This window comes from Ursus arctos, unplaced genomic scaffold (assembly GCF_023065955.2).
Source record: "Ursus arctos isolate Adak ecotype North America unplaced genomic scaffold, UrsArc2.0 scaffold_23, whole genome shotgun sequence".
Classification (NCBI taxonomy): domain Eukaryota; kingdom Metazoa; phylum Chordata; class Mammalia; order Carnivora; family Ursidae; genus Ursus; species Ursus arctos.
Genome location: NW_026622908.1, coordinates 8,055,613 through 8,108,327, shown reverse-complemented (window position 1 = coordinate 8,108,327; position 52,715 = coordinate 8,055,613). Strand labels below are relative to the sequence as shown.

At 57.3% G+C, this 52,715-nt stretch overlaps 1 protein-coding gene across 2 annotated transcripts; it reads right to left on the bottom strand.

Moving 5' to 3' along the window:
• Nucleotides 1–4,373: 4,373 nt before the first annotated feature.
• On the bottom strand, nt 4,374–47,264 carry KCNC1 (potassium voltage-gated channel subfamily C member 1). Of its 2 annotated transcripts, XM_026487208.4 has the most exons (4): nt 46,041–47,264; nt 14,508–15,441; nt 6,632–6,820; nt 4,374–4,610 (listed from the first exon to the last, which is right to left on the bottom strand). In XM_026487208.4, the coding sequence occupies exons 1-4, from the start codon at nt 46,608–46,610 to the stop codon at nt 4,546–4,548; spliced, it is 1,758 nt and encodes a 585-aa protein (XP_026342993.1). In that variant the 5' UTR covers nt 46,611–47,264; the 3' UTR covers nt 4,374–4,545. The 2 variants fall into 2 exon arrangements, with proteins under 2 accessions (XP_026342993.1, XP_057173070.1); XM_057317087.1 differs by lacking the exons at nt 4,374–4,610; nt 6,632–6,820 and having other exon boundaries at nt 9,110–15,441.
• Between the last annotated feature and the right edge of the window lie 5,451 nt (nt 47,265–52,715).

The following is a 52,715-nucleotide window of genomic DNA, read 5'->3' as shown; positions in this document are numbered from 1 at the left end:
CCCTCAGAGATGGAACAGTGGGATGGCCCAGAGATGACCCATACTGGAGCAAGCCTGCAGTTACTGGCTGCCGCGTGCCCCCACCCTGCCCTGCCATGGTCCTACAGGTGAAATGGTCAGCATCAGACACACAGGCCAGAAAACAGGCCCACACCCAATAGTCCTCAGGCCCATACTTCCTAAACAGGCTCACTGCTCACAAGGAGCCAAGACACTCTCCCACAGCACGGCAGCACAGGGGTCCCTCCCGCCTCCTTCAGTGCCTGCTAGAAGAAGCCCCAGTTCCAAGTCTTCCGCTGAGCCCTGGTGCTTCTCCCGAGGCCCTTTGGCATAAGAAAGGAGCGTCTCAGGGCTCCTTCCCAGCCTGAAAGACTGGGACCCAGACTCTGGTTCGGAAACTGACTCAGACCCTTCTTGCAAGCCTGTGGGGGCCAGACTGTCCTCACATGGAGGAGTGAATGGCTCCCGGCACTAGACAACAGCGCAGACAGCCCTGTCTCCTCGGGTTCCTCTGTTCTGTCTTCCCTACCACAGCCACCGCCTTGGTCCCAGTCCGTCCACTGGGCCTGATGAGTGCCCGGAAACTCCGGGGGCTGTCGACAGTGTCACCCGCATGTTTTCTGGACCCTTTGATTCCTGTGGTCATTCTCAGACTTGTCGATGTGCAAGCCCCTCGTTCCCAAATAGACCCTGGGCTCTTCGAGAGCGAGGGACCGATCTTGGTGGATTCTGGAACCCCTTCACCAAGGACGGGTCCTGATACAGAAGAAGTTCCCGATAAATGTTAATGAATGAACTGATGAGTGCACTCTTAGGGCCACCGTGGGGTAGGGAGGTTAAATGAGGGGGTCACGATCCCTTCACCCGCGCCTATCCTCTGTTTATCTCTTAGACGTGTGCAAGAACTATGCTGTGCAGGTTATAACCAGTTGGTAGTCAAGGTCAGTATCCTCCACCCGGTTAGCTAATGCACCATAGGAGCCAACTTGAGTAAATACCCACTCATTTTTAAAAATTACTCTTGTACTGATAGGCCAAGTAGATTGGCCTTGGTACTCCTCCCACATGAGGAGGACGAAGGGAACAGAAGAGGGGCGTGAGGCCCCTGCTGTGCTCACGGGTCTTGGGCCTGGCGTCTGCAGTGACTGTGTATGGTCACCACGTTCCAGGTGTTAGTGGGCTGTTCACATCCTCACCTGTCTGCCACACACTCTCCCCTCCAGGTCACAGGCACCCCTCTTCCTTTGATACCCTCACCACCTTTGATCCCAGTAGGCTGTCAGATCCAAACTAGATGAGGCTGTGCTTGCAAAGGTGAATCCGAACCTGGGGCTCGGAGGAAAGCGCTCCCCACCCCCACACCCAGGCACCTGCCACTTCAAAGACGGAGACTCAGTAATAGATGGGAATTGGGAGTTAGCCCGTTAGGCGGGACATGGTGGGACGGTCAGAGGGAGGGAGTTCCAGGTCCTTGGGTGCACACGTGTAACTGCTGACTCACCGAGCCACTGGGGCACAGACATGAGAGTCGGAAGAGGACCGGGGGCGGGGGGCGTGCTGGACAATTGAAGCAGCTTCAGTTTCCTCCTTAGGGCAACAGATGTTCAAGCAGGAGAGTGAGGTAGCCAGGTGCGTGTGTGGAAGGCTCTGAGCAGCACGGAAAGCGGCTGCTTCCATCATACCCGTGGCGCTTCGTGAAGGAGGACAGGAGGCCAGGTCCTGAGGGTCTGGGATTCGGGACCAGCCATGCTAGTGTTCCTATCAGTTCCGGGCTTTAGCCCCAGGAAGGCCCCAATTATCTAGAGACAGCTTCCCCTGAGCCCTGGCGTCAGCCCGCCTGGGTTAAAATCTTCCTTCATCTTTCATTGGCTGTGTGGCTTTGGGCCAGTTATTGACCTCTCTGCACCTGTCCGCTAGCCTCTAAAATGGGCAGGTGGAATTACTGAGGGCTGTCGTTAGGCCATGTTTCCCACGTGCCCCCCACACGCAGGCGCTCCGTGTACGTTCATCTCTTTTCCACATTAGCTACTATGTCCCGGAACACCTACGCTGCAAATGGCTTTGTGTTAAGTCCCCTTGGGTCCACCAGACGTCCTGCCTCCAGGCTGGGTCCCAGGTGGAGTGAATATGACGTTCCCTGCGGTGGCTGAGGCTGCTTGGCTTCCACATCCCGATACTTGTGAACGGCCATGACACACATAGTGTGACCCGGCGGCTCTTTAGCTGCATGACCCCTTGGGCTTGCCTGTACCCATTGCCCCACCGACCCCCAGGCCTTGACTCCCGGGCCACACAGGGTGGAAGTTCAGGCAAAGGCTCCGAGGGCACAAGGCACTGCTTGATGAGAATTCACACCCTCCTTCAGCCCCCACCCACCCATCTGACGGCTGACTCAGGCCCTGCTGGGGGCCTCAAGGGAGCTGAAATCCGGAGAGACTGACACCCACTTGTTTGTGGCCCTGGGAAGACCGTTCTCCCCTGCGGACCTCACTTAACATCTATAAAATGCTCAAAGGCTGACTGCCATGACCGTGAGGGACTTTCCACCTGAACATTCCTGGATTCTCGAATGGATAAGGAAAGAATTGGAACCCCAGTGCCCACTCTATTCCCCCACGAGAAACCAAGTGAACAACCCACGCAAATCGAGATCCCCGAGAGAGGGCTCCCCCCCTTCAAGAGCCTCCAGGCTGAGTGAGATGTGTGCAATAAGGGGGTCAGCCAGACCGGACCCAGCAGCGTGCAGCGGGGTAGGGCACCCGGACCTGTCAGCCAGCCCCCTGCCTCTGCCACCATCAGATTCACGAACGGCCCTACGAGGGAGGTGACTAAGGTCTGCACGGGAGCTGGGAGTCTGACATGGCCAGACTCAAGGAGTCATCAATATGGCATGACTCGCAGAGAAGTTTCCGTGTCAGTGAACGCCTAGAGGATGTGCTCCTTTTAGGGTCAAGTCCTTGTAGGCCCCATCCCTTCAGAGAACTGTCTCCCTCCCCAGACCAAAGAGGAAGAACCTGTCTTTTCCCAGCAGGAGGACAGCCAGCACCTTGGCTAGGTCCTCAAGACCAGAGGAGCGAGGGTTCAGGTTTACCCCAGCCCAGCCCAGCTCAGCAGGCCTGATCACAGGCGGAACCGAATTGCGACACTGCCCACGGCAATAAAAACCCAAATCCGTGCTTCATCTCAAAAGTCAGCTTTTTATTATGGAGGGCCAGGGCCCAAGGAGGGGGGGAGGGTGTTGGGCTAAAGCAGCATTGCTCTCTTTCCAGGAAATGTTGCGAGCTGCAGTGAAAGCTCGAGATGTTGCATTTTTTTTTCAATTCAAGCATGTGTTTTTCAAAAATATCATCCTTCCCCACCCCCACCCCACCACTAATTTTAGAATCAGATCCAAGCCAAGCTACTGTCCTCTGTTTCTGTTGGGAAAATACTATATTTATTCAAGATGCAGAAGTGAGTCTCTGCAAACCTCCGATGGCTTCAGGAAAACAAATCTGCTTTAGACTCTACAGAACCCATGATACAAAATTTATTTCATGCTAGAATCGCTTTGCATAACATTGGGCATGCAGTTTTTTACTCTGAAGTACTAAATTGCATACAATGCCAGGTTGTGCCTTAATAAAGGTGGAGGAGGGCCGCCCCTCCCGTGGTCCTGATCTTTTGGTGATCTAAAGTAACCCTCGGAAGATCCGTACGGTGTTGATTATTTACTATGAACAATTTGTTATGAGAGCTGGTCACAGTGAATCTACACGCCAAGACGACAGAATCAACCTAGACTAGCCGCTGTCAGGGGTCTTGGGAAGACGTCCGCTGGGTCACAAGCATGCCAGACAGAGAAGGAAGAAAGCAGCAGTGCGTGTTTCCACGATTCTATTTGGAGCAAAGTTCTCAGTTTCCGCGTGAGAGATGAACTATGAAGGTGAGGTCAATATGACCGATGACTGACCGACTGCCCTTTTCGGAACCTTGACTCTCGAGCTCGTGTACAAAAAGGGAAGCCATCCATTCCCCGTGCCCACCCCTCCCCCCACCCCCAGAAAGGTACAGGTTTCTACCGAGCGCCGTTACAGTCTGGCTCCAGCAACGTGTGTAAAAGTAAAGAGCTTTGAAAGAAAATAGAAGACTTTTGCTTTTTTCTTGTTGGTGGTGTTTGGGGTGATCATTACAGTTGCAGGGGGTTGGTGGGTTTGGTTTACTGGGTTTTCTGTTTAACTTCATGCAAGTCATGCTAAGGAACCCCTCCACCCCCCTCCCCAAATAAAATAAAATGTAAAAAAAAAAAAAAAAAAAAAGAAAAGAAGAGAAAAGAAAAGAAAGAAAAAAAAAGAAAGAAAAAGAAAAGAAGGAAAAGAAATCCTCTACGGTCAGTTACCATTTGGCCGTAGAAAAAGCTACGTCCGTCTTAGTACAAGACCTGGGCCACTCGGACTCGTCCGGCAAACCTGCATGGCGTGAATTTACTCTGTCCGAGGGTGAGGAGGGGCTGCTGGTCCACCCAGATGCTTAATAGCCACCAGTGTCCTCGGCCAAGCCGCCTGGTCAAGTCACTCTCACAGCCTCTGTCGGCATATACTTAGCAATGACAGGGCTTTCTTTGCAAAGATCTGTATGTAAAGAATACAATTAACACTTGAGCTTCTCTTCTTGGCTTTCCCATCCCGCTTGGTACTTAGTTTTTAAGGAAGGAGGAGGAAAGACAGAACAGCCGCATGCAGAGGCAGGCAGATTCTTCTCCAGCTGGCTTGGTGTTCCCATGCAGTGAGCCGGCCCAGCACGCCTCTCTTTCTCCCTCCTGGGGACCGGGTTGAGTCCCTAACTTTCCTACTCTGCACGTGGCTTATGCACTGCAATTCTCCTGAGAAAAGCAAGTCCTCAGCGCTGTCATGACTCCGTGAGAACGGGTGGATGTGGGTGGGGGCAAGTCACCCTTGGTGCCCCCCAAAGACTCTGGCACCCACGCCTCTGTGGGACTGGGGAACGGGTCCCACCTGTGGACAGTGGCTGCCACTAGGCTTCTTGGCCACTACAAGGAGATGGGGCTTCTTCTGGCCCACTCTCCCTCGGCTTCTGGAAGCACAGTAAAGAGCCTCTCCTGTCTGTTCTTTTAGGCCACCCAGATTGATCCAACATTCGAGATGAAGGAGACAGGCAGCCCATGAGACCTTACCGGGCAGAGCACAGCCACAAAGCCTCCCTGCTTCCCCCCTCTCTCCCCTGGGCCGCCCCTGCTCCTCGGATTCTAGAACTTCCAGGGAGAAAGCCAGTTGCGAAGGGGAGCATCGGCCTATCCGTGGAAGGTGCCAAGGATGGGCCCGCCTCAGGCCCGCAGCCCTCCACCATGCAGCACCATGCGGACAGCAGTCTATGCCGCACTGGGGTCCGAGGGACCTCCAGGCAGGGCAAGGAAGCGGGGCCAGCCTGGGTCAGGTGGGCACAGGAAACACCAATGACCAGAAGGACTTTCCCATCTCAGCGTAGGCTGCCTGTCCTCTCCTGGGTTTGGGTTTGCCCTTCATTTTGAATTCTGTGTTTTCTCCTTGTGCCTTGTTGAACAACTTCAAATACTGGAGCAGTTGTGAATGGCCACAGGCTACACGAACTACTGCTCTAAAAAACCAACTATCGCTCCGGCCCAACCTGCTCACACGGGTCCGCATGCATCCCGTGTGAGCATGTGAGGCACTCCCAGACATGCATGAGAAGCCCAGCCAGTCCGATAGGCCAAGGAGGGCTTCCTCTCCCTTCCAGGCCAATGCCTGAAGCCTGGAGCTAGGGTGCTCTGGGGCCCCGCCTCAAGCTTCTCTCCAGCCCATGCTCAAGCTCTAGGAGAAGTCTTTTCCCCAGGGGGTCAGCCTCAGGTAAGCGTCTGGTACAAGGAGACCTTGAACAGAGAGGCCACCGTGGGGCTCAGCCTTCACCAACCACAAGGGGGCGCTAACCACACCCGGGGCAGTGACCAGGGATGCAAGGTGCTGCGCAGAGTCCTGCTTAACCCTCTCTCCTCGAGTTCTCGAACTGCCACTGGCAATATTCTGACTAGCACACACCTTACCTCTGCAATGACACTGGCCTCGCCCCCAAGTCCTGAGACCACCTCTGTCTTCATGCCTCCCTTCCCACTGACCTACAGATTCTCTTTAAAGGGTGGTCTTCCAGAACATGGATCTTGGGTGGCTAAGCCTACAGGGTCCTGGCCAGGCCAGGCCCACCCTGTGGCTCTCTGCAACCAAGGGACCGGGGAGATGACCTTGCCTTCTTGCTCTCACCCGCCATCTGCTGCAGCAGCCTGGAGGAGTCAAGGCTCCTCTCACATCCCCAGGTGACCCCCTGCCTGAGGGTCGCAGCCCTGTAGTCATCCAGCCTGTCCCAGAGCCCCTTCCTACCCCTCAGCTCGGTTCCAACCCCCAGCTGCTGGGACCTCAGGTTCTCTCTGCTACCTGACATCCCCCTTGGGAGAAAGGGACTCAGACCTCCAGAGGCCAACCCTGGGGGGGCTCCTGCTCCTTGCCCCCCCTCAGCGTGCCTGCCTGCCCCTCAGCACCCCTCCCCCGCCGCCCCACCCGCCCACCTGCAGGAGCGCGAGGCGGCCCAGCCGATGCAGAGTGCCCCCGCCTCCCCTACATACCCTTTCTCATTCCTCCACCAGGTGGGCACGTGTACTCCCCGGTTGATAAGAGGAAGCAGGGTCCGTATCTCTCGCGGGTGCCCGAGCGAGTAAAGGGCAGGCCCTCATCAGGAGTGAGGGCCTGGTCTATGTGGGGGCAGTCTTCGTTCGCCAGCGCGGCCTTCGCCACCTCCCCATTCAGTTTGGAATCTTCAAACATATAAGCAGAAGCTATTGAGACACTGAAAACTGTTTAGTGGGGGAGGGGGACAGGCCAGAGGTGGGGCATTGGCAAAGGGCAGCCTGTCCCTGAGGACAGAAAAGCAAGTGGGCCGTGGAGGGAGGCACGAGGCTACGGGTCCCCGGCTCATTTGGGCAGCCTGTGGGCTGCCCACAGTGCAGGGAAGGAGGGGCTCCTGGGTTTGCTCAAAGTTTGCAAAAAGATGAGTTGGTGATGGGTCCAGCAAGCGCGGTGCTGGGGGCTGGACCCAGGGCCCAAGGCAGGGCCGATGAGACAGGATGGTGTGGATGCAGTCATGGGTAGGGGGCCAGACATAGAGCTCAGGGAGAAGACAGACAGACACGCAGAAAAACTCCAGTCCAGAGAGGTGGCCTTTTCAGACCTCTCTCTCTTGCTGACCAGAGCCTGGCTGCCGCCTATCCACACCCAGCTAGGTCCTCAAGGCTTCCCTAGCCCCATCTAGACCCCATCTATCAACTATATCCCCCACCAGGATCCCCCCTACCACACACTTCACACTGTCCTCCACACATACCCTACCTCGTCACTCATCCTGCCCCCCACCCATTTGGATTCAACCTGGTCACTCTGCATGCCTTACCCCCCATACACACCAGGCCTGGTCCCACAGTCTCCTCTGTCCCCACACAGACTCACCCTGGTCACTCTGTACGCCCCCCTCCCCACAGACTAGGCCTGGCCATGCAGCCTCCTCTGTCCCCACACACTCACCCTGGTCACTCTGTATGCCCTACCCCCCACATGCAGACTTTAGGCCTGGTTACACAGTGTCCTCTGTCCCCACACAGACTCACCCTGGTCACTCTGTATCCCCCCCCCCCACATGCAGACCAGGCCTGGTCCCACAGTCTCCTCTGTCCCCACACAGACTCACCCTGGTCACTCTGTATCCCCCCCTCCCCCACATGCAGACCAGGCCTGGTCTCACAGTCTCCTCTGCCCCACACAGACTCATCCTGGTCACTCTGTATGCCCCCCCGCCATGCAGACTTTAGGCCTGGTCACACAGTGTCCTCTGTCCCCACACAGACTCACCCTGGTCACTCTGTATGCCCCCCTCCCCACAGACTAGGCCTGGCCATGCAGCCTCCTCTGTCCCCACACACTCACCCTGGTCACTCTGTATGCCCTACCCCCCATATGCAGACCAGGCCTGGTCCCACAGTCTCCTCTGCCCCACACAGACTCATCCTGGTCACTCTGTATGCCCCCCCCCCATGCAGACTTTAGGCCTGGTCACACAGTGTCCTCTGTCCCCACACAGACTCACCCTGGTCACTCTGTATGCCCTACCCCCCATATGCAGACCAGGCCTGGTCCCACAGTCTCCTGCCCCACACAGACTCACCCTGGTCACTCTGTATGCCCCACCCCCACACAGACTAGGTCTGGCCATGCAGCCTCCTCTATCCCCACACAGACCCAAGTTAACCATTCAATCTGCTCCACCCCCCACGCAGATTTCAGCTAGTCACTCGGTCTGCTCTAATCCCCCCACCGATCACGCCAGTGTCTGCGTCCCGCTCTGCCCGCAGCGGGCCTGGTCAGCTTGCAAAGGCACAACAGGATGTATGCATGAGGCAGTGAGAGCGGGCCATGATTTGGGAGGGCCTCCCGTTCCTCTGCCTCCTCACAGCGGTGTCCCGGCAAAGCAGAGCAAATGGACGTGTGAAGACAACAGTGGCAGATGGACTCGGGTGGGGAGAGAGGAGTCTTGGCCTCTGTGACAGCCTGCGAAGGAACCTGGGAAGAGGTGTGAGGAAACATGTGGTGGGGGCAAAGCGTGGCCAGAGCGAGGAGCTCGCCCTCTCCCAAGTCCAGGAGCAGAGCCGTGGAAGCCTCTGGAGCTGGCAGAGGTCGCTCTGTCTGGCCTCAGCTCCCGCCCATCACACTTGGGGACTGAGCCTGCCCCCTGCTCTCTGCCCTCAAAGCAGAATCTTCCAGGCCAGGGTGGAGCAACTCAGTCCCCACGGTGGGCACCGGGGCTTCCTCAAAGCCTTCATCTGGGGGGAGAGCCTCAGGGGAAGGCGACACCAACACAGGTGTGAACACGAGGGAGGGGCTCTCTGAAAGCCTAAAGAGGGGACCCTCCTCCATGACCCTGCTCACATCATGTAACTACACGCCCAGGTGATCCTTCCCCACGTGCACACTCAGCGCGCCCGTGGGTGGGATCACGGCCCGTGTACACATCATGTCACTACAAAGAGGCAGTCAGTCAAAAGAGAAATGGACCAATCAGGTTTATTCGTAAAGCAAATCCAAAAAAAATCCCATCATAATTTTGGAACTTAAAAAAAAAGTCTGTCGTACAAGATGGCAAAGCGTTTCACGTACAGTGCGTTTCTCGACAAATCCCAGGGGCTTCGCTCCCCGATTTATTCTGAACCAGAAAGGCCAGTTACCAAGGTAACTCTGACACCACGTGACTGGGGCCTCTCTGGGGTCTGGGAGCTGCCTAGCACTTGGGGCGTGTCTGCGGGCACACACGTGTGCGCACAGACACGCCCCGGCCTGCCTCCCATTCTGGCTGGCCCCCGTCTTCCCTCCCGGGCAAGGGGCTGAGGGAGGAAGGCAGTGGGGAGAGAGAAGGGAAGACGTATCAGGGAGGTGAGAGGGGATGAGGATGCGGAGTTGGGGCCCATAGTACCCTGCACAGATTGTCCTCAAGGGGAACACAGTGAGTCCCACCCGGCAGCCTCTCCATCTGGGAGGGGAGCCAGGGTTTGCTGTCTCTCTGTTGGCCATCGTCTGTCTGTCGGTGGAGGCATCTATAGCCAGTAGTTCTGGCCCAGGGGTGGGGCAAAGGTGGGTGGTAGAGCCTGACACCCCTCCTCTGGCTCTGAGTGCTGGGCCCCCGCCCAGCGGCTCTGCCCCTCAGTGCCTGCCCCTGGGCCTTTAAGGGGACCCAAGCTCCGCTGGTTTTCCCTACGGGGGCTGGCGGCAGGGGCAGCCATCAGGCATCCCAGGTAGGTATGTGCTGGGCACCTTTCTCTCCCTGGAAAGACTCCGGGACACCCCTGAGGCCTGCTGCTTCTCTCAACCACGGTGACCTTTGAGGGGAACCTATGACTGGGTGGGTGTGTTTAGGTCTTGCTCTGTGAAAGAGCTGACCTCCCTAGCCAGTTGGTGTATCTGTGGTTTGGGGTGCTCTCAGAAACTGGGAGCATTCTCCCTCCCCAACTCCAGTGGGGTGGCTGGAAGAGAGAGAAACCAAGGAGGGGCCAACTCTCTCAACCTGGGGAACCCATGAAAGAGGCCAGAGGCGCCAGCTAACCCAAGCCTCCCCGCCCTCCTGCCCCCACCCTGTCCTTTGGAGGAGATGGCCACCGGGAGCCTTGGTTCCCACCTGCTCCCCAGAAGGCTGTGAGCCCTGCCTCCCCAGGCCCCAGGACCTTCGGCCCCCGCTCGCCCCCGCCGGCCTGCAGTGATGAAATGACAGCATGGGCAGGGTCTCACGGAGATGGTTTCCAGGCTTTGAAATGGGCTGAGACAGATGAGCACCTGCAAAGGGTCATTTTTTTTTAAACTTTGGAGCAAGGAGAACCCAGTGTCTGGGCCCTGCTCTCCGGGACTACTTACTGTTCACACCCGCAGCGGGCGCCGGGGGGCGCACGCGGGGCTGGGGCGGGGTGGGGCTGGCTGGGCATGGCCTTGGGTTCAGCCCCAGGGGTCTGCCCAGCAGGGGGCTCAGGGGAAAAGTCCCAGGCTAAGTGGGGACGGTCTGTGAGAGACACGAGCAGAGTATAATCACGAGAACTGGCACAAGTCATGCAACAAAACGAGGAGAGAGAGAGAAAGAGAGAGACATGATTAGTAGAGAGAGAGAGAAAGAGAGGAAATGTGAACACCACAGAAAAGAACACCCATGCCTGGCCCTCAGAGTGGGTTCGTTTCTCCTCTACTCCCGCCTCGGCCCGCCTGGGGGCCTCAAGGACCCCACTCCGGGCCCCCGCTGCCCACCCTGGCCCTCTACCCCGAGCAACACCTCGGCCAGCCCGTGTGGAGGGCCCCTGCCCACACCCTGTCTGGTCACCTCTGCCCACTCCTGTCACCCTCCCTGCCCCGCGGATGACCGCCACTCGCAGCACCCACTGCGGCCCGGCAGGGGAAGGTGGAGGTGAGGGCCGGGGGCGCTGCGGACTCAGCTGCTCGGGGGACAATGCCCCTTCAGAGATGAGCCAGAGGCTGCAGCGGCGGCTCCTCGGGAGCCCGGGGAGCACTTTCTCTGGGACTTCGCGGCTGCCCTCCATGCCAGTGGGCAAATAGTGGGTCTGGCCACCAACCCTCCCCCCGTGCCAGCACCCTGCTCACCAATGGTGGGACCCCGCAGCCCCAGACGCAGCACCACAGAGGACCGCCCATATCACGGGAGCAGAGATGGACAAGACACACACGTGGATGGACATGGCAGGACAGAGGGAGCACTCCGAGCTGTCCAGAGCAGGTGGTCTAGGACCCCGACTCTAGATGGGGGCGACCCTTTCTGGGAGACGAGCAGCCTCTCCTGGGCCATCAGCCCCAGACAGCCCCTGACTATGTGGGGTGCCCTCCTGGCATCTCTCCATGAGGCTCTACGACCCCCACAGGACAAATCCCCCAAACGCGGAGGCCATGCCAGCCATGGTACAGAGGAGGAGACCGGATCATCCCTCACAGACAGACCTGAGGCTTCAGGACAGACCAAGAGGTGGATGTGAGAGAAGGTGCTGCTGACGCTATGGGGAGGCCTTGCTTGAGTCCTGGGGGTCTGGCCCTGGGGGGTGAGGGGTAGCGGATGCCCCAGAGCCTAGCAGACTGCATTTAGCCTTAAACCAGATTCTAAAAGTGGAATTAGAAAACCCAGATTTCGCTGAGGCCACCTGACTGTCCTTGGGAGTGGAGTGAGGCTGGAAAGGCCTTGGGGGCTATGTCTTACCTCTCTCGATTCTTGTAGGGTCAGGTCTCCACCCACATTTGCTTTCCTCACCTCTGGTCTCCCCCCACTCACTCACAGACACCCCCACAGCCATCTAGGCATGTGGCTGCAAGGAGAGAAGGAAGAAAATGGGAAGGGCCTTGTGATGCAGGGGTGGAGGTCCCTTAAGGACCACACCTTGGTGATAGATCACCTGGGTCTCACACACCAGCTTTTGGAAGGAGGAGTGTTCTGGTGAGGGAGGAGGCTCAGGGGTCTGGGAGCCATGGTGGACAGGTCTGGACAGCAGGACAGCACCTCCAGGGCGAGTGAGTGTTTGGGAAGGGAAGGAGGGAAGAGTGTGGGGCTGGGGAGAGAAAGGGAGGAAGGTCTGGGCATCTGGGCTCCTGGGGGCAAGCTTGGGAGGCCCCCAAATCCCTCCTCAGCCAGAGACTGCCCGAGCCAGAGCTCTCTGGGTCCCTGAGATCTGGGGCCAGGGGCCAGGAGGCTCCCGGGAGCAGGGCTGCCATGGCTGGGGGGCCCAGGGGATCCACAGAAGTGAAAGGGCTTCACAGGTCTGCTGCAGCACGGGAAGAGGGCTGTGTCTCTGGGACTAGCTGGTGTGCACGTCAGGACACACACGTCTGCACTTGGCATACGTGCACTCGTGTGTGTGCGTGTGTGTGTGTGTGTGTGTGTGTGTGTGTGTGTGTGTGTGTGCTCTCACCGCATGGAGAATACTGGCATTTTCTAGGAGTGCAGAGGAATCTGTGCCTGACTGGAGTGAAATGGGGATCCTTGGTAGGCTGGCCTGGGCACCCCAGCTTGGGGCACTGAACCTGATATATCCAGTGTTGGAGAGGATGTGACAGAAGGCCCAAGTAGCGCCATGGTGATGTCACCCAGCTTTGAGCTCTTCCTGCTGGGGCCTGCAGTGAAGGTGGGGGCTAGGCCAGCCCAGACCCTCCCCAGAGCCCCAGAACTTTCCTTGCCAGGACGGTGGCTCCTGAGGTCAAACGTCCACCTAATCCAAAGCAGAGAGGTGGGGCGGAGCTTTCCACTAGCCTGTGCCTCCCCCGCTGAGCAGGGGCCATACCTTGGCCAGGGGGCCCAGCCCTACCTCAGGCCCCCTATTCCAGCCTCGGAGACCCTCGCCCACCCCCTGGCCCAGCCCGGGACACTAACCACATTCTTCTTGAGTGCCTCCAGGAATCCAGGAAGCAGGGAGGGGTACGGGACCAGACGAAGGGGCAGGAGAGCCCCCACGGGCAGAGAAGCGGGCCTTGGGGGTTCTGCGCTAGGCCGCACAGGTGTGCAATGAAGCCGGATCGGGAGCAGGATGGGGTGGTGGGCGTGTCAGCAGGGAAGAATCACTCATCCGCTGGGTGAGGCCACCCAAACCGGGGGGAACCTTGCTCCTCCAGGTCTGAGCCAGCCCGCCAGACCCAGGCACGGGGACGTCCTCCATAGACTAAATGCTACCTGTCACTCATTCGGCCTCCCTCACCCTGGCACGTCTCAGCTCAGTGTTGCCATTCTTCTCTGGGTCATTCATTCCCTTGAAATCCCTGTGTCCACAGAATAAGTCGATGGTGTTCCCTGGGTGGAGGTAGACTATGGGCTTGTATCTTCGGACCGGAGCCCCGTGATCAACTTTATGTGCGAGTGCAGATTCTCATAAAACTGAGATAGTCCCAGAACGAACCACTAGCCATGGAATATGAGAATATATCCCACGGTGACTAGTATTGTTTCGTGGCCCCCCTCCCCCTGCCCCCCCCAATTCACGGGAACGTGGCTGTACACGGGTCTGGATGTCACGTATTGCTGCTGCTGTCCCTACTGCCGGACATGGGGAGACCCCTCGGTGGGAGGTGGCTGCTGGTCTGTAAGTGCTTTCATCTAAGCTGCCCGGGGTGGTGGCCCCCTCTAGTCTTTCGCTCACCAGCTGCTTCCATCAGAAGGCCACCGGAAGCTCCCTCTCGACCATCGACCCAAACAGACAACGTGAAAGCTAGAGTCGCTCCAACAGGTTCCTAAAGATAAATGCTAAACTCTAGAGTGGTGGTGGAAGATGAGTTGGTTCGGCATGCTATGGGGTAAGTAAGCTTGTTACGGAGGGCTACAGGCGTCTCCGAGGACGCACCCGGAGCTAGGCAGCCGGAATCAGAGCAGGAGTTCTACTCAGCTATGGGCACAGGCTCTGGGGGGGGTGGGGTGGTGAGAATCCTTGCTGCTGCCTTTGCAGGACCCTCCTGCCCGATCCCATGCACCAACTGTGCTGTCTGCACAGCCTGAAGGGAGCCGAGTCAAGACCAAATCGGAAGCTGTCTGGCATTTCCGAATCACACCCACCCCTGCCCTGCCCCGGCACCGGGACAGTGGCCTGAGTCAGAGACTCACGCTTGCCTCCTGCCCGCCGAGCAGCAGCCCCCTGGGCTCCTGCTAAGAGAGTCCTATGCAACCTCGCGGGCCACGTCGTCTCTTCCGAACCTCACGAGACCAGCGCGCCAACCTCCTTACCCAGGGCCACCAGTGAGGTTCCTCCAGCAGGCTCTCGCCTTGTGAATGTGGCTGCCCAGCATCTCCCTGGGCCCCCGGGCTCCACACCTCGAGACTGAGTGCGCGGTCCCGGGTTGCCCACGGAACTAAGGAAGCAGTCTGACTGAATCTGGAATCATCGCTACGGGGGGCGGAGGTGAAAGGTCAGATTGACATGCCTCTAAGAGGTTTCCTACCTGCTCTGTTAATTTCTAAAATTTCTTCCTGGGCCAGCGGGCATGTGTCACTCTGAGTACTGTGATGTGGAGAGTTTACGACAGATTTACAATAATTGGGAGATCCCAGCTGCGGCGGCCGTGGAATATGCTTCTTTTTTTTCTTTGGTAGTTTCTGCTTAGCCATGGCTAAGGAGTAATACATCCCAAAATTGTTCACGATGACGGGCACGGGCATGGCGATGGTCAGCACGCCCGCCAGCGCACACAGTGCTCCCACGAGCATGCCGGACCACGTCTGCGGGTACATGTCTCCGTAGCCCAGCGTCGTCATGGTGACCACGGCCCACCAGAAGCCGATGGGGATGTTCTTAAAGTGGGTGTGCTCGCTGGCGCTGGGGTCGTTGGGCTGGGCCCCTATCCGCTCGGCATAGTAGATCATGGTGGCGAAGATGAGCACGCCGAGCGCCAGGAAGATGATGAGCAGCAGGAACTCGTTGGTGCTGGCGCGCAGCGTGTGGCCCAGCACGCGCAGCCCCACGAAGTGGCGGGTCAGCTTGAAGATGCGCAGGATCCGCACGAAGCGGACGACGCGCAGGAAGCCCAGCACGTCCTTGGCGGCCTTCGAGGACAGGCCGCTGAGGCCCACCTCCAGGTAGAAGGGGAGGATGGCCACGAAGTCGATGATGTTGAGCGAGTTCTTGATGAACTCCACCTTGTTGGGGCAGAAGACGACACGCATGAGGAACTCGAAGGTGAACCAGACCACACAGACGCCCTCGATGTAGGTGAGGAAGGCCTCCGTCTCCGCTTCCCGGTAGTAGCGCACTTGCGTGCCGTTCCGAACATTCTCGATCTCGGTCTTGTTCACGATGGGGTTGAAGCGCTCGTGGGTCTCCAGGCAGAAGGTGGTGATGGAGACCAGGATGAAGAAGAGGGAGGCAAAGGCCACATACTGTGGAGGAGAAACACAGTGTCAGCGGGAGGCCCTCCCACCCAGAGCAAAGAAACCTGGGGTGCCTGGGCGTGGGGTCCAGTCAGAAGCCAGGCCAGGAGAAGACGCTTGCCCAGCGCCCCCTCCAACATGGGCCAAACTGACGGGCCACCTTTCCCGCCTCAGAGCACCGAGTGAGGAGGCTCAGGGAGGTAAGAAGTTGTGGCAGAGATTGCTTTATTTTCACAAATGCCTTTCCTTTCCTCGTGGATGCACAGCTCGACGCCATTTGCCGGGCTTCCTCGGGGCAGCTGGGGTCACGTGACTGGGTCCGGGGCCAGTGGACGGTGCACGCAAGGGGTGTGCGCTCATGACAGGCCTGGCACTTAGAACCTTTCTACTCAATCCTCCAGGCCCTCTTTCCTCCCCCAGCTGCCAGTTACATGCTGACGCCCTAGGGGCCAGTAGGGTCACCGCAAGGACGTAGTCTCAGTCCCTGAAAAGAAAGATATCCACTAAATACCTGAGTGGGAAATCAACTACTGATGTGTTCAGCCGCTGTGATTTGGGGGTGACTTAGTAAAGCACTTAGCCCAGTCTGAGTATTAAAAGTGGCCTAGCTTGCTGAGGCCGAAGGTGGCAAAGGAAAGAGCAGGGGCAGCTGTGATGGAATCTGGCCCCTCAGTGGCCACATGGTCCAGCCCTCCTCTTCCTACCACAGTCCATTCTCAATCTTTTTCAGGAATGAGGACCTCGTTGATGTGGTCTCTTTCGGGTTCTCTCAAGTCTAGAACTGCAAAAGATAGATATCTGCCTCAAGGCCTTAGGATGCCTTTTACACCCCCTCTATCTGTCCTCCTAGGAGCTCCCGCCGCCAGCTTAGAGGGGAGCTCCCCATTCTTGGAGGTCCTGAAATCAAGGCTAAATGCTCATTTGTCAGCAATACTGTGCTGCACGTTCAGGCCTCAGAAGGAGAATTGGACCGGCGGTCCTCAAAGGCACCAAAACCACAGGGTCTGCTTCTCTCCTGCTGGGTAGGGGAGTGGGTGGAAGGGAGGAAGGAGTTACTGGAGGGCTGGGGCTTTCCAAACACATGTGGGTGTCTCCTCCTCTCAGACTCCACCAGTGAGAAGGAAACGGCCGGGGAGACCCAGCCTGTCTGGGGCCACCTGCTCTGGCCCTGAGCCCCTGGAGAAAGCTTCAGGAGCTCTTCTGGTTGGTTTGGTGGCCCCATCTGATGACCCTGGGCTTCTCTAGCCCCCAGCAGACATGGGTACCTGAGGAAAGAGAGTCGAGCCGCTATCTCTCCTGTTCAGACTGAATTCCAGGCAAGGCCTCTTCTTACAGCCTCTAGTTGGGTCCCCCAGAGCTCTAGAAGAACCCCAGCCAGTCGGTTCTCCTCCAGGAGTCCAGCTGGTCATCCCTGCTCGCATGTTCCCACAGTACCCCTCCCCTCTGGGGCCCCTTCTGCCAGCCTGTGCAAGACAGACAGTGTCCTGAGCAAGGCCATCTTCTGGAAGCAGCCCCGGGCTATAGTCTGGACTGGGAGGCCCCTGTGTTCTCCAGAGCTGCCCTCGCGGATAACCTCAAGGAATGCCAAGGCCCCACCCTGTCTCCACAACAAGAGGCAGCCGTGCTGCTTCTAGCAACTGCACGGGTGCACCCCTCCACCTTGTGGTGGTAGTCGGTGTGGGGGGCAGCGTTGGATGTCCAAGAACAGCCCTGTCTGGGTTGACCATAGCCATGGGATCTGGCACCTAACCTGGCATGGATCTAGAAACCAAGAACTATGTGGACCTTTCAAGGAACATTCTGGGTTGGAGGAAGGGGAGAGAAAAGGGGAAGGGACAAAGACAGCATTTTAGAGAGTAAGAGAAGCCTTTAGAAATTATGCTACAGATGGGAAGCCTGAGGCCCGGACGGGAAGACGTCTCTGCGTTACGGTATGCTCATAGTCCTGTTGGCTTTAGAGCACTGTACGCTTTTCCAGCATTTTATCCCGGACGGCTATCAAGTACGATCCCTGTGCATCCTTCCTTCCACCCACTGATCGAGCCCTCCTGTCACCCATCTATCCTTCCTTCTTCCCTTTCCCCCTCTCTTCCACCCCTCATCCTTCCTCCCTACCCTCCTCCCTCCCTCCCATCCTCCCTTTCATCCTCACGTCCATTCCTCCTTCTTCCCTCCTCCCTTCCTCCACTCCTTCCTTTGGTTGTTCCTCTCTCCTCCCTCCCTCCCCCTTCCCATCCATCATGCATGCATTCATTCTTCCTTTCCCTCTTCTTTTTTCTTTCCCTCCTTCTTCCTTCACTCCCTCCTTCCTCCCTCCTTTCCTTCTTCCCTTTCTTCCTTCCTTCCTTCCGCCTGCCTGCCCATCCATCCATCCATCCATCCATCCAACCTTTCTTCCTTCTACTCTTTACCAGGCAGAGTGGAATAAAGCCTCGGCCTTGGGGAGCTCCCTGCCCAGCTGAGGGTAAAGGACGCACGCAAAGTCAAGTCCAATGCAGTGGACTGAAAAGAGAAGCTCCCTCAGCCCTGTGAAGCAGCTGGGGTTTGGACAAGGTGGGGCAGGGTAGGGACAAAGCCAGGTCTTCAACTCCAGAAACAGCTCTCTAAGGGTCCAGACGGTGCAGACCTGGGTCACCCCAGAAGCGGACCAGGAAAGCAAAGTGGAAGCAAGTGCAACCACTCTGACCCACGTTCGTGTAGCTCCAGAGCGCCTTCTGTCACCAGCGTGGCCAGAGCTTCTGAGCTAAAAACACATTCCGAAATGCTAGGTATTTGCCTCCAGGGTTCCTCTGGAGGGCCCAGTCTTAGGGCTTGGCATTCACCAGATCCCCAAGGGCAGGACTTTGTGAGAGAGGCGAAGGACACACACATTGTGAGTGTCTGAGGACTGCGGAGAGGCGGGGCCCATCGCATCCCTGGGCTCCGCATCCTGGCCAAGGGCGGGAGGCATGAGGCACCTCCCCTCTTCACTGCCCCATCAGCCATGGCTTCCCCCCCTTACACCCTCCGGCTTCTATCCTCCTCTGTCCCTGTCTGCTCACACATGACCCTCTCTCAATAGGACCACTGCCATCAAAGCTAGCAGGCGTTAGGCTTAGCGTCTCAGTCGCCAGTCTAGTCTCCATACAGCTACCAGAGGGAGCAACCCCTTGGCACCCCAGCTCTCTGCCCAGGCCACCTGACCGTGCTGCCCACAGAGAAAGGCCCTGACACAGGAGACGCTCTGTGCCTGGCCTCCCTGACTTCCGAGGACTCTCTCCCTACCCACACCCAAAATTGTTGCCAAATGCAACTCTCAGCCATTTCTGACCTCCTTCTCTGTGTCTCCCCCATCTCCATGTCTTTGTACCTCTGAAAAAACCCATTCATCCCTCAGCGCCCCTCTAAGTAGCCCTGCTCCTGGGACCCCTTCTCCAGGTGAGGCTCCTCTTGGAGCTGAGGCCCTAACGAGGCAGCAAATGAAGGGACCTCCCCCGCAAGGAGTCTCTAAATTCACCCCCAAGGAGGCAGCAAGCCTGTCTCCAATGCTGGCTCATTAGCACTTGGGGAGGCTCATGGGAACAGCCCCAACAGGGCACTGACGTTGCAGGTGCTCCCACAGGCCCGCAGAGCTCTCACGCCCTCTTGCCCCTCTCACAGCCCAGTCCTGATGGGAAAACTGAGGCCCTGAGAGGTCTCATACAATTCGGGTAGGAGAAAGTACCGGTTCTCAGCAATCAACGGAACATCCTGTCTAGATTCTTTCCTCTCTGGGCCCCAGGGCCCAGGGAGTTGGTGGGGGTGGGGTGGCAGCCTCAGCCCAGCCCAGAGCCAGGCACTAGGAATCCTTTCCTGGGAGGAAGCAAGGGAAGTGGAAGCCAGGCCTGCTGCCCTGCCTGGGCTCTGCGGCTGGTCGGCCTGGTCCCCGGGAACAGGCCGAGCCCCAGCAACACCCAGGCCCAAGTGGGCCCTTAGGAGGGCTGTGGAGGCAGGGGCCCTGGCCTACTCAGACTGCTGCATTCTCGTATGCCCAGAGGCCAGCAGGCCTGCCATGGCGCAGCCACAGCAAGAGCTCCCCTCCAGCTGAGTCCCCGCTCCCTCTGGCCATCCTCGGGGAGCTGAGCACAGGAAGGAGAGAGCAGGAAGCTGCCAAAGCAAAGGACCCACTCTGCGCCTTTAGTCCTCCCACCGACATAGTGAGACAGGTGGTCCTACCCCATTGCGCCAGAAAGGAAACCCAGGTACAGAGAGGTCAGAGACTAAACCAAGGGTCAGAGCTAGTGATGAAGCTGAGGCTTGGACCCAAGCTCATCTAGCTCTAGGACCTAAATTCTTTGTGCCACAGAGTTGCCAAAGCAACTGGGTAGTTGGCCCTGTGTCTGGATGCCTCCGTCTTGGAGCTTGGCACCCACAGCTCAGACTCCCAGAGGGCAGGTTATGCCCACTCCCAGTGAGGGAGAGAACTGGGGTGCCTGGCCCCACAGGCTGGAGCCAAGCCACACCTGAATTGTTCTTGGGCCGGCCCAGCTGCCCGGGACTTGCTAGCTCCCGGGGCAAGAGCAGCCCCAGGCGCAGGGAGGCTGCCCCCACCTTACTCATCACTGCCAACAGCAGCCTTGGATGGGCTCGCCTGTGTCACCACCTGGCCACCTCCTCACAGACCCAGAGAAGGGCAGGCTGGGAGACGAATGACCCCAATTTGTTCAAGGAGCTCAGCCAGAGGGACTGGGGACGTGCACGGGGATGGGGCGTTCCTGGGGTTGGCTGAGCCCTGGGGAGGAGCACGACATTGGGAGCCACGTCGGCAGCAATCCTGGGCTGACGCTCCAGGACCGTAGGGGCTATAGGCAAGCGCAGGGGCTGCACCCCGCGTGAGCCGTCTGCCTCCCAATCTCCAGTCACCCGGAGACCACGGACACACACAACCACCCAGGGCACACACCTCACCCCTTACCTAAGCGCATATGCTGTCGGTGCAGCCACACAAACTACAGCCCAGGGTCCTGACCACACATCCAGGGATGACACAGAGACCCACGGATTCTACGGAAACATACACACGCAGGTGCACACCCTGCAGCCCCTCGCAGCACTTATGCACGCACACGTGGAGCACGCGGATGACACAGCAGCCATCACCGCACAGCGTACTCACTATGGGTACAACAGAACCCAGGCACGGCCACCCGGTTAGCCCCTCTTCTGCCCACCTCACCCCTGCAGGTGTGGCTGACTCAGCGTCTGTCTCTCCCACAGGACAGCAACTCCAGCCCACCTCGCCTCTTCCTCCTCGGCCTTCCCCGACGCCATCAGCCTGCCTCCCCACGGTGATGGTGCCAGCGCCTGGATTTCCAGCCCCTACATCTGCCCTTCAGCCCCCAGCTTCCTGATTTCCTCCCCTCTCCCCTCCAGGCCTTGTCTCCTTTCCCTAGCCCACCTCAGCGGCAGCCTTGCCCCCCACACCCAGGATCCAGGCCACAGTAAGGACGGTGTCTCCTGAGGTGCTCGTTTGCTGGGGGGGGGGGGGGTATTTGTGCTTGGCAACCCAGGGACAGGGACAGTTGTCACCAGCCTGGCCACTTCAGAGGCCACCCAGTGAAATTTCAAGACAACACAGGCAAGATCGCCTGATAATGCAGCATAAACCCAAGCTGGCAGTCCTAGCTTCTTTTTTTTCCCCCAGAACCAAATCACAAACTGTGAAAGACCCACCAATTGTGTTCTAGAAAGTGGTAGCCATGGCAACAGAACGAGGCATCCCATTTCTATGGTAACCAGGGTGGTGAGGCTGTTGGCTGTAAAGTCAGACAAACCTACTAAAGATCTGTTGACTTAAGAAGATGTTTTATAAATCACCAAGTTATTTTTATGGTAACCCCACCCCTGAAACCATAAATCAGAGAAGCAATTTACTATCTATTAAAATGACCAATATGTGCTATGACTTTCACTTATAAATTATGTATGCCACAGTCATCTGTAGAAAATTGTGCTTGCCTTTCAGAATCGTTCAGGGGTTCACGGTGGCATCCGCGTTCTTGCAGTCTGGCGTTCCAGGAACAAGGCGGTGGTGTAATGTGGTGCAGGGACCGCCATTCGGGGCTGGCGCTCACGTGCTGTGTGACCTTGGCAAGTCACTTCCCTCCTCTGGGCCTCAGATTCAGCACTGGTATACTGAGGGTAGGACTTGGTCCCTTCTGAGACCAGGTGCGGCTGCAGGCAGTGGGGCTAATCAGGGAGCCCTGGCTGCTGTCCAGGCCCCGAGCCCCCTGAGGCTTCAGGTCAGTGTTTTCGCCTAATTGAATCTGCCCAGCGGGGGTTTACGGCGTTTGAGTTAATCCACGCGGAGTCAGTGATACGGAGCAGGCGGGATGGCCAATTGGCCTAAATAAATTGTCAGTCGAGTTGAATTTGGAAACTGAATTACACTTGTCTGGACTTCCTCGGGCTGGGCAGGCCCGCAGCCTGCTGGGCTGGCTGAGGGCTGCAAGGGGGCGACTAGGGAGGGGGCTCTTGGGGATCCAGTCCCTTTTTGGTCCATCAGTAAATGGGGGGCCCTGGGCAGTCCATCCTGGCATCCGGGTCTGCCCTGCCCCTGTTCCTTTTCACTAGTCCTCCCCCCTTGGCACCCAGCTCAGGGAGCAGGGGGTGGGGGAGCCCTCCATGATGCTACACGGAGGGTGTGAGTGGAGGTGTGTCAGAGTTTGTGCAGAGAACATAACAAGGCCGAGTGGGCACCTGTTTGGGCAAGTCCGTGTTTGGGGGAGAATACTGGGGGAGGGGGAGAGACCGTAAATCCGGAGTGGGTGTTTGCATGGTGAGAATGTGTCACCTGTTTATGCGACCTGACTTCAGGCATGTGTGAAAGGCTTGTGTAAATGGTCGCCGTGTGTAGTGTACGTGGTTCCTACAGGTGGTAGAAGTGTGTGTGTGCACTAGCGTGTGTGTGTATTAGGACACATAGGAGGTGTGGTGTGTGTGCTTGTGTGTGTAAGGACAGGTCTGGGATAGTATGGGGGTGGGGCATGTATGAGCCAGCTCCTAGGGGAACCAGGGTCTGGCTAAGCACTCTGTACACCTGTTATCTGAGCTAAGACCCAGCCCAGGGCCATGACCCTTTTCCATGCCAGAGATGGTCATTCACACACTAGCCTGGGGGTGTGTTCCTTTCTCTGGAACTGTCTCTGACTGAGAGAGAGGAGAGAAAGGGCGGGAGTAGGGAAAAGGCCACAGGGAGGCAGGGCTGTGTTCAGATCAGAAGCCCCTCACCCCGCCGCACTGGCCTTCCCATTCCTGGGACCCAGCCTGGGCAGTGGGGGAAACCAAGGCCAGAAAGGGCCGTGCCCAGGCCTCCAGCCTTCCAGAGAGATGCTTCCTTGAATTCACTCATGACTCTCGGCCTAGGCCATATCCAGAAAGGGCTGCCCCGACCTCTAGGCTGGCTACGTTGGAGATGGCAGACGTTCCTGTGTTGCTTGCGTTCCAGGATGCACATATTTTTTTCACTTTTGGAAACGAAAATATGTCATAAAATGTACACATCCTTAAAATAGTATGTCTTACCAGGTCCCCAGAGTGCTATCATTTAACTCATGTCCTGTCTTAGATCGATGGTACCTTGGACTTGTGAAAACATGGTCATTAGAAACCCAGAACACCAGGGAAGAGGAAGCCCTCAGAAGTTTCTGGCCTAAAAGCTGCCCCTTGTGGCAGGAATGGAGAAATGGAGGCACCACAAGGAAAAGGATCTGCCCAAGGTCGCAGAGCTCTCAAGGTAGAGTGGAGAGGAGAGGGTCAGTGCTGGGCTGAAGCCTGGACCTTTCGTGTTCATGGCCTCGGCCTCGGAGCCTTTGCTTGAAACGCCCTCCCAGGCCTCTCTGCTCTCCAGGCCCCGCCTGCCTTCCAGACCCCAGCTCAAAAGGAGGAAGTGGCCGGAGCAGAAATGACAGGATCTTGAATTCAGGATCAACCCTGGTTTGAGGCCTGGCTTGGCTGGTGACCTTGGATAAGACACTGCCCTTTTCTGAGCCTTCATTCTTGGATAGGAGGGCCTGGGGGAGCATTTCCCTGCACCCCGCATCCCGGGGTGGGGCTGTGATAAAGAAATGAAATCATACAGAAAGCAAGAAGGAGGGGTTCAAACACATCGTTTTGGACCCCACACCAACACTTCACCTCTGGCCCTTGTGGGCCCTCCTGCCCTGGTCCCATCACAACAAAGTGCTTAGGATCAGAGCATCTCAGACGTAGAAAAGTGAAGAATCTTACAGTCATGATACAAGATGCACGGAGTTGGGAGGCACCTGGGGGACTGAGGTGGACATGCCCCCCCATCTCAACACAGCACCACTGCCCTACAGAGAGCCATCATGCAGCATGAGTGAGGCTGGGTCCACGCACCTGTGAAGGCCCGGCTGAGCAGCATGGGGACCCGTCTGCCCAACCAGGGCCAGCCCTGGTCCTGGAGGACACGGGGAGGGGTGTCTCCTGAGGAGAAGTCTCTGGATGTAGCACCAAGGAGAGCTTACTTGGTGGTGGCCAAAGCCAGACCCCTTGGAAGGGTGGATGGGGAAGCGGGAAGTAAGAAGCCCTCCCTGGAGACCCTCGGGGAGGCACAGAGGGGGCAGGAGTGGACTGAGGCCTGAGTGAGGGAGAGGATGGTGGTGGGATGTGCTGGGGGAGAATGACCTGGGGGAGACACAAATGCAGAGTCCCTGGCCCCGTGTTCAGCGACGGATTCAGCAGTTGTGGGTGGGACCGGAAACGGACCTTCAACTTGGGCCCTCCGTGGTTGTGATGCCTCCCAGCCCCATCCTCGCGGCGGGGATGCGTGAGGCTGGCTGAGACCCAAGTGCCAGGAGGCTCAAAACGGAATGAAGCTCATGACCCCGGAACACCTTGGGAACTGGGAAGCAGGGAGCGTGGCAGAAGGCGAAGAGCCCCGTGCTTGGCTTCAGAGACCTGAGCTGGAGTCCCAGCTCTGCCATTGGCTGTCTGACTGCAGTAGGCAAGTGACCTCTGGGAAACTCAGTCCCATCATTTTTCAAGCGGGGACTACGACAATAATAGTAACACAGCCCGGGAAGTCAGATGCTACTGGGGGTCCTGGAGGAAAAGGCCAGGTGTTTCGGGTTTCCCCAAATCCAAGGCAGAATTCAGGGATAGGGAGACACCTCAAGACTGCCAGTTCCCTTGCACATTGGGATTCTAGGAGTTGGGCCAAGGCTTCCTTCCACAAAAATCTAAACACAGCCTTTTTCCCCCTGAATTATTGGGGGGGATGGTCGTTGCAAGGAGCAGCAGCAACTGCTAGCGAGAGAAATGTGTTTAATTTCAGGTTTCTTTCCCTAATGCTCTCTAATGTTCTCTGCTCCTGCTACCACTTGCCTGCTAACAGACCGGGAGCAAATGAGAGCCTCACGAGAGCCCATGGCGTGGCCTCCAGAGCCTGTTCCTGGGGTCACAGACCAAGGCAAAGCCATGTCCAAGAGCCAGCGCTCTGGCCTCCCGCCGGTGAGGCCCTCTCCGCAGGGTAATGGTGACTTCCCATGCCCACTTCCACGTGGTTATCCGCGTGAGCCCCTGCCATGGGGCAGGGAGCAAAGGAGGCTTGGAGGGAAAGGACACCCAAGATCACACAGTGAGCAGGGTGGGAGCCAGAGCTCCTGGCATTCCGGCCTCACTCTGGTGATAACATGGAGGCTGAGGACGGCGGCTTCTGGCTGTTGAGGAGGCCCTGCTGCCTGCACTCTCCACGCACCGGGGCATTTAAACCTCACGCCAGTCTAGGAGTAAGTTCTATTGGTATCACTTTCCAGACAAGGAGTCTAAGGTTTACAGAGGCGGAGAATCTTGCCCAAGCATTCGGAGGTCCTCAGCAGGGCCCTCAGTCCTGCCCTAGCCCCGTACTTTAGGCCTCCGTGGGCCCCCCTAAACAGCCAGGCAGGATATCCACGGTGCAGGTTAGCCTAGCTGTGCCCCGAGAGCCAGACCTGCCTGCTTCGGCTCGGTGTGGACCTTAGTCAGCCCCAGGGAGGTACACAGGCCTATGTGCCTTAGGGGAGTGGGGCCATGCTGTCCCCGAGTGCCCCTCGACTCCCCCACGCCAGGAGGGCTGGCTGTCAGGGCCCCAGAAGGTCCCACCAGGAGCCCACATCCCACCCACTCTTGTGACCTGAGAAGCCCTCCGGGAGACCGGACAGCACATATCCTCACCCACTGGCATGTTAAACTCAAAGAAATACCAGTATTCCATGCAGGAAATTGTTCTATTTCAGGGCTTAACACTGTGTTTCGCTGTGTGTCTCTGCTGCACTTGCCGACTTTTCTGTTCATAAATGATAAATTATGGAAGCCTTCATAGTTCCTCTTTTGCTCTGGCTGCCAGGGAGCTCAACGACATTTGGTACTCAAGTCTGAATTCATCTTTCACCTGGGTGCGGGGTATTGCTATTTCTTCTCTTTATTATACTACTCCCATGTTTTCCTTTCTTCTTTATTTCTATGGATTCTGTTGTAGGAGTGTCCCATGTGCCTCAAACCTTTTTGTGCCACAGATTGGGAAAAGAACTATGTGACTGAGGTTCCCGGATATGGAAAGAGTAGGAAGGCGCCCCATCTAGGAGATAAAGGCCTCCCATGCAGACAATTCAGTAACCCCTCTGCAGGAACCCTGAGCCAGATGTCTCTGTTGGTGACCACCCATGATGGGGACTTCCCAAGGCCACTCATCCTGTCTTTGGACAGCTCTAGAGATATGCATTTATGTTGTGTTTAAGTCAATCTCCCTGCCTTTCTCCCAGCGACCCCAGTTCTGCCCTCCGGGGTCACCTGCTCCTCTTACCTGGGACAGCCCTGCCCACACTTGCAGATGGGCCTCAGGACCCACCTCTGAGCCATCCCTCCTGTAGGCCAGGTTTTCCCTGGCCTCCGGCACATTCCCTCTCCTGGGCCACTCCCCTGTTTCAGAGCCTGATTTGGTTAAGCACTCACTGCATGTGGCTAAATATGTCACACGCTTTACCCTTTTTGATTCCTACAACGACCTCGGCGGTGGGAGTATTTAGCTTTCTTGAGCCCCACTGTGCCCCGCTATAAAGTAATAATGGTCACCATTACAAACATGATCTCATTTATCTTCAAAAACTTCTCTGAAGATGTCATTACCTCCATTTTGCAGATAAAAAAACTGAGATTCAGAGTAGTTAAGACATGTGCCAAAAAACCAAAACCCACAGAGCTTGAAAGGGATAGGCAGAATTGGAACCCAGGTCTCTCTGACTCTAAAACCACCATGTCCCAGGGCTTCCATTTATAAATCTCTTCCACGTCCATCCAGGTAGCCTGGGAGGAGGACATTAGTCTTCCCATTATGATGGCACTGGGTATAGCTGTCGACACTTTACAACACATCTTCACATTCTGAATCACATATGAATGTCACACACACACACACCCCAACAGCTGGGCCATCCGCAGGACAGTCTTGATTGCCCCCATTAGACAGATGAGAAAACTGAGGTCCCCAACTCTATCGTATACCCACTAGGAATCTAATGGGCAATTGCTCCCAGGGCCCACTTGTGTTTTTACATCAAGTTAGTGGTCTCGATTCCCAACGGGGTATGCATGTGTGTACATATTTATGTGTTGGGAGGAGGGGAGTAAAAAGATGGCCCCAAGAGGGACAGCTCAGGGAGGGTAGTAGATTCAGTGCAGGGGGGACCACAGTGGACTGTCCACCTGCTCTCTCGCCAATGAATATTTATTCCTTATCCCAGGGCTGTGCAGGGCACTGAGCACAGAGCGAGCAAAACCAGCCATAACCTCCGGCAGGGGAGGCTGACATTTATCAAATAACCATACAAGCAAATATGTACCTATGTGAGGTGATGAGGGCTTTGAGGGGGAAGCACGAGGCATTCGATGGGCTTTAACAACAACGCTTGGGGTTAGGGTGGTTTCCAGGAGGAAGTGACAATTGTGCAGGGGTTGAAAGGCTGCGTACGAATCAACGAGGGGGAATACAGGTTGCAAGGAAGAGCAATTTAGGCAGAAAGAACGGGAACAATTCCCAGTCCTCACATCCCTTGACCATCAGCAACATCTGAGATGGCTGATCGCCCCCTCCTTTTTGTCACACTCCCAGGCTCCCACCGCCTCTTGATTTTCTTCCTACCTCACTGGCTGCTCCTTCTCGATGTCCTTTGCCAACCTCTTCTCCTTGCCTCGAACTATCGGGATGCCCCAGAACCTTGGTCTTCTTCCCCATCTACATGCATTCCCTTAACGATTCACCTACTTTCCAGGCTTAAAAACCATCACCCATTCAAATATCACTGAACACTCCCAAATGTCTACCTGCCGCTCAGCCCTTCTCCTGAACTCAGGACTTGGGCGTCCAAGTCCTTAGCAACTCCAGGTGGAGGTCTGATAGCGCTCTCCCCAACTCGATGTGCCACCTGAGCTCCCGTACCACCCCCACTGCCCACGGCCTCTCCCCTGCATGAGGCAGCAACTCCATCCTCCTGGACGTTCTCACCCCAGACCTTCACACCTCATTTTCTGCCGTACCTCGCATTTAATCTGTAAGGAAAGCCCACTGGCTAAGCTTGAAACGAATCCAGAGTTTGACCACCTGCCCAGCACCCCCGTTTCTACCTCTGTCCCTGGCAGGAGCAATCACCTCCCCCTCGACTATGCTCTCCCAGCTGCCACTATTCCTGGTGCTGGAGAACTGTTTTCAACAGAGCAGCGAGATAATCCTTTTAACATATAAATCCGCTGGTGTCATTTCTCTGCTCGAAACCCTTGCACAGGCTCCCCGTTTCTCTGGTCCCACACTGTCCCTCCAAGCTCCTCTCCCGCCGCTGTCCCCTTCGCTTGTTTCAGCCACACCCGCCTCCTCAAACATGTTCTTTAAACATGCCAGACATACGCCTGCCGTAGGGCCCCCGCACTGGCTGTTCCCCCCATCCAGACGCCCTTCCCCAGGTATCCTCACAGCTCATTTCCTCGGCACCTCCTGAGCCTTACTCTCAACCAGCTCCCCCCCAACCCCCCCCCCCCGCTGATCTGAGCATCCTCCCTCTCCGTCCCCTCACAGCACCGGCCATCCTGGAGCACTGGCGCCCCAGCCTCACTGATGTGTAATTTGCAGCCGGGCACATTGAGCCCGTCTGAGTGGCCAGTCGGATGACTGTCGGTACTTCACACCGTCTGATTTACTTACTTCTGATATTTACTGTTGATCTCTCTTCCACCTCAGAACGTAAGTTTCATGAAGTGGCTGCATCTGGGGATTGGGGTTGGCCCTGCGGTCAGGCCCAGCCACATGCCTCACACTAGTAGGGAAAGGGGGCCCCCTTCTCGGGGACCAAGAGCACAGCTATGCACCAGCACAGCCTCCCTTCTGTGGGAAGGTCACGGGTATATGTTCTTCGTGTGGTTGTCTCAGTCCTTCTACCCATGCAATGGGCACAGCGACGTTTACCCCTTTCGGCCTCCTTAGGAAGTGAACCCCTCCCTCCTCTGGTGCCCATGTCCCCCCATCTGCACAGGTAGCGTACCCCGTCACTGATTCCCTGACACAGCACCTGCGTCTACACTGGCGAGGTATTCAGACTGATTTCAGACTCGTGTTTACGCCGGCACTGACCGCACTTAGAGTAGATCTCTGTGGACACGGGTAAAAGGATCACCGTTGTCTATGCATCTGTGGTTCATCTGGTCACTAACCACCCAGCTCCGTCCTCATCAGCTTCAGCTCCACAGACACTTACACTGGCAATGCGCACAGTGACTGAGAGCAGATCCGTGTCTACACTGGCAATGCATACACTCATTGACAGCAGACGCGTGGCTACCCTGGCAGCAGGCACAACCATGTTCATCTCTGGACAACGGGCAAAGGCAGTAAAGACCTGGCTGCCCCCCGGCCATGACCAGGAATGAGTAAGGCCAGTGGACACGAAGGCGCGAAGGTTCCTGTTCAGAGAGGGGGGATGGGCCTATGCCCCACCCCCAGCAGGCCGGCCTGTGGACTGCAACAGCCCGAGGCCTGCCTCGGGGGCATCACTGGCATGGGGACGAGGAATTCAAAACCCACATGCTGGCCCGGAATGTGGCAGCTGGCATCCGGGGCACATGGCAAGGAGATGAGACCTTGTCTATTCCCAGCGCCTTGAGATCACGCAAGGTGAGGAGAGACTGGGGCTGTGTGACTCCCTGTGCCACCCACCCCCTCCCCGCCCCACGCCCGGGGCCAGGCCCAGCCAGCCAGGGCTTAAAAAAAGCACCAGGAAATGTCACTTTCTTTTTGAGGAGGTGAGACGGGAGGAGATGGCCCAGGCAGTTTAGCTGCCGGCCTATTCAAAGGCTGGGAACGGTGACAGTACCTTTAAATCCCAAAGCTAGTCTCCTACTCTTACCCTGGCTGGACAGAATTCCAGCCCCTTCTCGGCAAGCAGAGCCCTGCCTCGTGCCCGCCCAGGGGCCCCCAGCTGCCTGACTGCCCGGCCAGGGTCCTGCCTGCTGCTGCACGGTTACTCTGCCCGTCCACGGGGGACCGGCACCGCCCGCTGGCCGTTTCCCCAGCTGCAAAATGGGGCAAGGGTGCACCCGGACCCCTTGAAGCCCCTCCTCTACCCCTGGGATCCCTATGTTACCCTCAAGAATCTCTAGATCCTACTGGAGACACAGCCTGGCCGAGAGACAAGGGAGGGCGGATGCCTCCTCCGAGGAGAAAGCTCCAAGGACATCCGACCATCCATTGATGCAGCTTTCATGGTTGGTTCATTCATTCAATCATCAAATATTTACTGAGTGCCTCTTATACACCAGGCACCGCTTTTCCCAACCACCTCCAGAAACAACAGCTTGAAATAAAGCTCCCAGCACGGACCTAGGCACGGACTAGGTACTCAGTAGTGAGGATACAGACATCTACCGCGTCCTGACACTTACTCTGAGCCAGGCCCAACCTGAGCACGCATACATGCCCCATCTCACCGACCCCAACCCCAACTCGGAGGTCTGCACTGTGATTACCAACCCAATTTTATAGAGAGGGAAACTGAGGCATGGAGAGGCTAGGTTGCCCAGGATCAGGAAACTGGAAGGTGATGGAGGTGATGGAAGCCCAGCTTTGTCCGACTGCAGAACACACGCTCTCCAGCACTCTCCCCGCCCCTCGACACACATTTCTGCAATGAAAGCCCGAGTGAGTGAGGGAAACTTGGTGTTGGTGCAGGTCCAGGGGCCATCGGCATGCACGAGCGTGGGGAGCATGTGCGGGCAGATGTTTGTGTGTTTGCATGTGGAGCTCTTTTATGGAAAGCCTTTCCCTTGTTGTCTTGGTCTTGTGTGTGCTGGAGCTATACTTAGCTGCAGCCGTGACTGTAATGAGTGGTTAGCGGCGCACCAGGCTCTCTCATTGGGACCTGGTTTCCCAGGGAGATCGCTGGGGCCAGTGTAAGTGTGGGGGGTGCAGCCTGGTGCTGGGGAATGCTCTGGGCTTTGGGAGGGAGCCTGGAGCCCACAGCTCAGTGCCTTGTGCAAATGGAGATCCTCAGCTCTGGCTGGAAGAATGCGCTCTAGGCTAGCACCCTCTAAGCTTCCAGGCCCTGCCAAGCTCGACCACCGCGCACCCACGGCTGCGGTCCCTCTACTGGCCCTTGCCAGGTAATTAAAATGAAAGCCTCGGAGCTCATGTCTAGAGCCTGGGAACTGATGACAAGAAGCAGCAGGAAGATGGTGCATCTTGGTGCAGCTGAGTTAGGCGACTCAGGAGGGCCCACTCCTCAGCCGGGAGAGCGGCACTGTCCGCTTGCACACATCCGGCCGGGGCTATCAGAGGGGCTTGCCATTGGAGGTTGGGGACCTAGGGAAGAAGAGTGGCCTCCCTACCCCAGGACAGACAGAAATCACAGGTATGCTCCGTGCAGCCTGGGATTCCGAGGCCAAGCCCCCCTCACTGTCTGCCCTCCAGTGGCTGCAGGGCGCCTGGAAAACCTTGGACCCCAAGGCTTCCCTGGTCATATGGCCCTGACTTCAGCTTCTTTCCAGCCTGTCTTGGGGCTGCTCGATCAGAGCTTCTCACCTTTGAGAGTGGACCGGTCTCCCAGGCCAGACCCTGCCCCCAGCTCCAACCTTCCTCGCTCCACAAACCACCCCAGACTTTCTCCACTCAGGGGCTAGGTTCCTCCACCCTGCCTTCTACCCTGAAGTTTTCGGCTTCCCAGTCCTCTCCTTTAGGATGTTTTCAGTTAATGAGAGGTGAGACTTCCTTTCGTGCCTTGAAGCCAAGCGACTAGTAATGTATCCATCCATCCATCCTTACAACCATCCATTTGCTCACCCATCTGCCAAGGTACTCACACAGCGGGGTGTCCATTCATACATCCTCCACCCATTCGTCCATATCCATCCATGGACCCATCCTTTTACCCATTCTTTCATCCACTTGTCTATCACCCATCTGTCCATCCAACCACCTTATTCTTGACCACAGAACCTTAGCATAATAGAGCGGGAAGGAACATGGCAGTGCTGTGGTTGGCCTTCTCCATTGCCCAAATAAGACCTGGGGATCTAGTCCTTCTTCCACCACTCACTAACTGGATGGTCCTTGTAAATGAATTAATCTCTTCCGGCCAGTTGTTCCTTCATCAATAAAATGGGGGTGCTATCTCATCCTTTGACCTCACAGGGCCGTGGTGAAGTATGTCACTTTAGCAAAGGTTTATCGAGTCCATATTATGTAACAGGAACTACCATGCCTTGACCCGGCCCTCATCCTCAAAGAGGCTGCAGCTGATCTGGGGAGACATGCAACCTCAATAGGGCAGCTGCATCAAGGGCAAGAAAAGTTCTCTGGGAGAGCAGACTGTTCGAGAAGGAACAGAATAGGCTAGGGGAAAGGCTGATGTGCCTGGAGGCCAAGGGTGGGTGGTCTGGAAAGACAGGTTGGGTGGGATTTTCCAAGGGTAGCCCAACAAGGTTTGGGAAAGAGCGCAGACATGGAAAGACTTGGCCAGCCGGTACAACCCACGGTGACTCCTTACTCCGAGGCTTTTACTCAGGTCCCCAGACTGCCAGACGGAAAAAAATATCTGCTTGGTGACAGCCAGGCCTCGGGAGACACGGTTCCTGCCGCCTAGAAGAGAAGCCGGTGCCTGGTATTTCTGACCTTTGTGCTGCTAAGTATATCATTGGTGACAGTGGTTCATGCCCCTGAGGCTGCAGGGCCACCGGACAAACTTCCCCAGCTCGCTTCCTTGTTTCTGCGCTCAGCCAGGGCCTCACTGTGCCAGCTTCCCTGGGGCATCAGAACCCAGGAACAGGCTCAGAGGCGTCCCAGGTAGGCAAGCATGTCTCGTGCGCTAGGCACGATGCTTCAGGCTTCGCCCTGAGGCTCGTCCCCATGTCACACGGGAGCAAAACAGGCTTGGCCAGATGTCACTTGCCCAAGCCCACACTGAGGCCCGGCCAGGTCCAAGGCCTGTGCTCTCGCCTCTACCTGTCCCCTCCTCACACTTGCCCTGCCCTTGAGACAGCGGTCTCTGGCACACATGGCCCTGCTTCGAACCATATTTTCTCCCTCGCGAATCATCTTTCTGCCTCTGTCTTAGTGGATTCTCCCAGCTGCCCTGAGAGGTAAGTGAGACCATTACGCACAATTTATAGATCAGGAAACTAAGGCCCCAAAGACGAGGGCCATGCTCCAGGTGTGTGGGCTTCTCAGGCACCAAGGTGGGAGCTCCCATGGCAACACCGGGAGAAGCCCACCGCCTGGCCCCTAGCAGGCGCCAGCCACACGCGCTACCAGGAGCCCAGCCCTCATCCCAGGGCTCTGAGGGTGGCTCCAGGTGGCCCAGTGGGTGACCGTGTTCCTCACAGCTGCTAAGAGAGCCCCTGAGGCTGAGCATAAAACATTAATCTCTAAGTGGTAAGATGTTGGCCCTGGCGGGAAGCTGTGGTCTAAAATATCTTCACAGTCCTGCCCTGGTGACAAGACCCAAGGGAGTCACACTTCCCCGCCCTACCACCCTCATGGGCAAAGAAGATCCCTGGGGAACCACCGAAGCCTCCTGGTTACAGCAACTCCTTCTAGACATTGGCTTCACGTTCTCAGGATCCCCCAGATGGGAGAGGCCAGCATCTGCAGGGCATCCCAGAAAGATGCCTCGTGCGCCAAATGGTGAGAATAGTAAGGCATGACTTGAACACCTGTGTCGTGCCATATACCGTGCTAAATGGTGTCCCCTTATCTCTTTGGGTTCTCATGGCAGCCCCTTGAAGTGGGGAACTCTTTGTCTCCCCCCTTTTATAGCTGAGGTGGCTGAGGCTTACAGAGGTCGCACAGCCAATAGTAGAGACAAGTTTGGACCCAGGCCGTCTGCTCCAGTCTGGCCCGTCAACACCACACTAACCACCTTCTCTCAGCCCGGCTGGAGAGAGAAGCAGGTAAGCAGCCGTGCAGGGCTCTGTGAATGGAAATTGCTGACAGAATCCTTGTCTGGAAGGGCCCTTCACCTCTGGCTCCCACACCAAATCTCTCCAGTCCCATAGCCCCTGAGAGGACAGCGTCCCCCGCAGCCTGTGGCAGCCCTGTGTGGCCCCACCATCCCCGGGCACAGTTGGCCTTCAGGGAAAAGACAGAGGTCCCCCACTGTGGTGAGGCAAGAGCCCCTCCCTGAGGCCCAGCTTCGTGGAGATGAGGACCCTGCAGCCCCTGAGGCCATGGGAGGGGAGGGAGGAAAGGGAGGGAAGAGGACAGCGGTGGAGACATAAACATAGCCAAGTGCCAGGCTAGCACACCCAGAGAGCCCATGGGACAAGACCCTGCGGCCAAGAGCCCAGTGGGGCTGTGGGGAGCTCTGTTCCTCTTTCTGACCTACCACTGTCTTTCGGCTCTCTAAGCCCAGCCCTGGACACTGGCCTCTCTCTGGGTCTTGACCCCCAGGCACAGGCACCCGCTCATGGCCTCTGTTCCCCAGATGTCACATGTCTCCCTCCCTCACCGCCTTCAAGTCTTTGCTGAAACACCACCTGCACAGGGAGGCCCTTCCTGCCACCCTAGTTAAAGTCAACCCCCTGCCGGCACTTCCTGGGCCCCACCCTCCATGATAGATCTCCATGGCACGCCTCACCCTTGGACGCACTTCATATTCATGAATCCATTTATTTCTTTGTATTCTCCCTGCACTAGAATGGAAGCTTCTTGAGGGCAGGAATGTTTTGACTGTTTTGTTCTTTGCCCTATTCCCAGCTTCTAGAACAGTGCCTGCTACCCAGTAAGTAGGCACTCAATACATACGTTGCATGAACAAAGGAACCAATGAATACTAACAGCAGCCCCTGGCAGGAAACCACACAGAGCGTCTGTATGGGTAGAGTAGAGTTGTAGGGAGAGAAGTCCCTTCCTGCACTACGGGTGGCGAAGCAAAGAGGTAAGGTGGGGGCACGTCATGGGCAGGGGCCAGGGGCTTGTGGGCAGGCCCGGAGCCAGAGTGGATCAGGAGCAGGGCCGCCAGGCTAGGTCTGGGGAAGGTATGGACCGGGCCAGGGTCGAAGGGGCATCCAGGGCCGTGCACAGGCTTGAGGAAGCTTCCTTTGGCTGCTGTGGCCCAGGCCGAAGCCACATCTAAGCCTGGGCCCAGTGCAGCTCCTGGGGCCCCCTGAGCTCAGCTGTCTGGGGCTGCCCCAGCTAATATTAGCTCGTCCCCACCCAGCCTGGCGTCGGCCTGGCGGGGCAGGCCGGCCCGAGTAGGCACTGCCCCCTGGCACCAACAAGAGCCCTGGGCCCCCAGCCGCGTCTAGGGTCTGCCCGGCCCTTGCGGCCAATGCTCGCCGTGCCTGCATGTCCCCTATAAAGTAAGGCATTTCAAGGCCCGCAGCTGGGATACCTGGCCCCTGCCCACCGACCCCCTCCACAACGGTACTCTTGTCAGCCTCTCGGGTGCCTCTGCTTGGCTCCCCACCACAGAGGTCACCGGCCCTCCTTGCCTCTCTACTCTGCAGGCACAACTTTCATCTTCCATTTCCCTCATCGCCCACGACACTGGGACCGGGGGACCGAACAGGGACCAGGAGCCCATGCCAACCAATGGGGAGACTGAGGATCAGAGGAGGCCATGCCCTGCCCGTGGCCCCCAGCAGGTCTGTGGCAGAAAGCAAGACAGAATCCAGGCCCTCCAGGAGGACACCCCTGATTCTGGCCTCTGGGAGACAGACTCTGGAAGCAGGGGTCCCCAGGGCCAAGGTAGGCGAGGTGACCCCTAGAGAGTTATTTGAAAGGAGAGTCTGTTGCTGAAAGAAGGAAGCAGACAGTGAACAGCTGACGGGTTTGGGTCTTCCAGAGCCAAGTGCCGACAAAAAGACAATAATGGAAACTACGATAATTAAGCACTTATTATGTTTCGGGTTCTGGGCTAAGTGCTTAACACATTCAAGCCTCTCGACTTCCCTATGAGTCAGCTGCTATTAATATCCCTCTCGAGGTACAGACAGGTTAGGGAACTTGTCCAAGGTCACACAGCTGGGAAGTGGTGGGGCCAGGACTTGAATGCAGGCCTTCTGGCTCAAGAGGCTGGACTCCAGGTCACACTCGAGGCCCACCCACTTTCAGCGGAACATGTGACTGGGACTCCGAGCAGGGGAACTTGGGACAAAGAGCATCCTAGGCTTTCAAGGGGAAGAGTCTGTGTTGACAGCCAGTAACTCACAGAGGGAAGGGGATGACGGAAGAGGCAGGGAAGAGAAGGAGGAGGATAGGGAACAAGAGAGGGAGGGAGAGAGAAAGAGCCTGGCTGGCCTCCAGGAGGAGTCACAAGAGAAGTGACACCTGGGCATTTGGCCGGACCACCTGGGCCTGCGAAACTGTCCCTGCGACACCTGTGTCCTTGTGTGAGTGCTCACGCGTCCTGGTTTGGGAAAATAGTTTTTTAGCGTCCGAGCTCCGGCTGTGGGGCGCGGGCCGGGGGCTCACGGGGCTGCAGCGGAGTGAAGGAGGAGTTGGTGGAGGTGGAGGGGCCAGGATGGGAAGAACTTCATGTGGCCCTGGGTGGTGACAGGCGCAGGTGGCACCTGCCCTGACCAGAACCCTCCGGCCCTCCCACCACTCCCTCAGCCTCTGCCTTTCCAACACTGCTCCGGGCTCAGGGATGGAGGCTGAAGGGGGTCAGCCAGTAACAGGCTCAAAGGTGTGCTGCCAATGTCTGACCTAGGTCTTGAACCCTGGCCTCCTTCTCCATCCTCTCAATATTTATTTGGCACCTACTATGTCCTGTTCAAGGTTCTTCTAGTGAAAGAAACAGACAAGAGACAAGGTAAATAAGTAAAATACAGTTAGATGGTGTTAATGCAAATGGAGGAAACAGGAGAGCATGAAATGGGGAGAGGGAAAGCCAGGCACTGATCTGAGATGATGAATCCAAGTCCAGAGCTGAAGCAGGTGAGGGAGTGAGTGCGGGGCGGGGGGGGGTGCTCCAGGTGGAGGGAACAGCAAGAGTAAGGTTCCTAAGGCAGAAGCACAAGCACTGAGCTGGTGGAAAACCAAGGAGGCCAGAATGGGGAGTAGGAGAGAGGCCGGAGAGCAGACGGGAGATGGGAGACGGGAGACCCCAGGCTCTCATGCGGAGCCCTATAACACTCAGAAGGACTTGGGCTCCTCCCTGAGTGAGAGCGGAAGCCAGAGTTAGCAGAGCATAGAGGTGCCTTGGTCTGCCTAGCATTTTACCCAGGATGGCCCTGGCTGCGTGCGGAGAAGGAGCCGGAGCGGGGACAGTTCAGAGTAATCCAGGGGAGGGAAGATGGTGGCTTCAACTAGGGACCTAGCGGTGGAGGGTGATGTGACGCAGCTGGGTTCTGGGATGCTTTCAACATGGAGGCAACAGGATTTGCTGATGTGTGAGAGAAAGGAAGGAATCAAGGATGGAGCCAACGGGTTTGGTCTGAGGACTTACAGATGCAGTTGCCACTTACTGCCCTGGGCCCCCACCCCCAGGCCCGTCCCCCCGATGCCAACGTCTTGGGCACAAGGACAGATCACCCCCCTGAAGCTCTGCCAGGCTGCACACACCCATTCAGGCTTCTCTGCGTCCTGACACTTCCCCTCAACTGGCAATGGCTGCCCGCCTCAGCACTTCTCAGGATCGAGCGTGCGTATGATTCATCTGCGATCTTGTTCAAATGAAGGTTCTGAATCAGTAGGTCCCCGGTGAGGCCTGACACTCTTCATTTCTACCCAGTGCCCAGGTGATATTGATGCTGGTGGTCAGAGGACCGCACCAAGCAGCAAGAGCCCCAGTGTCCCAGCCCCCAGTGGGGTCTCCCTCCCGAGCATCCCCCAAGAGTGGAGCGAATAGCCCGAGCTCCCCTGTCCCCAGATCGAGGAATCAGATTCTCGAGGGACAGAGCCCAGGAGCCTGACCTTTTGGAAGCAGCCCAGGTAATCTGAGAGTCAGCCACGGGTGGGACTCCTCCAGCAACCACCCCTGCAACCCCCAGACCAACAACTGCCAAGAGCCCTGCCCTGGCCCAGCCCCAAGCAGCACAGAAGGAGCTCCCTGCCACCGTCTCCACAGCGCCCCTTGACCAAAGCAAACCACCCAGCCCTGCCCCAGGCCCTACAGGCCGGCATGGCATCTCCTCTCTGAGCGCACCACTCTGCAGCTCCCAGAGGGCAGACGACCAAGAGAACGGTCGGAGAAGAGGGCAAGCTGGTGCCGCCTGCTGGGCCTGAGCAGGGCACACCCTGGGGAAGGTGGGGCCTGCAGGTTTGGGCCCAAGAGCGGCTGGTGAGCCAGGGATGGGTCACAGTGGTCACTGTGGCAGCCCAGGCAGGTTGTGATTACTATGCCTTGAAGGAATAAATGAGAGCAGGTTGAGAGAGCCTGAACGGATGTAGGAGGAAAGGAGGAAACTCCTCAGAGCCCTTCCCCGGGGCTCCTGCCTGTTTGGTGTCGGGGCCCTTGGCAGGAGAGCTCAGACGCGTCCTAGAGAGGAGCGGGCCTGAAGATGTGGAAGGAGAGATAGTGAAGGACTAACGAGGCTCCCACAGCGACTCTGGGAAGCCGAAGCCCAGAATTCTTAGACTCCTGGAATGTCAGAACTGGGAAGGGACTTGGTCATTTGGAACGACCTGTGTATTTCACAGAGGCAAGCCTGCAGCCGGAGCAGGCGGACTTGCCCGAGGGAGCCTGGGTGGGTTTAATGGCCTGGCTACAGATCTCGCTCTGGTCAGTTGCCTGATGCCCACAAGTGAGGAATTGTCTGTGGCCTCATCTCTCCAAGCACCGGGGCTGGTCCTTGATCCTGAGGGCCTGCCTGTCCCCAGCCACAGGCCCCAGAAATGCCCCACCAACCTCCAGCTCAAATCCTGCAAGCCTGGCGACCCCATGCCCAACCCTCCCTCCCCAAAGTGGTCAGCTAGGGCAGGAGCGGCCAAGGTAGTCACATTCAGCAAATCTAGAAGGGACACTGAGAGAGGGAACTAGGTGAGCAAAAACCCAGAGGCTGGAATGAGGGCTGAAGATGAGGAGGCCAGGGAGGAGCCTGGCGGAAGGGAGCAGCTCATGGCCAGGTTCCAGAGCAGAAGGCCTCGCATGCCGTGCTGAGGAGGACCCAGTGTGACCCCTCCTTCCCCCATGTATCTACCACCTCATGCAGGATAGCTCAGATCCTCCCTGAGCCCCCTGTCATTTCCCCGTAGGCATATGGAGCCCCAGGGCCTGCACGGCTAGTGGGGGGCAATGGGGTACCTCAGAAGTACCTCTTCCTGGGGGCTGCAGAACACCTCCTAGCCCACGAGGCTGGACCCTCACCTGCCCAAGTTCAGGGGCCAGAACTCGAATGAGCAGGATTCCTGGACAGCTTATGGGGAAAGAGTGTTTGCTGGGGGAGGGAGGGAACCAGATGGAAACCCAAGCCTGGGCCAGAGACCCCACTCTCCTGGAACAGCAGTCCTGAGCAGTGGGTACAGACAGTTCCAGTGTCCGGCAGCTCAGGTCTGAGCGCTGGCTCTCCCGCTTGGGAGCTAAGTGAGCTTGGGTAAGTTCCTAACCTCTTTGAGCTCAGCAGTCTCATCTGTGACACTGGCGTGATGATAATGATACAGTTCCATGCAGTTTTGTGAGAATTAAATGAGAATATGTAAATGAAGCCCTTAAGAAGGATACATAGTAAATGGTTTCGTAAATAGCAGCCGTTAGTATTATGATTCAAGAAGAGAAAGGGATTCTAGAAAAATCCTGCTAGGAGGATGGTAAGAACAGAATTTGGGCCAACTCTGGGTTGAATGACCTGCAGACATCCCGACCAGCTGTGCTGGGCCTTGGCGGGGAGGGGGGAGGCTTGGAGAAAGGAGGTGGGAGGGCAGCTGATTGCTTTAGCTCCCTCCCTCAGTGGGGGAAATAATGGGGGGGGGTATGTAAGAGAACAGCATACCCAGGTGGTACTTGGTGTCCTGTTAAAACTGAGAGCCAAAAGAAATGCACATGGCCAGGCCCTGGGCCGAGAAGCCTGGGGTGAGAGTTTGAGTTTCACTGATTCCCTGTGTGGTCTTGGGCAAGTGTCTTCCCCTCTCTGAGCCTGCTTCTCCTCCACCGACGAGGGTAGTGGCTAGAGGTGGCCCAGGAACACCGATCTTCTCCAACAGCCCCATGCATGTGGAAGGTGGTCGCCATGAATAAAGCCGCCACCACCCACCCAAGTGGTCCCCATGAATAAGGCCTGGGCAGCCAACAGTCCCAGGAGCCTCTTAGACCCCCTTTTCCCCTGACCCTGCTCCCAGGAAAGGGAAGCTCAGGCCAGCGGCTCGCCTTAGGGGCTGACGGGAGGCAGCAGCTCGAGGCCCTGACCTTTCGGTCCAGAGTGAGCACACTGGTCATGGGACCGCTCAGAATAGCCATAGCACTATATTCAGCTGTCTTGGGAGGCCCCAAGATCCCTGGCCTAGGCAGTGGGCCCTGAAATGAGCCCCCTCCAGACTCCCTCCCCCACCTCTAAGACAACCCGCCCGCCTCTCTGGGAAGCTCAAGCCAATCTTCCCAAAGCTTCTGGCAGATGGCAGGCCTCCTGCCCAGAGTCAAGGAACACAGATGCCTGCCTCCAGGGCTCAAGACTCTAAACACTGCCTGGGGCATGGGGAAGGTGCAGGAGGGCTCTTGGGCCACTGAGCTGGGAGCAAGAGATCTGAACCTACCCCCCACCTGCTCACATTTGGCCTTGGGAAAGCACTGCTCTCGGGGCCTCAACTTCCTCATCGGCCGTAACCGTAGCTCCTGTTATGCTGAGTTTGTAAGAAGCTTGGAGTCTGGAGCAAGAGACAAAGCTGAATCAAACAAGGCTGCTAATGAACACTCTATTACATACCAGATAGCTTCTCTGAAGGGAGGGACTCTCAGCCCTGACCCAGGGTGCGGGGTCCGGGAAGGCATCGCCTAGGAACAATGTTTTAAGCAGGGTGTGAAGGACGAAGAGGTGCAGACCAGGAGGAAAGGGTGCTCCCTGGGGAGCAGCATGTGCAAAGGCCCTGAAGCAGGGGTGCCTGGCACAGGCAAGAAACTGAAATGAGGCCAGGGTAGCTGCAGCTCAGTGAACCGTGTGGGGGAGCCAGGCCAGAGGAGACGGCGGAGGCGGGCAGGGCCGAAGGGGCCACAGACGGTCCAGGGAAGCACCGAAGGGTTTTAAACAGGCAAGGGCATAGACTGACAGATTTGTGAGTTGAAGAGACCTCTCTCTGAGGTTGCCAAGTAGAGAATGAACTGAAGGGGCGGGGGGCTGAAGGCAGGAGAGCAGCTAGGAGCCGCTGGAGGGGTGGGTCTGAGGGAACGATGGTGGTTTGCACCAAGATGGTGGACGTGGAGACAAAGGACGGAATCTAGGGAGCCATGAAGTAGAAGGATAAGACAACCAATCGGAGTGATAATAGCAACCAACATTTATCGAGCACTTACTGCAAACCAGGCCCTGTGACTGGGGGCTCTCCACACATCACCTCAGTGAATCTGTCATTGACTCTAGCATTAGGCCCATTTTAGAGGTGAAGGAGCTGAGAGACTGGGATGGGGAGACACTCGTTTGTGATTTTTCACTACTGACAAGGAGCTGGGGCGGGGGGTTCAGGGCAAGTACCATCCAGAGACACAAGGACACCTGTAAAAGCAACACAGGAAGGAGAAAAACACCAAGTGGGGGACACACTGTAGTGGGGGGCATCTGGGGTGGCGGCAGGGAGGGTGACCCAGCAGCCCCTTCTCCACCGCTCACAGGTCTCCTTCACATGTTACAGTGACTAGAGGTGGGGCCCTGGCGGGCTCTGAGGTGGGGGGCTGTCTAGAAAGTCCCCGATAGTGGCTCTCTCCCTCTGCATCTTACCAAGACTCCAAGAGCCCTGTGTCAGCTAAGACCCAAGGGGGGAAGAGAAGTCTCTTGCTGGACTCTTCACTCCGGCCACCAAGTGCATTTCCTTCCCAGGGAGCTGAGGAGGAATTGGGGCTACATCGGGTCCCAAAAAGCAGGGGACATGGCAGAGAGACAGAGAGCCAGCATCAGAGGAGAGGGGGGCAGTGGGCTGGTGGGTCTTTCCCCGGCTTGGGAACCACAGGTACTTCCTTGTCATTTAGAAGGTCAAGTGACGGTCATTTGAAAGGGGGACAGATGTCCTCACACACACACACATACACGCACACCACATACCAAGGATACTCTCTGGCCTACAGAACAAGGACCACCATTAGCCCTGACCTGACACAGAACAGTGTTCCTGATGAAAACGTGCAAATCACAGATAAAAGCCAAGGCCTGCACTGGCCCCCAAGGCAGAGAGAAGGGCAGATTTCAAGGCAGGGCCGCCCCAGGCTTTGCCAACAGCCCTGCCTGCTCCCCACCCTCCTGGCTTTGCCTGCCAGGACTGCCGTCCCCTGCCATCTGCCTGGCTAATTCCTACCTGCCCCCCCAAAGCTCACCCTAGCATTGCCACCTCTCATAGCCCTGGGAAGCCCCCTCATGGCCCTTACCACAGAGTGTCACGACCATCCCAGCTCACCTCCCCAGCCCTCACCCCCTCAGCCTGGGGGCCCAGGCAAGCACAGGAGAGAGGGCCCAGGGGACTGGCTGCTCTAGCTCATACCGTCACCCCTCAAGGGGTCAGATGGGACCTTCCGCTCCAGCCAAATAGCCCTTACCTTCCAGGGCCAGCAAGAAGGCCTAGGGTAGGGTGGCCTCACTGTCTGTCTGATCCACGCATCCACAACGGGCCTGGGCGAGAGCAGTGTTTCAACTGAGGACAGGACCGAGGAGCACCATGGCTCACTAGGGCAGCTCAGGAGGACCAGGAGAGCAGGGGGGCAAGCAGGACGCTGGGCTGGAGTCACCCTCCTCAAGGTACAGCCGCACCTGGCCAACACAGGGCCTCTGTCACAAACAAACACCCACAGCCACACTGACACACACAGCCTCACACACACACAGTCCGAGACGCACGCAGGGTCCGGCCTCAGGCGCAGACGGTCTTGTGTACACAGCCTTACACACGCGCAGCCTCACGTGCGGAGCTTCACAAGTCCGATATCACACTCGCCACACACAGCCATCCACTCACACAGGGACACACTCCGCTCAAGTTTCTCACACACGCACACCATTTCTCTTACGCATACGGTCTCCCTCTCTTTCTTATGTACGCGCTCTCTCCCACGCTGTCTCGTTCTCACACACAAAGTCCATCTCAAAACACACAGAATCTGTCTCTCTCACATTCACACAGAATTTCTGACACAGAGACTCACAGAATCTCTCTCACATAGCCTCACCTCACACACACACACACACGTGCACACACATGCACACCCTACTCCCGGAGTCTCACTCACACATATTTTTATTCGTATCCAGCCTTTCTCACACACATGAAGAGTCTCTCACACCCACACAGAATCCCTCTTACACAGATTCTCTCTCACACACAGACAGCTTTTCTTTCACACATACATACAACGTCACACACACACCCAGGATTCTGGTCTAGAATCTAGAATAAAAATGTAAATCCTGACCCACCAGTTTGAGGAGGGGGAGGGGGAAACAAAGGTGACAGCAGCAGCAGAGCAAAGATGGAGGGGGAGGAAGGGCAGGCCGGCAGCCGGCTGGTCCCCGCGGAGATGAGCCGCAGAGAGGCAGCGCAATGCAGCTAGGCCAGCCCGGCGTGCGGCAGGAAGCCTGGGTTCTAATCCAGCCTCTGCCCTCAGCTCTTGAGTGCCCTTGGGCAGGTCCCTCCTCTGTGGGCCTCAGTGTCCTCATATGTCACCCAAAGGAGTTGGAATGACTCGATGAGGCTACTGGAAAAGAAGGTGGTGGTACAGATGGGGGGGCTTCTAACCCACCTGCACCTCCCCACGACGCCCCAGCTCTTCCCTTAGAGTCTGCCCTTCAATGAACACTTGAGACAATCAGGACTTTTCTGTAAGGTTTCAAACGCCAGCAGGACCCCTAACACACTAACCAGCCCATTTATCTGCATTGGGTGAAGGCCACCCCAAGGCCTAGGAGCAGCAAATAAAAGGAGATGGGCAGCGATGGGGGTAGAACATGCCCCACATGTCCCCTGACTATCCTGAAAGTCAGGAACACAGCTCGGAACGCTAAAGGTGAGTCCCAGTGCCGGGGTGGGGGTATCCGGCCTCTTACTAGGCAGCCAGGTGGGTGCAAGGACAATGAGGAAGTTGGGTCTTCTCCTTCCTTCCTGGGCAGAGGAGGGTGGTGGTGGTGGTGAGATGCTGTCCAAGGTCAAATGCAGGCTGAGTGGGCAGCTGCTCTAACTCAGGCCTTTGCCCAGCATGCCCCCAGCCCCAGCATGCACTGGTTCAACCTCCCAGGCCCCCTCCTCTTGCCCTTCCCCACAGCTCAGCCACAGCTTCCAGTTACATAATCCCCTGGCTATGGTGGCCTCTGTCAGGAGAGGAGAGGGGAGGGTAGACCTCTGAGGGTCCCAGTGCATTCTGCAAATGGCAGGGAGCTGGCAGCCAGTTCAGGGGAGGATGGGGTCCCCGGAGACCTGGGTTCTAGTCCTGTTTCGCCTCTCGCTCCCTGAGTGACCTTGTGTAGGGCCTTCAGTGGCAAAATGAGGAGCTTGATTCTATCCCCTACCCACCACCACTGCCCCGCGTCGCACACGTCTGTTCTAGGATTTAATTAATGTATAAGACTCTGACCTCCTGCCCCCTCCCTCACCCACTAAAACACTGAGTGTTTTATCTAAGTCACAAATCTACCAGGCCTGTGCCTAAACACAGCCCTTTTCTCCCCATGGACACCTCAGTGCCCCCCAAGTCCCCTTCCCCCACTGATCCTCAGCACTGATCCTGCCTCCTCCCCTGCCCCATCCTCCCCACCTTGGCTCAGGGGCAGGAGGGAAGCGATGTGGAGCAGTAAAGAAAAGAGCAGTGGTTTGGCTGGTAGGGGGTTGGAGGGTGGCTCTGCTTTAAATTCCCAACTCCGACCCTCCCCCTCATGCTTTCAACTCCATTCAGACCTTGCAGAGCCCCGTGAACGTGAGGGGTGTCTCCTCCAGGGTAGGTGCCTGCCACCAGGGTTTCCCTTTTGGGCTCAGTGAAGCAGTAAAGACCCTTAGGTTTCACCAGACACCCTCTCCCATCTTACACATGAAGAAACTAATCCAGAGAAGTCTCTGAGAGGCCAAGGTCAGCCCCAGGTTGCCCTTTCTCTCCCTCAACAAGCCGCTATCACTAAAGGGGAGTGGCCGATGAAGACACGCCCACCTCTCACACACCTTCTTGCAGGTTCCCGCTCCGAACCCCCTACTCTGCCCCTGACAGGTCCCAGAGGAAGCCTAGGCATAAGTCTAGTGGCCCCCTCCAAAACCCTCCCTTTTTGACAAAGAAGGACAGGCTGTGTTCCCAGGAGCAGGTCTCAGAGGGGCCACATCGCCCTCCCCACAGCCCAGGCCCATACCAACTACCAAGCTATTAATTAGCCATAAAGATTCCCCCTTTACCGGCTCTTCACAGCAGCCTGTGGTTGCCCCCTGGGGAGGGGTGGTCTGTCTCAAGCAACAGACCAGGCCAAGCCCTCCTCTATAGGCCCTGACTGGCCCCCGATGCCTTTTACCTGGGAGGAAGGAAGGGCTCCCAGCTTCCCTCCCCACACCAACATCTAAAGGGCAGTTCACACCTTCCCAGTGCACATCTGCAAAGACACAAATACACAGGCACTCCCGCGCACTCAAACATACACACATGTCCACTCATTCCCACTAATAATTTACCCACCCAAATAGACACCACCATACTTACATAAATATGCACACACAATCTACTCATACACACAAACACCCATTTGTACTCACTCATGTGTTAAATTTGTGAATACAGACACAGACCTTACACACCTACAAAACTAGTCACCCTAGAAGAGCAACCTCTCTTATCCTCCCTCTTATACACGTTCTTCTATGTACACACACACACACACACACACACACACACACACACACACTCCTTTCAGTCCTAACTCTCTAGGCGCCAGTTCTAGAATCCACCCCCGCCCCAGGGAGGCCGAGGACCCTGCCTTCCGCAGCCGGCTCTTCTGGCGGATAGGTTGCCACTTACCCGCGCGTAGCGGGAGGAGTAGGGGTCCTCGAAGAGCGCCCAGATGCGCGGCTGCCAGCGGCGCCAGAAGCCGCCTGGCCGGCCGTCCGGGGAGTCGCTAAGCGCCAGGCGCTTGGTCATCTCCAGCTCGTCCTCACCGTCGCCTGAGTCGCCGGGGCCGTCGGCGTCCGCGTCGTCGGCGCTGTTGTCAAGAGGTGCTCCGCCAAAGCTATCGAGCGCCTCCTCTGCGTCGCGATGCTGGCGGTAAGTCATCCAGCAGCAGGGCTCCACGTCGGTCTCGTCGATGCCCCAGAAGGCCAGCTCCTCCTCATAGAGTGGCCCGCACACGTCGGCGGGGCAGTGCAGCTTGCCAGTGCGGTAGTAGTTCAGGATGTGCGCGAAGACGCCTGGGTGGCGATCGAAAAAGAACTCGTCGGCGCGCGGGTCATAGTCGAAATGGCTGTGGGCGTCGGGCTCCGCCAGCCAGGCGAGCCGCGTGCCGGGCAGCGTGCGCAGTGTCGAGCGGTACGTCTGGTGGCGCGTGCCGCCCACGTTGATCACGATGCGCTCGCTCTCGTCCCCTTGGCCCATCGCGGCGCCCCCTTAGGCATGGCGCGGCCCAGCGACACCCATGGGAGCGGCCGCCAGGGGGAGTTGGCGCCGGGGAGGGGGGCGCGGGGCCTCCTCCCCCCTCCCCCCAGCCGTCGGGGGGTACAGAGGATGGTGGCTCTGGCCACCCCAAGAGCGACCCAAGCCCCTCGGGGCGCTTTCTGCAGGGTGCGGGTCCAGGGGAGTGTGCGCGGGATCCCAGGGGTCTCTAGGCGCCAGATGTGGGGAGGGAGCTGGTCCGGCTGCGGAGGAGGCAGAGGAGGAAAGAAGGGAGGAAGAAAGGGAGGGAGGAAGGGAGGGAGAGGGACGGCGCTCAGCGGCGAGCCCCGGGAGGAGGGAAGAGAGGGTTGGGGGGCCGGGCTCCCGTCCCCATCTCAGCGGGAAAATGAAGAAATTGACACAAAGCTTTTTTGGGGGAAGGTCAGCTGCTCCAAAGGCCGGACAGATAGATCAGCCCCCGGAAGGGGGAGGGGAGGAGAGGGGGCCGGGAAATTCGCGCTCTGCTGTGCGGTGGTCGCCGCAGCGCGCTCTCGGCGCTGGGGAGATGGATGACCGTTGCCTTCCTCCCTGCGTGGCCCGGCTGCAGCTTGGGGCGCAGGGCGGGCTCCGGCCCCCTCCCTCTCTCCTTGCCTGGCTGCCTGCTCCCCCCGGCGGCGGGCGCGCCTGCCTGCCCGCCCGCCCTCCTCGCTCCTTCTCCCCGCCTCTTGGAGGAGATGGCGGGCCCCCTGGGCAGGGGCACCCGGGGCGCTGCTCGGTGCGGCGGCCGCGGAGCGCTGCGCTCGGTGCGCGCTCCGCCTTGAGCTAGGCTTCCGTGGGGCTACGCTCCGGCTCCGGCGGCGGTGCTGAAGGGACAGCTCCCGGGCTGTGGCGGAGCTGCGCGGGGCCGGGCACGGGTTCTCCGGGCTGGGTTCGGTCTGCGAGGCCGGTGGGCACTGGCTCCGGTGCCTCTGCGCCCCGTGCTTCGCGCCCAGCTTCGGGCAGGCGGTTGAAGGTGCGGGTCAAGGCGAGGGGGCTGCGGCGGTCGCGACCGGGAGGCGGGGGTGGCGGGTCAAGGCGCGGCGAGGCGAGGCCGGCGAAGCCGGCGAGGCCGGGGAGGCGAGGCGCGGAGCGGCCGCCGCCGCCGCGACGCTGCTGCCGCCCGGGCTGCTGCTAGGCTCGCTTGCTCGCTCGCGCGGTCCGCGTCCAGCCCGCCGCTCTCCGGACACAAGCACACGGCGCGCGCAGCCGCACTCGCCCCCGGAGGGAGGCGCCGCGCTGGGTCCTAAAAAGCCCCGATTCCGCGCCCCCCTCCCAGCCAGGCGCGGAGCCGGCCTCCCTCAACCCCGGCGCTGGGGGCGCCCGCCCCGCTAGGCTCCTGCTGCTACTGGGGGACCCGCCGACGCTCCACCCTGGGGGAGCGCCACTCGATGGGCGGGGGCTCCGGGAGACGTCTAGGCCTGCGCCCCCCGGGTCAGACTGAGGTTAGAAGGGCGTCGGCATCCGTTCCTCTCCTTCCAAACGACAGACTATCTGATCCCCTAGTGAAATGCGACGCCCCACCGCTATCAGAGACACCTTGACCTGGACCAGTATTGGCGGCCCCAAGCAACCTTTAATACCGACCTTTTCTGCGGAACCTGGAACCCCCGTGATCCTGTCATAGGTCCCTCTTGAATGGACTCCAAAATAACATCCTCCAAACACACAACGCCCAACGCTGCCCTCTAAGCCCTCCTAACATCCCAATAATCCTGGAACCGTATGATTGCCTTCTGACCCCTTGCTCTCCTTGGGCCCTTCCTAACACCAGGCTGACCCTAGTCTTCCATTGAGGGCCACGGGCTCTGCTACACTGATGCCGGCTCACTGACCCTCCCACACTAGCTCTGGATCCCTAGGTGGGGATCCCTTATGAAAAAGGTATTCTGCCCTTAGAGGTCAGAAGGAGCAACTGCTCCTAGTGGTCCTGAACATTGGCATCCCCCCTCTCCGCGTTGGGCTTCAGCCTCCCTGGGCAGTAAGCTGGTGTTGTGCTGGGGGAGCTGGATGGGAGCAGCTCTGGCTGTGACTCTCACAGCTTCACAGTTGATCTTGGGGATGGGGGTTACAGTTTGGGCCTCCAAGCCTTTCTGGCCTATGTTTGCTGTCAGTGCCTCAGTTTACTCAATCACTCTTTTACTCCTTCCTTGTTCCATACACTGTCCCAGGCACAAGGGCACAACACATCTTGCCCTCCAGGGGCTCCCAGGCTTTTGGGGAAGAGGGCAGGTGGGCCTGAGCAGGGCTGGGGAGGTCAGGCGAAGCTCCAGGGTTGGCTGCACCAGAAAAGAGGCTTATTGATCCCAGCCCAGCCCAATCGAACACAAGGCTGCCTGGGCAAAGGGCGATTTAATTAAGAAGACAGGAGGCTCTTATTTACCTGTTGGCACTTGCTAACTGTGCAGACAGCTGTCCCTCTACATTGACCTGCAGACACGGCTGTGAGCCTGGGGACAAAGCCGTGCCTTAGACCTCTCTCTCCTCACTTGGCCAGGGAAATCCCAGCCCAGGGAAATCTGTGTGTGGTAGGGAAAGGTTTGGAGGAGTGGAGAAGGCTGGAAAGGGCAAGGGGCAGAGCATGACATGAGTGATGAGAAAAGGACAAGGGCGGAAACAGAGAGAGGCAGAGTTAGGACAGAAACAGGGGCAGAGATAGAGGCAAAGAGAGGGCCGTAGTCTGGGGCTAGGATGGCACCTTCTCCCTCCAGAGATTGATTTAAACAGGAATTGTTTCCCCTTCAATCTCAGAGTAATGCAGGCATGAGAGTGCTTTTGAATGTCTCTCTCACCAGGACCGGTGTGATTCCCATCCCCTAACCAGGAGGAGGCCTGACCTGGTGCAGCTCAGCCTCACCCAAATTCAGATTCCCCAGGACACAGGCTCTCAGAAGCTCTGTCCCAATCCAAGGAGGGATAAAACAGAGAAATGGGGAAACCCCAGGAAGAAGAGGAAAAGGTGGACACAGAGAAATGAACACACACGCACACAGACACACACAGAGACACACACGCATGTACACACAGGCACACACAGGCACACATTTGTCTGGGAGATATCAAGATGGGGAGAGACCATAAAGAGACCTTTCCAAACCTTCTCTTCCTTCCAGCCAGATGTCCAACCCCTCTTCTCTCTCAGAAAGCCTTCGGTGTTTCTGCCAGCCATAGAGGCCCAGGATTCCCCCTCTTCCCTCTCCTGCAGGAAGGACCACATTGGATCAGAGTATCGCTCCCCAGCCTCCACTATAGCTCATCTCTTTCCCCTAAATGGACTATCAGCTCCTCCAGGGCTGCTGCTCATCTGCTTTCCTCCACAGTGCCCAGAACACAGCACCTCCTCGTTCAGGGCTAGATGATTTGAGAAAGGCCAAGAGAGGACCTAGGATCCTAGCATCCCAGTGTCAGAGGCCAGGAGAGTCTGGAGCCCTGAACCAAGGCTGTGTCAGGGGGAAGGTCATACCCAGGATCTCTCAGGGAGTCAGTGAAGAGCCCACTCAGGCCACTACCCCGTGGTGAGCCACAAAAGGAAGCTAAAGAGTACCCCATGTGGTGGACAGGTGGAGAGATGGAGAGAAGGAGAGAGGCTGCTAGTAGGGGGAAGGTTAATGATTAGGAGCCCTGGTCAGGCCTGGCCCTGGAGGATGTACCAGAAAAAGAGAGGCAGGTGAGGGTTGGAGTGAGGGGAAATGTGAAAAGGTCTGCTACACCCTAAAATCCCCTACATGGCAAGCGGAGAAGGCTTGGAGAGAAGAGCTTCCCAGGGGACAGGGGAGCTGTCCCTGAGGTGCCCCACACTGTCCCACTTTAGGATTCTCACCTTGATCCTTGATGGCAATTCCCAGCCCAGGCCCCAAAGAATGCCCCCCCCCATCCTAAGCAGGGACATAAAAGTCCCTTCTCTCACTTCCTTTTCACACTGTGAAAGGCTGGCATTTGCAGAAGCCCAGAAAAACTGAGGGCAACACAGAAAGAGAGAAAAAAAGCCCCCAGAGAAATGGGGGCGGGGGGAGGATTGCTGCCTGAGCCTTGGCTTCTTGCCCACAACCATTAACCATAGCCCCTCAGGCCAGCCAAGACCCTCACCCCTTTCCACTTGAGCAGTACCCCCCTTATTCATAGCCATCTGTCCCCTCCCTTGCAGAGGAAGGCTTGTGGTCCCATGCCAGGAGGTCATTGGGATCAGTGGCTGGTGAGAAGAGGGGGCAATGAACTACCAGTGGGCTGGTGCTGTTCAGTGGTCAAGAACATAGACTCTAGGGCCTGGCTGCCTGTATTCAAATCCCAGCTCCATCATTGAATTAGCTATGACCTTGGGCAAGTTATTCAACTTCTCTGCCTCGGCTTCTTTATTGTTGGATAGGAATAATAATAAGCCCTCTATCCTTTAACACCTCAGCTTTGGGATTTCTCTTTTCTGAGTGGAAGGGAGGGTGTGCAGGGTTTCCACAAGCTGTGTGGTGAATGTCTCCAGGAGGAGCTGGGGCTGAGAGCAGACTAGAAAAAGGTGAAGGGAGTCCTGAAGCCAAGTTTGGCCTATGTTCTCACACTTGGCACTTGTAAGCCTAAGATCTGGTCCTGCTAGGCTCTGGAACTGGCCCAAGTCCAGCCGCTGGGCCTTTGTCCAGCTTGGCACATCCTCTATGCTGCTCTCCAAGGCCCAGAGCCTTAGCATTCCCAGTGGGTTGGGGTGCCATCTTGTGGCCACATCTGGAAACTAACCTACACTGGGCACAAACCGAGCAGGCTTTGGGGGTGACACACCATAAGCAATGAAACCACCTGGAACCTCCTGCCCTGACCAAAACCCCTCCCTCCAGTGGACAGGGGAGACTGTGGGAACTTGGTGACCATTGCTGTTGGGTCTGTGGCTTGACCACTGACCCTGGTACCAAACCTGGGAATGGGGTAGGGTGTACAGCTCTTTCTTCCTGTGAACCAACGCCCCCCTCCCCGGTGAGTGGAGCCCAGATCTCTTAGGCCAGGAGAAGTCTTGAAAGGAGCCATGGTCAAGAATGCCCCCAGGGGAAGTGCTAGACCAGGTTTCTCAACCTTGGCACCATTGACCTTTTGGACCAGATAATCCTTTGTTGTGGGGGCTGTCCTGTGCATTGCGGAATGTTTAGCAGCACCCCTGGCCTCTACCAATCGGATGTCACTAGAGCCCCTTCCCCAGTCATAACAATCAAGAAGGTCTACAGACACTGCCAACAGTCCTTTGGGGGGTAAGATTTCCCCTGGTTGAGAGAACCACACATCCAGACAGATTTGGTTACAAATCTCATTTGCTGCTTATTAACGACTGTAAGCTATTCACTTTTCCTCTCTAGGCTTCTGTTTTTTCATCTGTATAAAGAAAATAGCATTTTGTGAGGATTGAATGAGATAGTGTCTCTCATTTAACTTCCTCTCCTTCCCTTTTCCCCCTTCCCAACCATTCCGAACCCTCTGTGACCTGCTCTGACCCCACGTCTCTCTCATGGGCTCCTGCCAGTCCTCAGCAACGTCCATCAGTCCCCTCAGTGTCAGTGTGGCCCCAGGGGGCAGAGTGTCAGTCCTCCCTAGGCTTGGCTCTGGGGAAGATGAGGCTTCGACACCTCTCGTGCCGGTTGAGTGAAGTGGGGAGGTAGGAAATGATGAAGGCTGCCGTGAAGGATGCATGTGGATGCGCAGAGACGCTGACGTGTAGGGAGGGCGGGTGGGAGCAGGCACTTCTGTAAGAGTGTTCCCAGAAGGACTGGGCAGAGGCCACTGAATTCTCTGTCTGGAAGCACCTTGAAGATGTGTGGCTACTCCAAGGGCTGCAATGCCTTTGCTCGGAGTCTTGTGGGTTCTCCTGGCAAACACCTGTGTGTGAGGCAGGCTGCAGGTAAGCCCGGTTGCCAGTGTATAGTGGCGGGTCCAGGTTGTGTGAGGCCTGACTTTAGATATTTGGGGGGTTAAACTTCTTTAAAAAAGAAAGGAAAGTTAGGCACAAATGTGAATATGTATGTAGACTTAAACATCAGGAACAAATGTAAATTTTAGAAAGCTGACAAATACTACAAACCTTTAAAAATCCAGAAAAAAATG

Bases quoted from the DNA above. Each gene is read 5' to 3' on its own strand.
- KCNC1 (XM_026487208.4), bottom strand. From the start codon at position 46,610: ATGGGCCAAGGGGACGAGAGCGAGCGCATCGTGATCAACGTGGGCGGC. The intron at 6,821-14,507 runs GTAGGAAACCTC...ATATGTTTGAAG, and splicing joins TTTAGAAATTAACAGAGCAG to ATTCCAAACTGAATGGGGAG. The intron at 4,611-6,631 runs GTATGTAGGGGA...CTTTACATACAG, and splicing joins TGGTGGAGGAATGAGAAAGG to ATCTTTGCAAAGAAAGCCCT.